The sequence below is a fragment of the Chelonus insularis genome, unplaced genomic scaffold (genome assembly GCF_013357705.1).
Source record: "Chelonus insularis isolate UGA/USDA-ARS -01 unplaced genomic scaffold, ASM1335770v1 contig_563_pilon, whole genome shotgun sequence".
Taxonomy (NCBI): Eukaryota; Metazoa; Arthropoda; class Insecta; order Hymenoptera; family Braconidae; genus Chelonus; species Chelonus insularis.
In genome coordinates this window covers 1-72089 of record NW_023276645.1, presented here as the reverse complement: position 1 = coordinate 72089, position 72089 = coordinate 1, and the positions used below count along the sequence as shown (strand labels likewise).

At 30.1% G+C, this 72089-nt stretch overlaps 4 protein-coding genes across 5 annotated transcripts in view; 2 read left to right on the top strand and 2 right to left on the bottom strand.

The window, feature by feature from the left end:
• The window catches only part of LOC118070192 (laminin subunit alpha-1-like), a 26871-nt gene extending 3726 nt beyond the window's left edge, over positions 1 to 23145 (bottom strand). Inside the window, exons 1-15 of one of the 2 annotated variants that reach the window (XM_035088625.1) lie at positions 22353 to 23145; positions 5161 to 5267; positions 4900 to 5083; positions 4472 to 4827; positions 4201 to 4398; positions 3891 to 4061; positions 3632 to 3795; positions 3423 to 3557; positions 3052 to 3307; positions 2703 to 2874; positions 2268 to 2489; positions 1338 to 2161; positions 1086 to 1246; positions 826 to 964; positions 1 to 745 (exon numbers count right to left, since the gene is read on the bottom strand). The exon at positions 1 to 745 is cut by the window's left edge and continues 2289 nt beyond it. In XM_035088625.1, coding sequence (XP_034944516.1) covers positions 1 to 745; positions 826 to 964; positions 1086 to 1246; positions 1338 to 2161; positions 2268 to 2489; positions 2703 to 2874; positions 3052 to 3307; positions 3423 to 3557; positions 3632 to 3795; positions 3891 to 4061; positions 4201 to 4398; positions 4472 to 4827; positions 4900 to 5083; positions 5161 to 5267; positions 22353 to 22899 — 4381 coding nt within the window. In that variant the 5' untranslated portion in view covers positions 22900 to 23145. Of the gene's footprint in view, positions 746 to 825; positions 965 to 1085; positions 1247 to 1337; positions 2162 to 2267; positions 2490 to 2702; positions 2875 to 3051; positions 3308 to 3422; positions 3558 to 3631; positions 3796 to 3890; positions 4062 to 4200; positions 4399 to 4471; positions 4828 to 4899; positions 5084 to 5160; positions 5268 to 5380; positions 5412 to 22352 lie in introns of those variants that run through there. The other variant, XM_035088626.1, reaches the window with a different exon arrangement.
• An 18503-nt stretch (positions 23146 to 41648) lies between these two features.
• Positions 41649 to 58544, bottom strand: LOC118070195 (laminin subunit alpha-1-like). The gene is made up of 12 exons (XM_035088630.1): positions 58523 to 58544; positions 56681 to 56907; positions 54091 to 54321; positions 48321 to 48557; positions 47639 to 47797; positions 47260 to 47556; positions 46271 to 46531; positions 45617 to 46096; positions 45090 to 45316; positions 44800 to 44987; positions 44402 to 44683; positions 41649 to 41950 (listed from the first exon to the last, which is right to left on the bottom strand). The coding sequence occupies exons 1-12, from the start codon at positions 58542 to 58544 to the stop codon at positions 41649 to 41651; spliced, it is 2913 nt and encodes a 970-aa protein (XP_034944521.1).
• Positions 58545 to 61038: 2494 nt separating this feature from the next.
• On the top strand, positions 61039 to 64333 carry LOC118070194 (uncharacterized). Its single transcript, XM_035088629.1, has 10 exons — positions 61039 to 61104; positions 61716 to 61988; positions 62067 to 62141; positions 62228 to 62565; positions 62691 to 62763; positions 63050 to 63201; positions 63316 to 63371; positions 63713 to 63836; positions 63930 to 64088; positions 64192 to 64333. Exons 1-10 carry the CDS (start codon positions 61039 to 61041, stop codon positions 64331 to 64333), a joined length of 1458 nt encoding a protein of 485 aa, XP_034944520.1.
• Positions 64334 to 66278: 1945 nt separating this feature from the next.
• LOC118070191 (uncharacterized) lies at positions 66279 to 68440 on the top strand (the record flags this gene model as incomplete). Its single annotated transcript, XM_035088624.1, has 6 exons — positions 66279 to 66361; positions 66440 to 66591; positions 66746 to 66792; positions 66875 to 66992; positions 67132 to 67402; positions 68297 to 68440. Coding segments are annotated over exons 1-6 (735 nt in total), but the record flags the coding sequence as incomplete, so codon positions are not given.
• Positions 68441 to 72089: the final 3649 nt, after the last annotated feature.

Below are 72089 nucleotides of genomic sequence, written 5' to 3'. Positions count from 1 at the left end.
CATCATTTACACTACTAGATAAAAAGAACAAAGCTCCTTCTTTCCGATGGTGAGTAATAGCAAAAGTGATAACAATTGATGTAGTGGTTGATGGTTGAAGATTTACCGGCCGATAAGACCTCATACATTTCTTTCCTTCTACTGACTTCAAAGAAATACGAATTCCGTCTGCTGTATTTCTTGCTTCCATTATTTTATTCTTCAATTTCTTAATTTTTTCTCCAAGAGTATCATTCCATCTATCAAATTCAATTTGTCGTTTCGCTGAAGCGTGTGCAAGACTAATTAATTTAGCATCAGCTTTTTTGATGTTACTTTGAGCTTCTGTTAATTTTTCGCTGGCTAAGCTAATTTTAGAATCACCTTCTCTCTTCAATTCATGCAATTGTGGTCTTAAATCATTAGCTAATCCTTCTTTATAGTCATTTATTAATTTCTCAGACTCAATTATTGATTCCAATAATTTTTTATGATCAGCCTTGGCTTCTACCATGGTTTCTCGAAACTTATTACTTTCATTGTTTATTTCTCGAAGTTTAACATTTATTTGATTATCTTTTGATCCTGTATTGTTTAAGGCCATTTTTAAGTCAATGACTGCTTGTTTCTGATCGTGTAATTGATTTTTTGCAAGATTATACAGTTCTTCAAGTTCTTGGGCTTTTTCTAGCTGGTTTGCAGACTTTTCTGATATTTCCGCTGCACTGTCAAGTAAAGATAGACTCTGAGGACCATCTGGGAAGACCTGTAAATTGTTATTTATTTTTTGTTCAGTTATTAATATGTCATGTGATAATTATCATTATTGAAAATATATAATCTTACTTTATGATAGGCATTCCAACCGGCTTCTTTTGCAATAGTGGCTGCGTGTCTGGCTTCGGTTAAGTTGTCAACGATATTTTTATAAGCCTGACTTGCTTTCAGAGGATTTGCTGCATCATTCCGCGTTCGATCGAATAATCTGTTAATCATATAAACATGATATAAGCTTTTGCTGTTGTTATTTCAGTTTTATTTAGTAAATAAACTAAATAAAGAATTCTAATGTATGAAAATCAGAAAAATTTTAAATAATAACTTACGAAATACATTGATTAACATAATCAGATAAATTCTGTGCATGTCCAGCGGCTTTAACTACATACTTTTCCTCATATTCATAATTTAAACGGTATAAAATTTCTTCCTTAATATCCAGTTTCTCCGACCAATGTTCCAGCTTGTTTTTCAACTCCGGCAAGTCCTATATACAAACGTTATACATAAAAAAATACATTTTAACAGTTCATTACAATAATTACAAGTATTTAGTATCATGTGCTTGTTTTATTCACCTGGAAGTTATTTTGAATATCAATGATGAATCCTTTCGACTCTTCATTCAACTTTGTTCCTTCGTCAATCAATCCAGTTGTGTCAGAATGATAAATATTACTATCGTCAATATGATTTCTGGATTCATTATAATTTTTATGAATGTCGTTATATAACTTGTCATAACTAAAGAGATTTTCCATTGTTTTTTCAAGTTTTTCTTGAAAGTCCGTTGCTTTTACCTCATAATGACTAATATTTTTGCGCAAATTTTCTACAGGTTCCAATGCTTTAAACTGTTCATTTATCCATGCAATATTGTCTTGTGCATCTTCAAGAAGTTTTTGACACTCTTGAGATTTTTGTGACAAATTGATGTGTTTTAAATAATTTAAAACAGTTTGGGCCTCTTTTAAAGCTTTTTTAATCTCTACTTCTTTCACAACATCTCCATAGTGAGTAAGCTGTGATGTAGTTGCTTCGATAAGATCTCGTAAATTTTTTATCTCGACATGGGCACTGAAAACATTATTCTTAAAATCTTCACACTTGGGTTTAAAATCCCAAGCTTTTGAGCTCAAAGTTACAGTACTTTTTAGCAATCCTTCAACAGCTTTCATCATGTTCTTGTACTCTTGCCAAGGAATATCTCTAACGCGATTCTTAAATGAATTTATTTCCTCGATTTCTTTGAAAAATGCAGTCAAGTTGGAATCAATAAAAGATAATTCTTCCCAAGGTGGTGGTATATATCCGTTAGCTATGTGAGTAGTTTCTGAAGCCAATTTGTCAGACATTATCGCCAAATCATCAAGCAAAATGCCTGTACAGTTGTCGTTACATGCTGCAAATTAAACAAATAAAACAATAAAATGAGAAATGATGAAAAATAGAAATTTTTCTATGTTTACTCATCTTTCATAAAGATAAAAAATTCTACAGATACATACATGTACAGATGTTATCAATGAAAACATGACGAGAGGCAGTACACTGAGAACAATCTCTTCCTGTTGATCCTGGCCTGCAGTTACATTGTCCTGTTTCTTCGTCGCATTCATCACTCGCACTTCCCGCTGGGTTGCAGTTACATGGAGTACAAACTCCACCAGGTATACTAGGATATCCATAATATCCGTACGAACATTTCTCACATCTCGAACCAGTGTATCCTGTAACGTTAATACCGTCAAGAAGATATTCACTTTATACACAGTCTAAAACTATTATTAACTTTTAGAACTCTCGCTCAGAGCATAAGATATTTTATTTTATATTGAAAGATTATCATTAGTCGTAACAATGTTCTTGTTTGCTCTAAGATTAAATTATTTACTACTTGAGAGATAAAATAATAATAATAATAATGGAAAAAGAATATGTACCTGGTTTACAGTGACAAACAGGCTCCTCATTAGCTCGAACATCACAACCGCTGGCAAACCTTTTGTCAGCATGAGGACAAGGACAAGGTTTGCATCCATTATAATCAGGATGACCATAAAAACTTTCTTCGCAAACATCACAGTGTGCACCTGCTGTATTCTCCCGACAGTTCTGAAAAAATAATCAGCAATAAAAAAGTGCTTAAGGTACTGTGAAGAATAATATTTATTCATCCTTGGTAATGGTTATTTTTGTTAAATTGATTTTTTTCTCTCATTCAAAAATAATTTCCTGAGTACGTGTAGATAAAGATGTAAATGATTTATTGTTTAAAATAAAAAAACTCACTGAACAATAACCAGTTTCAATGTCGCAGATTTCGGATCTTCCATTACATTGACAACGTTGTGCTTGACCCACTAGGTCAATTATGATAGTAGAAGTTGTCGTAACGTTATTATGCCATCGATAATAACCAATACTTGGATCTTGACAGGATGTATTGTTATACTCGGCGGGACACTCACAAATTTCCACGCCTATAGCGAGAGATGGCAAATGCGTAGGCGTCAGTGAAGCCACATCCAAAGAAGCCTCGAGCAATCTACATTTAATATTCATAGTTTATTATTTCCATTTATAAGAAAAAAAAAAATAATTTTAACAGCTGTATGATCTTATCTTGTCTTTTAGTGTTTAAGTCTACAGAGAACACTTACGTTGCTTCTTCAAAGTTTGAATGCTCTGATGCTCGTAACAAGATGTGCTGAATGTTTTGTAATGCAACCATTAAGATTTCTCGGGATACTTTGTAATCTGGCCTGTTTCGAATTTTCCATGAAGACTCGTGTAGTCTAAAAATAAATTATTCATTAATTCTTAATTATACTAATTATCAGTGAATCTGGGGAATAGATAGATTAATTACCTAATTTTAAAGTGATTATCTTCAACAGGTATCTGCTGATAATGCTCCAAAATAATTTTATCATTCCCTTGAATCTGAATAAGTGGATATCGAAGACTAGATCTTAAAGGAATTCCACCTGTGGTAGAAGTCTTAAATCTTAAGAACCCACCGTAGGAAGCTACCTATAAGAGTTTTAATCGATTAGTTAGCCATAGATGAATAATATGAAAGATGGTATATTATTGAAAAATCACAAAGTGTCAAAAGTCAAACATACTTTATCACCCAGAAACGATTCAGGTAGTTTCCAATAGAGCGGATAGTTGTAATAAAGATTAGCCGGCAGTATGACATCACCTTGAGTACCAGGAATGATGGATAACTCATTCGTCGTATTAAGACCACCATTTAAGATAGGTAAAACTGAGGAATATCCAAAGTTGGCAACCTGATAGAGGAAAAAGTATAAAAAAAGTCTTATCAATCATGTCATCTGATTCTTAGTGTTTTTAAATGTTAGATGTAATATAATTCATAATCAACTCTCCAGAAACAGGAGAGCAGCTGGCCTTGAATAAGTCACTTACGATGATATCATTAACAGAATCATCAATGCGAACTGTTCGGTAACGTGATAGATGACGCGAACCCCAACTGAGATTCGCTTGTCGACATTCTGTTGTTCTTCTAAAGCAGAAACATTCAGTACAACCGTCTGGATTGTTTTTGTCTAATCCAAAGGTTTGATCTAAACATTGATTGCATTTTCTTCCGATGACATTTTTCTGAAATGAAATAACGATGAAGTAGAAATGATCTTTAATTAATAATTAAATGTCTTGGAGTTTGATTTATTACCTTGCAGGGACACTGCCCATTACGATCGCAATGGCAAAGCCCTTCAGCACATCTAAGAGTTCCTCCTTCATCACAATTGCACGGTTTACATTTAGGATATCCATAATACCCTGGAGCACATCGATCACATCGAAGACCATCAAATCCTGCACGACAAAGACATTGACCTCTAGCATCACATTGAGATTTCATTGATCCTGGCGAACATGCACAAGGCTTGCATCCAATTCCTGGTATTAAATCATATGATCCAGGTCTACATCTGTCACAGTGTTCTCCCAATGTTAAGTAAGGACATACACAGCGACCAGTGTTAGGATCACAAATGTGGCCAGCTTTTTCACAAGGATCACAAACTATAATTGAATTTTTTTATTAATTATTATTGAAGATAATTATTAAATGATATGCAGGATATATTGTTTCACCTTGACATCCATTTTCAGAGAACCCATAATATCCAGGTAAACATACATCACAGTGTATGCCATCAACACCTGGACGACAATGACATTGTCCTGAATCTTGATCACAAGATACATTAAATGATCCTATACTATTACAGTTACAAGGAGCACATCCTGCACCAGTTGCCAGACCCCAGTATCCTTTCTACAAAATCATTTGAGTTAAAATAATTAATGATTCTATCACTGGTTTATTACAATTTTTGTTAGATAATTATATACCTCACACTGATGACACTGTCTTCCAATAACATTGGACTTGCATTCACATTGTCCACTGACAATATCACATGATGATGAAACAGATCCAAGTGAATTACATCGACATCCTGCAACAGAAAAAAAATACCATTGAAATACTCGTTCATTACAATTAAAATCATGACAGTTATTAACGCAACCAATTACAAATGAAAATTATCGATCATGTTTCTCAACTCACTACACTTTACAGACATTAGCAGGCATTCATCATCTTCAAATGAGTATTAAAATTTCGGCGACACGCCTATTGGCACGTTAGTTTACGCTTTATAACTAGTGATCATGAGATCAGAGTATTGTATGTAAATGAAACAACCAGACAACAAAGAGATCAATTGATCAACATAAATACATTGTTTATTAACGTCTCTCAAATTTAACCACTAATCAAAGATTCGATTATTGGTATTGTTGAACAGGTGTTTCGATGACATAAATGCTTTCTAAATACATCAAGCAGACTTGTTGATGTATTGCCACTTATTATTGCTATATATATATATTTATATACGCATGTAGGCATAACATGCTTGTACTTGCGACAGATAAATTATTTACATTCAGCTACTACTTGTTACGAGGGAGTGCAGGGGTTATTTTTTATGCGACGGATTACATAATTAACTTGACAACATGTTCTTGTAGACCGGCATAACTTTATTACTTTCCGTCAGAGCCAAGACGTTTTGACGTTGACTTTGTGTACTCAGGAGACTTGATTAGACCAAAATAAGATGCGGCCTCTGTCATGTCTGACACAAGTGGGCGTCTTTTTACTTGCAATGTCTGAACAGCTCCATAATTTTTTACTTAAAGTAAAAACTACCTGCATTAATCAGACATCAGGAAAAGTTTTTTCCCTATTTTTACACAGAACTTATTTTAATGCATTTATGATATCTAGATGCATACATAGGGATAATGAGTAACGCCCGATCAAGACTGTAATTTTGTCGTTTATAAACGAAACGTTGCTACATATCGAAGCTGCAAGGGACGCTCACGATTAAACGTTTTGAAGGTAGCATTACGCAGTAAGTGATACCTGACCGCTTTTCGATTTATTGATCGATAAATTGCACGCCATTACAAGCAGAAGAGAGAGACTGCATTCAAGAAGATCGTACCAGCTACCACTAGTGGATATGCTTTTAATTCAACATTTATCAGATCATGAACAAAAAAAAGAATATTTTAGCTTAATAATCGTTGCTTGAGTAACCTCAACTTTATTTAATTTTTATCTAAAATAAAATGCCTTTTTATGTCTATTTAAATTTGAAAATAGCCCATAAGCATGATGTAGTATATTGATACTGACTCGTAACACTATGGATGTTTTTAAAAAATTATTAATCAACAATTACTATTAAAAAGTTTAACTTTTGTTCTTCTTTTATTATATCTAAGAAGTTCAATGGATTTCAAGTATAATCATGAGTATCTAAAGAACCTGAAGACTTTGAAAAAGTTCAGAAATTTACAGTCAATATTTTTATTTAACTGATTACAGTACAACAAATAAATTTAATTTCTAAAAAAGAACAAATATTAAAAATATATTTCTGTTTATTAAATAAATAAACTTATCCTGACTGATTGATAAGCAGGAAGACAAAATGATTACTGCTTGGAAATTGATGTAACTCTAACTGATACACCTTTTATAATTATCATCAACCATGTAATTTCCGACCTTCAACTTCAATTCTAGAAATCATTATTTTATTCTCTGAATCACTAATAATTTTATCAAAATTATTTTTACTAAAAAAACTTGCCAAAAAATTGTGTAAAAAAGTAATAAATTTCATCTTAAAAGACATGGGATCAATGCATAATACTTGGCTTTTGAATAATCATTAAAAATGCAAAGATTTTTAATTCGTTAGCAAGATTATAAGTTGAGTTATGTCTTCACGTAGCTTTAGCGTGCATTACAAGCACTTTTAATTTACCTCTCGCAATCCATGTCATCATAATAATGACTCAGAGAGCACTAGTATGACAAATGACTCTTTGATAAAGCACATATTGCGATGTTTGATAACGTTGATCTCCGTGCAATTACTCATCAAATGAACATTCTATACCTTCATTCATTTCATCTGAAGAAGCTTATCAAATCATTCACTTTCAATTAGAATGTTTAGAACAATTAATTTAACTTAATAAATCACATAAATGTCTAAATGTGATCTATAAGTGAATATAAATTTGCTGATGTATATGACAATCAAATAGCAAACTGCCTGATAGGCGTGTTCATTTTTTCATGCAAGCAATTTTCCAAGACTTGTCGACGCCAGGTTTTACGAATAAGCAGTAGGCCTATGAAGCCGATTTATAATCAACTATAGAGACGAACAGTCAACTATTCACGTGTGCCACGATGCGAGAAATTAAAAGCTCCCGAGGCCGCTTGGCAAATCGAGTATAAATGCCCTGACTCTGTGGTACACAGATGACGTCATTTCGCACTAGATATATCGCCAGAAATGAAATAAAATAAAAATAAATTATTAATGTATCAAGTCTATTCAATCACTATCGGTATCAATAATAATCAAATTATTTCCTCCTTTCACTTAAATTCATTTCTATTAAAAGCATTTGTTCATGAACTTTTCTTCCAATTAGATAAAATTGAGAAACTTGAGAATCATTAAACTTTCTAAGAAATGGCGTGATGTTGTTAATTTTCTCTTTATATTATTTTCATTATATCTTCATGATATGTCTGTAAATATCTTACAAGAAGTGTTTGTGATGGTTATTAAAAATATAAAATATAAAAAACAACTTTAATAGCAAAAAATATTTATAATATATTATTTTTTAGAATAAAATAAGATATTCGTTGCTCTCTGAATGATGAGAAAACTGGCTTTATTGCATTTTATCATGTTTACGTTTCATCCTAATCACTAATAATTAAAATAATTAATTCTAATGAATCCAGTAAGGATATTTTGCAGCACATTTTATAGAAAGGATTTTTGCTGTTGATTTTGAATACCAATCGTATCATGAGTTGATTTGATTAAAGCTTATAATCCAGCTTATAAATTTAAAAAATAAAAAAAAATATTAATTTATGATTTTTAATTAAACATCTTTTAGAGATTATTCTCTATGATTAAGAAATTTTTTCACGGATTTTTTTCGACGTTCAAAAGATGATGAGATTGATGCTATTAAGGTTTATTCTAATCATCGAATAAAATCCATAGATGTATCATTGAAGATGAGAGCTCTGGATGAATATACCGGTGTCGCCACTTAAGTAAGAGGCAGAGACAGGCAAAGATTATAAACCAGCAATTCTCATCGTGTCACGTTATCTTTACGGTGCAAAATGGCTCTGAAAGTTCTTTCGTGGAATGAGACATGAAGTAAACGATGGGCTATGAGTAAGTATGGGCAAGCACATAAACGAGACGCACCCTGGGGATGTAGGTGGACTGCATACTCTTTCTTGTGCTACAAACTCAGATAAGAAAATGAGGAAGGCGTCACATGTACTTTACATTTTCCACCGTTGACTATAAATTACTTATGCTCATACAGATCCATGTTACTCCGTGGTTAAAGCGTCAATAAAGACCGTAAATGAACTTGAATCTGTGTCTGGTAGAAAAACAAACATTGGAGATGATTTTGATGGTAGTATGAGTTATGGGAAATTTTATTTGTGTTGTAAAATGGATTATTGTTGGCGAATGCCAACTACTGTTTGGATTATTAAGAGAATTTAGTAACGTATCATTAAATAAAAATTTTTAATACAATTTTATTGGTCAAAAATTAGAGTACAGAAAACTTTTAATGATAAATAGCAATTGATGATAAATGATAATATTTAGCAAATGATATTTTGAAGTTTAAAATAAGTAGCTTTTTGATTTATATTGCTTTGTTTTAATCGAAAAATAAATTATTAATTATTTTAAAATAAACTTAAATTTTTCATTATAAACATTAAGATTAAAATAGTCTTTTAAAAAAGGTTTTGATTATAATTATTTACTATTTTTTATCATAAAAAAACAATTTTTAATCAAGTTTTTCTAATCGATTTAATTAAATGAACTATTTGTATCAATAATATTTTGAAAATCTAAATTCATTCACTTACTCAAATTAGTCTCATCAATAAAAAAGAACTTTTTTTCCATTCCATATAAATACACTGCAAATCCCAAATTTTGGAAGGGTTCTTCAATTTAAAACACTTAAAGTGTTTTAAAACGACGTAACCTATTTGATCAACATTGCAGTCACTTTTTAAACACTTCCAAGCATCTAAAATGGGTAACGTCGTTTTAAAACATTTTAAGTGTTTTAAATCAAAACACTACGATTTGCAGTGTAATTATTAATTTAAAAATCACAGATTGCATTAAACAATGTTGCATTAATACATTAGTCATATCGTAATCTTTTCTATTAAATGCTAATTAGTGAATAAAAGGTTAATTAAAGAATAATAAATTAATATTTACTGACAAAACATTTATAAAAATTATATAACCGGTTTTCTCAGCATTAAATATTTTGTATTAAAATAAAGACTGTATTTTTCAACATTTTGAAAATGAATTTTAGATAATTATAATTTAATTCATAAGACTTATGAAAAACTCATTTTTTGTGTGCTTTAAATATTATTAGTTGAATGATAATTTTTCAGAAGCCAATTTTCAATTTAAATTCGAAAATAAAATGAATTTATCTTACGATCTTTCGCCATCAATAAAACATCTTTGTTAAGTCACATGATTTAATGAAATTATACCAACTTGAAGCATTTTAAATTAATCTAAATCCGATTTAGGATTATAAATATAGTTTTATAACCTGTATCTTAAACTTCTAAAGTTTCCTATATCAAGAGTTCTCTGTTTACTTGACACTTTCAACTTTACATTGGTGTTAGTTAACTTTAACGATGATTAAACCATAAATAAAAGAAGTTTAATAAAAATATAGTTAAAGTTAATCCAAATGACAGCTTTTATTCAAACCCATCAATGCATTTAAAATTCATCTCTGAGTTCAAGACATTTATTTATGATGAAAAATTGCAACAATAATGACCGCAGACCCGTGGCAATGGCTAATTGGGAGTTGATTTATGAGCTCCCTCAAAGCCAGTGGCTGTCGTCAACATCTTGCTCATGATCATGTCTTTCATTCCGTGTTTTTTTTTATTAATCATTTTCTTATTTCGTTTTATATCGATTATTTTTACGTCGCGTGCAATCGTGGCATAGGAAGACGCCCCTCAGATTCCACGGTGTATTTATTTTGCCACGAGCCGAGAGAAGTTAATTCGTAGGAATAAAAACAGGCTACTCGCCACTGGCTATTCGTTGGTATAGAATCGGTAGCTTGCTCGTGGATTAAAGACCAACGATAAGAGCCCTCGAGGAGCCGGTAACCACTCGATCTCAACTCCTGCTTTTACTTCCTCTCTCATCTATGTATCTGTATCTTTGCTGTTTATAAATTCCACAGTCTGTGTATTCTAACAGACTTAAATGATGATTGTAAGTGAGAAAACATCGTCTAGACTCCTTTGATCATTCAAGTCTTGTTTATTTTCGTCGTCTCGATAATTTTATTAATTATTTCCTTACAATTTGCAATTGAGAATATATTTTGTTACGATTAAATAAACAGTTCAACAACTGCAGAGATTGAAAAAGCAAATAATTTTGTTTAGACATTCATTCTGTCTATTAAATCCTTGCAGTCATGAATTATTTTTTTTCTCACTCTTAAAGTCCAATTTATTGACAACATTAAATAAATACTACATTCAGATTCGAGTATATATATTCCAGTCATAAATGGGAGTAATATCAAAGCATTCAGACTTTTTTTTATTTTAAAAGCTTGTCATTTCTGGCTTTCCAATGAGTCCCCGGAGGGAGTTAACGAGTTTGCGGAGGAAATGATGATCAGTTGTAGATGTTGGAACAGCTGCTTGATGATCATGATATTTATTTTAAAACCACACTTGATAAATCTATACTACTGTGTTTATTTCGCTATTTTACACAAGTTTTAGATAAGGAAATACTACTTCAATTTATTTGTGTTTTGTTGAATAAACAAGAAAGACAATTTATCATCTTTTAAACAATAATATTCTTCTTTCAAAAAATGATAGTACCTAATCAATGATCGGAATGGTACATGTGCACTGTATTCTTTTTACTCTTTTTTCTGAAACATTCAGTGATGAGGTTGACCTCTTCTCTGAAGTAATGACGACTTTTACCCGTACAATGTTGTCCAATAATTAGAGCATTTTTTCTTTTGATATCCTTTTTCTTAACCTCCTCTTCCATGACATCTTCTGTCAGTCTTTTTCTAAATTATCATATATACACTGTAAATCGAAAGTATGTTATTTTAACACACTTTGAGCGTGTTTAATGTTTAATTGCTATACACAAACTATAGAACTTTGCAGTTATTTCTAAGACACTTAAAGGCGTGTTAAAATCTATAGTTTGTTTACAGAGATTAACATTGAACACGTGTAGAGAAGTTTACTGTAACATACCTTGGATTTACAGTGTAACGTCCAGATCCGGTGATTATCGTGGTGATAAACCAGTGATTGTGACCAAAAAGTTACTGTGATTGTCAAATGAATTTGTAACCTTCAGAGATTAGATTATCTAATCCTTTGTCAAACTGATTCTGTGACGCCACAAGAAGATTAATCTAAGTCGATTGCAAGAAAGATTGGCGTTCATTCAGAGATTAAGTGGATTCATTTTTAGCACTTTATATGTGACAATTATTATTCTGTCTCACTAAACCTGCTGATCTTTCATCTGGACCTCGATGTGATCATCCTTACTGTGTAATTATCAGTAACTGTTCACATTCAGACATGTGGTTATTCGTTAAGATTTGTACATTTTGTTATTGATTCACTAAATTCTAGCAGATCATCGTTTTCAATATGTTTGAAATATTTCTTGGGGTCTAATAATTATTTCAAGTTTTGTTTTTAAGGGAACTGAAAAATCTTGGCATGAATCTCTTGTACGATAAGCAGCTGAGGAAGACTTCCGGTACGCCTACAAGATCCTGGAAGTTACCGTAGTAAAAGGATCTTAGCTCGTTAAAGTATCGTTCACGCCAACTTTTGTTCTTTTTTTCTTTTTTTTTCTCATGAATTCTTAACCCACGGCAACACGCGCCAGTTTGCACTCCACGTCGGTCTCTCACGATTTTCTGAGTGAGCTAAACCGTCGTGTAAATACACTATATCGACTCAAAGAAAGTGTAACCGCAGACCCAACACGTAAATTCAGAAAACACGACGGCCACCCTTGGATACACACAACTTAATAGTTGTCGAGATTTTTATCATTTAATGGACAAAGTCTACAGTCGATATCATCAGTAGTTGTTTGAATTCATTACATCTTTCTATTTTAAAAATTCTTTTTTTCTCTCAAAGCAATTATCACTCAGGAGAGAAGTTTATAACGGTAACTGAGTTTGTTGATACTTGGACGATTTTATGGTTTAACATAGCTAAATTGATGTTAATGGTCTGAGAAATAAATCATTTAAAGGATTGAAGAGAATTTTTATTGTGCTTGTTTAATATTGAAATGTTTTAATGAAAGATTGAGTTTTTGGAGCCAAATAAGTCACTGCTGCTAATTATCAGAATTATCTTTTAATTGAAGATTTTAACATCTTTTTTTTTTGTTTTTACTACATTTCATGTATTACAATAAAATTTTGATGATTTTAAATTTTAAATAAACACTAGAAAATTTCGAATTAACCAGACAATCAAGTTGGTAAAATTTTTTTTAGAATATAGCACTTTTAATGGACAGATTTATTTTGAAAATTTTGAATTATCGTATTTTAGTAAACTTGGAGGCTTTTTTAAGTTTGTTTTGTTTACTTTTCAAATGTCTTGTCAAGACTTTTTTTTTACTTCAGATAAATATGATTTTAAAATAAATGTTTCTCTCAATTCTGAATTTTTTTTTATATTTTCACAATACTTTTTACCGTTAGCAATCTGTTGAAAAACATTAAAGCATTTTGGTAAAAATGTTGAACAATTTTTATTGACGAAATGATTGACGGTTGGAACCAAACTTGTTACTTTTGACTTTGAATGTCAATAGTTTCGAACAAAATTACTGCACTGCAATTTCAGCAGCAATTTTCACGTGAAATGAACCGAATTTTATCCATTCAGAGAAAAAGATAGTTTATTTGATTGAATTATAATTAAAAAAAGGAAACTTTTTGTTTAATAAAAAACGATTTTAAACAATAAATAAATATTTGGTTTTTTTTTTAGTATTGCACTTTTAAAATTGTTTATTATGAATATGATTGTTCTCAATTCTTGATAATATTTACCTTTTTATTTTAAAAATGATTATGAACAATTTATTAATCGAATCATTCTTAACTAAGAAAGACGCTAAATTTTCAATTTTTAAATCAGCGACTATAATTTGGAAATTGATGTAATTGACTTGGCAGTTAATGGTATCATCTCAATAAATGCATGTCATGATAGAGATGATGAGTACATATAAACAGTGATTGCCTTCAGTCTTGTTATCTTCATCATCGTTATAATATTAAGAGTAAAAGAGGAAGAGGAAGACAGTGAAAGTAGAAACAAGAGAAAAATCTTATCATCATTTAAGCCTCTTTCATTCATCTCTTTATAGTATCCTATACTGTCATGATTGGCGATTCGCTTAAATTGCATCACGTGCTGTGTAAAAAGGATCATCGATCATATTCCAAGCTCCACCCATCCCACACCCCAGTACGAGAAAATGTTATTCATGACAAAATAAATCAGCCTTGCCGTGTCTAGAATTTTTTCATTTCATACTAAATATTCAACATAATTAAAAAAATATTAAGAACATAATTTTGCTATCTGTAGCAATATTTTAATTAATCATCATAATTTAGAGTATTTTTATCCCTTAATTAAAGTCTTACTTGGCTGAATAAACTCGTTATTGGTTGATTATTTTTCCAAATCTATAATTTAATAGAAAATATTCCAAACAAGTGTCTCGTAAAATTACCATGTAAATTATTACGTTCAGTGTGAATAAAAATGTTGTTAACACTCGACTGAACATCTATCATTAAATAATATTTATAGCTGGATAATAAGTGTTGTGACATGGTGAGAATTGAATAAAAAAAAAATTGTTAAAAAGATCATGATATAAACACATTTATCATCGTCGTTAAAGTTACATTCGCATCATGTGTCTCTCGACACCTTGCAAACCCTCATGTCTATTTTCATTCAAACATCATGTTCTTCCTCGTTCTGCTGTGTGATCTTTGCCAGGTCAATTTATATTATAATTCACTTAATCATGATCTTGTCTAATCCACAATAAAATCAATTTGATTTATTCTTAGTAATTAAATAATTTTTCAACACTTCAATTAACATATGGAAATTAAATCAATGATTTTTCGCAAATAAAATAAAACTTAATTAATTAAAAGAATAATATGAGGTGAATATAGATAATAAAATTAATTAAAATAGCTCAGATTAAATAATGAATTTTTATTGGCTTACTGATTGATTGAATTAAAAGGAAGAATATTATTTTATTTGAAAATTGAAAAATCTGTAGGATATTATGTTTGTAACAAATTAAAGTCATTAATTGAATTAATAATTATAACTTGCAAAAGATGGAGAAGTAAATTAATTCAAAAATTTAAAAAATTATAATAAGAAGTGTTTTTTACTAGAAGAAAATCAATTAAACTTATTTGAGTTAATAAAGAATTTTTTTTTCGGTTTAATTACTCCCTTGAAGATCAAAAGAAATATGGGATTCTCGCAATAACTTTGTATTGGAGAGAGAAAAAAGATCAAATATTAGCGAAACCTGATCGACTTTTGGATCGCGGGCGGATCTCCTAAGAGAGAATCGATTAAGATTGTGAGATTAGACAATCGCTGTTGGTGATCGTTATCATATGCAGTTCTTTATCGCCTAGGTGGTCTGCCAAGTTGGCAATGTTTCGATTAAGCCACTAGCAACATCTACGACGGCATTTCTACGCTAGTTTGACGGATATCAAACCGTTGCAGGCTTTGAAAGGTTATCATTATCCGGCAAATTGCACTTCAATTAATATACCTGCGTTAAAAGCTGCAATAAACCACTAAGTTGAGCAAAAATAGAGGATTTAGGAAAGCGACACTCGGAAATCGAGTCTAAGAAGTTTTTATAAGACCGGAAGTTGAATTCATGCTTCCTTCAATCTTGTCTTCGTTTCATGGAGCCTGATGAGCTTCTTGTCATTTGTATCGTACGGTTATTTATGGGATTTAATTTTATTGGCAAAAAATGATTGAAATGAGGAAAAGATTCTAAGAGGGATTTAGTTCACGTTAATAGGATAATGTTACTAAATATTGTCGCTGTCTAAATTTTTTGCTTCATACTAGATTAGAGATTAATAAGCTCATGGTATTGGAATGTGATAGAGTTAATTTCATGTTATCAGATAAGGTTACTTTGTGTAACTAAGTAGTGGATGTTAAATCATAAATATTAATTGAGAAAGAAAATAAAGAAATTGTGTGTAATGTATATTTGTGAGGAATTTATTTTTTTTTTTGTCTTTTCAATAAATCATTCTATTTATTTCTATATTATTTTTTCAAATACAAGAAAGTTTCAAAATCCGTTCCTTTTCAGTCTTATTTTCTATTGTACCTCTGCACAAAAGAAACTAAACCCTTTTTATATTGCCTAAACGTAAAAATTTCGAAATTTTTAGGTAAAAATTTTTTTTCAAGTTTTTAACATTTTCAATATCATAAAATGTTACCCTTCTTATAGTTTCCAACTAACGTTTCTTTCAAAGTCAGATACCTTTTCAATAAATGTTCTTCTTCAAAATGTTTACAATTCCTGCAGGATATTCTTAACGTTACCTTGTCAATTGGTTTATTGAAAATTTAACTACTTTTTTATGGGAAATTTTTCAATAATCACTAAATCATATGAATGATAATTATTATTATCGGTGCTGAATGATATTTTATTTATTATTATACAACTCGAATTTGAATCCAAACAACAAAATTAAATAAATACAATGACAGCACTAAGCGAAAAATCTATTTAAAAAAAATTGTGGACTTTAACCCGCGAGCACTCACGCTATGAACATTTTGCTCACAGTGAATTTAAAACACGCACCATTTTGTCAAAATTATTCGTACGTACATCGTTAATTTGGTAGCATTTGGTTCATTTGGTATTTTTTTATTCATATTTTTTGGTAAAACTTGCATTTATTGACATTCATTAACACATTATAAACATTTATTGACGGTTAATCATTTTGTTATCAAGTTCAAAAATAAACAGAAGAATGAAGTGAATCAACTTGTTTTTTTTTTAACACAATTAGTTTTGCCTTTTGACTTATTTTCGTTTCTTTTTGACTTAAGTAAATATCAATATTTCATTTCATATTTTATCACCAAATATTATTCAATGAATTTCTCAAAAATAAAAATATTTTTAAAAAATGTTTATTTCTCTATTTATTAGCAATAAATTGTATCTCATGTGATATAATAATTAATTTAAAAAAGTACAAAAATAAAAAAAGTTTAGTGTCAACCTAATTAATTCTTTGAAAAAAAAAACATTAAATAATAAAAAAATTTTCGATCTTGTTTTGAAACATGTAATCTTAAGGATGTAGAATGTATTATAAATAAATTTACTTGTCAACTATCAATAAAATACAGGATTATAATAATTTTACCCTAAGTATTATTATTAATTTCCATTATTAATTATAGAAGTGAAAAATGATTTTATAGTTGTAATTTATTATTAATTACAGCCAATAAATAATTTGTGATTTCCTATAAAAACATTTATTTCATCCCATTTGAACATGAAATTTGTAAACTCTTAACAACCTATGATAATTATTATAAAATATCTCAATGTATGAAATATTTTGTGAAATTTATAGTTCAAAAGAAGTTGTAAAGCAAGTAGTATCCTACATAAGATCGACAAGATTTATTGGACGAATAGCTCTCCTATAGAGCCTTGAAATGAAGAAATGCAAGAACGTGTGTTATGTGAATGTTTTCTTACTCTTCAATTATAATAATTATTAATAGAAAAACAAATAAAATTATCTCACATAGATACGTGTATTAACTAAATTTTTTTCTCAAGTCATTTCCGATATCAACATACTTGAAATTATTTTCTCGATAAGAAAATATTAATATTATTTATGAACCGAAGATACGGGATCTTTAATGTTCTTCGCTAACTTCAAGAAGCTTCAATAAATAAACTAAGCGAGAAAATTAGCACGAACGATTCACTGTTACACTCACTTGCAACTTTTATATCTCTTGCGTGTTAGTACACATTAAATCCAAATAACACACCCGAGAGAATGCTTCAAGATCTTTATGAGAACAGTAATTACAATCGATCAGATTTATAGTAAGAATCAAGTGACATGTTTTACTCTTGATCTGATTACAGTATTACCTTTTATTAAGCATCAGGTATCTCGAGCAAAGAAATTATTCGCATAATGGCAACAAATTATCTATAAAAACCAATAACAAGAATTTTGTTTTTGAATAAATTGGAAGCACAACATTTACTTTGACAAGATTTTTATAAGGTTAACGACTAAAATAATTATTTTCTGCTGTTTGTCAAGAGATAATTTTATTTATTAATTTCCAATTATTTATAATCGATATATAAATGAATATATAATTTTCTACTTCATTAAAATGCAAATAATACACGATTTTACTTGGAGAGAAGTAACATTTGTGGTTTTAAACGACGAATTTCATAGCACACGTCGGAATGATCGTGGTTTCAAGAATGACATGAACCAGTCTATTGATCCACGATACTCCTGATGCTGTTTGCTGCACCTTGCGGTTGCTGATATATTTTTTTTTCTTTCCTCCTGTGAATAATTCTCTGGTAATACAACTCCAGCAAACGATTTCACGTGTCAGATTACACTTTTACTTTCAGATATTTATTTTTGAATTATTTCTCATTATTAATCACTAATCATTAATTATTAATTACCAATCATTACCAATAATTATCCGTTTATTCATTCATTAATCTCATCATTAATAAATACACGCCACTAATAATATTGTCTAGTAATTTATTGCTTATAACCTTTAATACGATTGTAAATGTTTTTAGAGATAAAATAAAAAAAATAATTGTATATCGCTGATATCTAGATTGCACTAGATGTCTACTTCTTGCCAGATTAATTTTTCCAGGTGTCAGCGTTAAAATGTTTAAGATTCACGCAACGTAATCGATTTTTTTTTTCTACTTTGACATAAATACGATCTAGATTAAAATATTTTATTTATTTAATTTTTCATTTTTTTTTTTAAACCAGAGTATTAAATGATTTCCAAAGAAAATGAAATGAGCACGAGCTTCTGCTATAAATCTGTTTTGGTTTTAAATGCATTTAATCTTAATCAATGAGGTAATTGAATCTAAATTTGAGAGTTGGCGTAGTTCCCTTAGGGTCTCCCGGAAGAGCTATAATTAGTCATTACTATCTTTACACGAAGATTTTCGTGAAAGTTATATCTTGTGTAAGCATAGCTAACACTTGTAATCCTATATAAAATCCTCTAATTTATGGTTTATATGTCTAACTGTTTTTTTTTTTATTATGTCTGGAAAATATTCAAGTCATTTAATGACATACACATCAGCCAATTTTACGTATATAAATATTATTTACTCATGATGATTACACGTGAATGCATTCCAGTGTACACTTGGATGATGGGATGGTGCACACGTTCACTTTAAACCAAGTGTATGCTCGCAACGTTATTTCGGATTAGACAAACCGGTAGTGACGGAGGGTAATCTAGTACATGAAGATTAAAAGACGTACCTCTACCTGCGAGTAATTTACAATTATATCATGATCAGGATGAAAATATCAGATTCAATTAATATGTACATATGGATATAAATTTTTGGGTTTTTTAAGTCTTACATTGGAGGTTGTTGGACAAGATTTAAAAGTTTCTGGATACAATGAGGCGTGTGTAAAACAGCCGGAAGCCCTTCGAAAAAACTCCTGCTATCAAGCAACGTATAAAGCATGCAAGAGAATGCAGATAAGATAATCGATTCGAGATTGGAATCTCGCATGTGTGTCGGGGGCAATTTTTTCTCCTGCTTCCAACGCTCAACGGTACCCATGAAATTCACCTGTAGAAAATCGAACCTCCCAAAAACCTTGAATTTTTAACAAAAGGTTAAGTGGAGCCATTTCTTTTTCATTTAAGAATCATCTAAATCACTGCTTTGTAGCTAAATATATCTTTTTTTATTTTCAAATGAAAAAATTTTTTTCAACTCTCAGATAAAAAAAAAATTGTTTTGTCACACTAGAGTTAAAAGTATATTTTTTAATGCATATTTATAAGTTGTAAAATGGTAAAAATTTTCACTTTTACACACAGTATTTACTTTTCTGTATACTTTTGAAGTTTTCGCATATATAGCAAACAATTAATATCAGTTATTATGCATTTAAACCGCATAAAAGCCGAGTGTTGTTGAAATGAATGAAGTTAAGATGGGCGGAGTTGAAGCTGGTAAAATTGCAGTGGATGAAGTTGAAGCAGGTCACGAAGTATTCAATATTAATTCTGCTGTTGTTTCATAATTATTTCATTTTTATTATTCATAAAGGTTTTCATGATTTACTAATTGTTAATAAACTATTCTGCTCATTTTTAAATACTTGCAAATTTAAGAGCATAATTTAAAAAGAAACTTTTTATTGTTAAATAAATTATTTATTATTATATTTTATTTAACGAATTGTAATTTATCATGTATGATTAAAGAAACAATTAGGTTGAGGAAAAATTGCAAAAAAAATAAACAAATGATTGACAGGAAGGAAGTTAACGCAAGCACAGTTATAAGGATGATATCCGAGAGATACGGAAGTTCAAAGGTGCCGCATGATCCGCCTTCGCGGCATGTATGATCAAGCGACTCGATTTTCTACCACGCGTAAGCTTTGTCAGGAGAGAGTTAGGAGCAAATCTCTTGAATCACATAAGAACGAGCAGAGAGTGCGATTTTATTTCAGCCTCTCTCTTATTTTTCATCTCTCTAGTTCTTCGTCTTTTCTTCGTCCTTTCGTGACTCTTCCATGCACGATCGCGACTCGTTTGAGTCTCTCCCATTGCTCTTTTCCTTGTGCAAACATGCTTCTCGATTTTACGATATTTATGCAAACACTCACGATGATTAGCACAAGTATGTGGATTAAATGCAAGAACGTTACCTACAACATAATAATCACCGGGCAATAATTTTTTTTTCACCATTAAAATAATGGTATTTAATAACATTTATCCATTTTATATTAATTTACAACTTTTTTTACTCAATTTTTCATTTGTAATTAATTTTTTTTTTTTATTCCACTCCCAAGTTCGTTTACTGAAGCCTGATATGATTAAACATTAATTTGACTGAGTAATTAAATATTCCACTATATAATTATTGATAGTTTGAAGGAAGAAGAGTAAATTATGTGTCAATGTCTTTTTAGTATGCCGAAGCAATTAGATATTCACATTCTATTTATTTTCTTATAGACAATTAATTTCTCGGAACTCTTTTATTAATTACCAGATGTAATTACTTCAGTAATTTAAGATTGTTACGAGATTCTTAATTTTTGTTTCATTGACTCTCGAGGTCATTGAAATATGCCATCAGGTGTAACCGTCATTTTCTCGCCTAAGGAAAAATTCCATCTTGAAGACTAGTAACCTCCGGCTACTGCGTGACTGCTTGTATCTTAGTAGTAATTACACAATTAGTAAGAAACCAAGTGTCTTTCATATGTCGAATCACTTGTATTCTCAACCAGTTAATTGAAATTCTGTCACTTTAATAAAATTCTTTAGTTACAATTGCACTCTACACTTGTGATTTATTGGATCTTTAATGATTATATATTACTTTTGAATACATTATAAATCATTCTTATTCAAATAAAACAATTTTATTGCAAGTTAAGTGTTATTATAATAAAGAGAAACATTTTTGTTCATTGAGTTCTTTTTTTCTTGATGGTGGAAAAAGAATCTTTTTGATACATTTTAACTACTAAGAAACAGCTCAAAAAGATCTACCCACGTAGAGACCTCCTTGGTGCAAATTTTCCACGCACGATTAGCAATCTTCTCGCTCAGGCACGCGCATTCACGGCCCCTGTGAGTACAGGCCACTCATTGTTGCAGATCAAAGCTGAGAGAAGACTCAACTTCAAACTGTACAATTGATCTTCAAATATGTATGTATATATATTTCTTTATCCAATATATTTATGCACAATACACTCACCTTTCAGCAACCTATTTTTCATCTTTTCTCTGCTTTCAAGTTTTTCATGGGAGGTTTTTTATTTTTTTTTTTAAATTGCTTTCAAGAAAATGATTAGTTTGACTCGTTTTTGATAAAAATGTTATTAGAAAAGAACTTGTTATCGCACGTTTCGTGGTTGTAAAATTAAAAATAGATCACGATATATGTTTTAGATTTCTTTAACCACACGTTTCTGATAATCAGCAGAAATATATAAAGTATCATAGAACACCATAGATACGGAAGTATTTTTAGATAACATATGGAAAAAGTATATAAATGAAATGAAAATGAGGAAGAATGACAAATTGTTTGAAAATAAAATTTATTTTTGTAAGTCAATGAGTCACATAAAAGAAAATAAAGTTTTTCCTATTTTTTAAAAAAAAATAGTTTCCGGGAAATTGTCATGAATCGTCTTAACATCGAAGATAAATAGAATCAACAGATGATAAAAATGCAAGTGAAAAGCCTTTTTGTTTGAGAAAAAAGAGAAGAATTTTAATGTCAGAGTAAACCGATGTTTCAAAGTATATCAAGATAAATCATTTAATCCCATAATCCGCACGTAAAACAAACAATTTTTCTTCATAAAATCTTGTTCTCCACAACAAAACTCACCGTTCATTAATCCTTTCCATTTTTTCGCTGGCTCCTGATACCTGTTAACAGGAAGCACAATCTTTGGGGGCGGTGGACAGGGTTTATACACAACCATACATCGTACACACTTCCTTCTAGTGGGCGTCGAAATCGCTGGTTTAATGTGAACGTAGGCCATCGGCTGTTGTTTTACTGTCAACCGCGAAGTCGTGTAACCCACGTACTTGGAGTACCTTTTAGACCGACCGTCTTCATCCCAAGGGCTCACTTTACTCCTTGCTTTACTCTCAGACCATTTATTCGACTTGTAAAATGACTCGCTGTGGTTTTCCTTCCCGGTAGAAATGTAATGACTCGGGTTATGTGAGCCTTGAGGTGAAGAAAGGATATTTGGCTTTGGATGAGACTCAAGTCTAGCATGATGATGATGATGATGATGGCGATGATGATGGTGATGATAATGACGATGCCCATAGCTAGATGATGATCCTAAAGAGTTTAGAAGGATCACTATTCCGAGGGCTAAAATGCCCCGGATTCTAAGTGTCCGACTTCCAAATAACATTGCTACCCCATAGTCAAATTAACAATCATCTCTTTGAGCGCGATAACGTCTTCATCATCTTCTTAACTGATTTTTCACTTCTTTTAATGAAACAGTTGCACCACACACCCCATTCCTTCAGTAAATCACTTTATCCGAGCATATTTCACTGATCGATGATATATTCTGAAGCCTTCAATCGGGATTACTTTTGGAGGATTAGTTAAAAGGGGAAGAGGTTGTTGAAGGTACCTCTTTGGAGCACAGCTCGCGAGACACTGGCACGCTACCATTACCATTAGCTTCGGCTTTGCCCTCCTTCCATCTCCTTCTTCTTCTTCCGTCGTTCCCTCTCGTCGCGATTGTGGCGTTCGTATATATTCCAGCTGGTTCCGCTCAGAATCCGAATCATTTTCTTTCTTTGTTTTTAGATTTTTCCTCTTACTTCTTATCATTCTCTTACACCTGGACTGTGTTTACCTTGGCACGTGGGTGTACTAACTCGCAGGAAATAATCCACTGCTTTCTCAATAGCTACTCAAATGCTAACATTTTATATAGACATTCGACTTGTCGTGAATTTTGATTGATCGGTTTTACGATTTATGAAACGTGACATTTTATAAAATATTCTCCATTCATTATTCAGCATTTTTTCAAGTCATTTACTCATTGATAATTTTAATCAAAGGAGACAAAATTATTAGAAGTTTATTAATGTTATAAATTATAGAGTAAAAATGATAAATGCTGTCTAGATGATAATTGCTGCATTATTTGCTTAATGGGTTTGTTTATGTAATGGATTTGATTTTTTATTTGATTAATTATTCAACTGATCAATTTATTGCAACTCAGAAAAGATAGTGTGTGAACGATGAATTTGTTTATCCCGTGCTAATTGCACTTGCAAGCACTCTTCTAGATCCTGGAATCCATTTCCGGCAGACACACGCAGCCTCGGCAAATCTCAAGACACTAATTTATGCTGCCAGTAAGCGTCGTCGCAAGCTATAGCGATGGTGTTTTATTTGTAAAACATAAAAGTATTTCGCGTGTAGTCACGTATGTTGTCAACAGCTTTCTCATTACATGGATCCAACAAGTCTTCATCATGGATGAAATTTTTCTCAGCCAAAAATGTGGCTTTTAAAAATTGATGTAATAATCATTGAAATTTGGCATGTCAGTCAATATTAAGAGGATAAAGATTAAAGCGTTCCGACAGACATTAAAAGAAAGTAAATAATGATCACTCAGCGGGTAAACTCAAGAGACAATATTTTCTCTACAAGAAAATAAACGTCATATATTCTATATGATGACTTTGCGACAGGCGCCAGGCTGAAGCAAGATAATACATCCATTTGGCACGCGTCTGCAACATTACGATATCGAGTTCTACATCGATAAGATTATGAGAATTTTTTTTTGTTCAGTCTATTGTTTTTCTTCAAGTACAAAACTATCAATGTTATCATTTTTATTTTATTGACTATTGAAATTTTTATTGATATATCTATTCAATACTATAAATTATGCAATTTTACAAAATACTTATCTTCAGTTTCATTGAATTTATAAAGTGTAAACTCATTTATTATCAAAAAAAATAATCAAATCCATTGTTTACGTTATAGTTGAATGAAAAGATGAATAAAAATTATAAAAGTGCAGACAAATCAATTGTCTACCATTTTTAAATGATTATTAATTTAATTTTTATGCTCTATATTCAATATTTTTTTTTTGTTCAATTCTTTTATTCATACTATAATTTCATTGAAAGTCCATTGCATAATCATGAACGAAAAATTTTAACTAAGTTCATGTTTTTAATTTCTTGATTCTTTCTGCATGATAAGTATTTCTGCTGCGTAAGTTTCCGCATTTCATACTGTGCTAAAAAAGTTCTCTGATTGCAAAAAATGTTTTTTCTTTTTTTTTCAAATGTAGCTTAGTAATTTAAAGATAAAATTGAGCTGTCACGTTAATTTGTCACATTAGTAATAGTGCTGCAGAGTATGCTGAAAATTTGAGCCAAGTAATTTCATTAATTACTGTCATCATTATTAAAAAATTGTTCACTCCATTGTCGGTTGGCAATGTGAGTAACGGTATTGTGAGATTTTTTAGTGAACAGATAGTCCATAATTGTAATTATCACTTTCAATATACTGTTATATTGTTACTGTATTAATGGTAAAGATTTTGGTCATTGATTCTCATTTAACATTTTTTAGATCAATGTATATTAATATACCTTTTATCATGACTTGCTGTTTCCTTTCAGAATTCAATTGGTATGTATACATATTGATTGGCTCGATCAACGATTTGAGTATTTTTTGAATCTACTGTAGAGTTGAGAGTGTATATAATAGACTTAGACTTTAGTGATAGATATCTGTCAGTCAAAAGGCTTGACTCGTACTTAAAGAATTATGAATCAACTTTACAATCTATAGAACAAGGATATTAATGTTATCAGTTCCATTTATATGTCCTTGAATAAACATAAAAATATCTCTGAGAGAATATCTAAATCAATAACCGTTAACATTCACTATAAATAATTTTTAACTTGTTTTACATACAACTTTGATAAGGTTCCAACCAAATTTCAATCTTTTGATGTAAAACTACTTCTCTCATGTAAAGCGTTAGTTTCATTTAAATCATTCTCTCCTATCGCATGGAGATAGAAATTAAATCAATACAATTAAGAAAAAGGGAAATTTAAATGTGAAAAAAGAATGGTAAAATGCTGAAAAAAATAATAAAGCAATTTTGATAGAAAAAAAATGAAATCAAATAAATGTCAATAAAGAACTCGATTTTATTACTCCAAAAAAAATATTTATTCTATATAAGAGAGAAGGTATTATTATTTAAAATACCCTGTCAAAATATTTTCGATAGGGTTTTTTTATGATTTGTATTATTTAGGCTTCCAAATTTATTGATTTTATTCGAGGAATCGCTGGCTTCTATTTTTTCAATTTCAATTAAAAGGGTTCGAATGAATCAGAGGTTGTGGATGGTATAGAGAGAGTTGATTGTGCTCTTCTTGATACCTGTATTTAATGTTAGGTCGGCGAATCATCAAAAGTCGAACCTAAAAACCAGGTGATACTTTCATGTGGACCTCATATGCAGAAAGATTCGTGAAGATGTGCATTTATCTGCTGATCTCTGAGTACTCTTTCTTTTTCTTCATTCTTTCCCTTCATAATAATTTTTCAAAAACTCATGTTTACACGCAACGTCATTATCGCCGCTGAAAGATTAGACTTCTTCGTGTAGTTATTCTGTTGCGAACCACCTGTTTCCTGTCTTTTCGACAACTTGAAAGCTTTAATCAACATTTTAACTTGATAATTTTTTATATTTTAATTTTATTATTAATCGTTCAATTTATCAAATCTTGCCATAGCTATGTTATTTTCATGTCATCGATATTATGAACATTATTTCTGGCTGATAACAAGCCTTAATTATGTGATTTTTAGGGATACCTACATGATATAAAAACTTGGGATTAATATACAACTTATCTATAATACAAACATTAGTAAAATACCAAAAAAAACTAATTAAATCATAAAAGTTGATGAAAATCTCCGTTTTCAAATTGGTGAAGTTTAATTAAGACCCGAGTAAAAATGATCAGTTTTTGGACGTACCCGAAGGAGACCCAATTCAAGTCTAAAATTATTTTCCAGGCCCACAACGCACCAAAATCAAGCCCAAAAATATTTTGAAAACTTAGAAAAGAAAGAAAAATTGTCATAAAAACTTATCATCAAATTAACTTGCGTGCTACTAATTTACATTTGTAATAATTTATTGTCATTATTGTCGAACATGATCTTGGAAAATGGACTTGAATTGGGAGCATTATGGGTTTCGAAAATATTTTTGGACTTAAATTGGGCTCCTTCGATATTTAGGCCTGTAATGGGCTTGTTTTGGGCACTGAAAATTTCTCTAAGCCAAGATTAGGCTTCAATCGGGTCTGTATTGGGCTTATTTTTCATTTTGGGCGTGTTTTGGGCTTCTTTTGGGTCTATTTATTTTTACTTTAGGTGATAAATAAATTGAACTATCATATTATTGATGAAACTTTTCGAATAAGTTTTTGACTTCAACATCTGAACCCATTGTTTTTTTTATTTTCAATATTAAAGCTGAGTAAAACCGAACTTATGCACAAATATTTTTTTAATCACTGCAAACCCAAATGTTTAGAAACTAAACACATAAAGTGTTTGAAATGTTAAAAATCATAAACGAACTATGGGCAATTTTGTAATCGACTTTAAAACGCTTTTTGTCGTTTACCAAAGTGCTATAGTTTATTTATGGTGTTCAACATTGTAGACACTTAGGTGTTTAATTATCAAACACTTTAAGTGATTTATCGCTAAACACTTGAATTTTTCTGGATTTGCAATGATGTCATTAATAATTATCAATTTTTATTAAGATCGGTTTTGCATAGAAAATTATTCTTTCAACATTTAGTTAGATAAATTATATTTAGAGAACGAGTTTACGAAATGTTTTGAAAGTTGACTAAAAATTATGTGAATAGTAAATTTAAAAAAGTATTCGAACATTTGAATGAAATAATTAAAATATGAATGTTACCAGATAAAATTCAGTTTTTAATTGAAAATAATTCACTCAGATGAATGATTTCAAAATGTTCATTTTATTAAGATGGTATTACTTATTTATGGCTCATTGTTATTTATTTGTTATAGTTAAAATATAATTTACAGAAAGTAAAATAAAATAATGTAACGAAATGATTTATCCAAATTATTCTACTCTTCATGCTATTATATATGAATTAAAGTGATTGGATACCCTAAAATTCCAGACATTTTAATTGAATTATATTTTGAATCAAAAGTGCCTGGTGTACATCAGACAGTGATGTGCACTTGACAAGCACTTAAAAGACAACGATAGAGATAGGGATGAGGATAATATAAAAAAGTGTCAACGTGACTCCACAAATTTCACACGCATTATAAAAAGCAGTCTTATATTTAACCTGATATCATCAAAGAATCCTTTGTTATCTTCTTTTTAAAAATTCAGTTGAACATTCTTTAAGTTCTCTTAAATTTGAAAGCGAAAGAGAACTATTCACCAAAGTTACCCGAAATGGACTCACAAAACCATAAATAAACCATAAATAAAAAAATTTGAATCATAAAAATGTCATACTGAATGAATAAAATAAAATCATTTAAAAATTAAATTTTTTTCTCCAATTTTCTATCAGAATGTTTGAACATTTCTATCTGAAAAAATATCAGTGAATATGGTCTTAAATAAATAAAGGTTATATGATTGTAGATTCCATGCTATTAATACGTTAAGTCTCGCCCACATGGTGCACTAGATGTATGAGCTCACCTGGTGCATATGTACCGATGGATAACTCACGTAATTACGCCCTCCGGTCAGTAGTTATTAAGTACAGCGTTTGCATGAATTAGCGATCTATAAAATCGATCGAGCGACACCATTGAATCGACTTTACGTCGTTTCGAATGTATACTCAGTACATTATTATCCTTATGGAACACATATACTTATAAATACAATACCATAACTTGCTCGTAATTTTCTCCTACAAAATAAACGATCTAACTTGCTTCTTGCTTCTCACGTCTGGACTACAATTCATAGTCCAAGAAAAGTTATGTTGTTATAAAAGATATTATAATAAATATTAACATGAATTGAGAATTTATTTAAATAAAAAAACATATTCGTGCTTTGTAAAGTAACATCGTGGACTAATTATGCATGATCGTGATCTGTGACTCTTGCTTACTGAAAGATTTAAGTTTATGTTAATGACGTACTCAGGAAATAGTGTAGAGAAATCTATGCTTCCGTTTTTTTAGGGTTGCTTCTTCATTTTGAAAAAATTTAACTTCAAGAGTGTATAAATGCTTGTAACAATTTACTGTTTTTCATTTAAATGGCATAGTGAAAAAATTAATTGATACATTTTTTATTTTTAAGATATGATCAATAATATTATTGATCATATTTTGAATTATTTTTTGATCAGTATGACAGTAATATTTGTAAATGTTAACAACAATAGGCCACTGCTAAAACAATATAATAATTATTTTTGTTTTTGGAGTAACACTTGTTGAACTTAAAACAATTCGATTATGAAATCATTTTTATTTGGATATCTATATCGATCTCATTAAATGATGAATACACATTTTAAAATTTTTTATGTATTGGGAAATGAGTAAAAATTAGAAACAAAAAAGAATTTTCTAACTTTGCACTATTTTCTCGTTACTTACGAGATTCATTGATATCAATGCATATATTAGGTGCACAAGAAAATATTTGTGAAAATTTGAAAATAGTTTTTGATTATTTTAAACATAATAGAAAAGCACTCAGAGTTGTACGTAACACCATATTTGCTATATTTGAATAAAAATAACAAAATATAAATTTATCCCTACAACCTCTTTAATAATCCCGCACCTGAATCATGATACGGCTTTGGACCAAGATCAAGTGATTATAAGGACATAAATGCAAATATATGAAAGGTATGAGTGTATAGACTTAGCTTAATAATAATTATTGTAGAGCCTTGATTGAAAACTGCTACTAAAAACCATATTAATTACAACCATAGATAAGAGCAAGATTATTTATTATATTCTCGGCAAGCTAATCAGCAAACATCAGAAGGCATTCACTGATTGAGGAATGTTAAACCGATTACTAATTTTCAAAATGGTGGATTTAAAAACTGGTGTAATAATAATTATAATTTTAAAAAACTACGACTTACTTGCAGTGATCTTTTTCATTATTTTATTCAATTTTTATTTTATTTTGTTTTAATAGTTAAATAATTATTATTTGCTAAGATAAAAACTGTGAAAGTTTGTACTGTGATTAAACAAAACATCTTGATAACTGTCTATTTACCATTGCAAGTAAGTTAATGACCAATAATTTACATCTAGATAAATTGAAAGTGACTCCAAACTCTAACAGTTATTATCATTTTTACATTCATTTACCTTCTATTCATGCCTCAATATTAAAACTAAAGAATTTAATTCAATTTTTATGACACATTTATCTCATAATCAATTTTCTAAGCAATTATATAAAGTATTAATACTACAAAATCCTTATTTTTCAAAAGCTGTTTTAATAAACATCTAGACATCATGCTCATTTAATTTGAAATGTGATAATCTCTGATTGGAGCATTGGTTAAAGTATGAGTATATCAAGAAATTCTATCTCTCTGCGAATGTGCTTTGTGATGGTTTTTAAATATTTTCTGATAATTGATACTATTATTTATGAAAATTTTGCCAAACTGTTAATGAAACCTGAACCAAGAAAACAAGTGAATTTTAAAGAAGATAGAAAGCTATCAATTTCAACATCACGTATCAATTATATTCAATCAAACGATTTTACATTCACTAAACAATATTTATTGTACTAAACAGATTATGCTCCATCGTTTTTTTCAATGAATTCTATAGTAAGTCATGTGAGAAATGTATCAATCTATAGAGACAAAGCTACTGAAGCGAAATTATTTGATGTCAACTTCTGTCTCATTTCATCAGAGACATCATCATCTGCTTTTATTATTTTAGGCATTGGTATTAGCAGGCTTTTTAGGATTGTTATTTTAAAATATTCAAATTAAAAAATGCTTTTACATAAAATAATTTTCAAGAAACAAAAAGTATTAAAAATCACTCTACTAGAAACACACTACTTTCAAGAATATTCGAGTTTTGCTGACAAAACTGAAAAGCACTAAGAACCTAAAAGAAGAAAAGTTACTTTGCAAGTACAAGCTTAGTTTATTGTACAGGAATACCTGTAAATCTAGAATGAAATCTCACACGTAAAAAACTCAAATAGGTAGTACATCATGGAAGATCCTGATTAAGAAGATCAGCTGCTAGAACGTGTCTGCATAGGAAAAAATTCACAGGGACAACTTTACATGCTGATCTTAGTTACCTTACATGGAGCTAAGTATATTGAAATCACCATATATGTATAAAACTGAAATAAAAGCCATTTTAACTCAACTTTTTAAGTTGTTTTTTATTTCTATTCAAAAATTATTAATATTTTATTTCATATGAAGTCATTGAAGAAGTAATAGTAGTAATAATGAAAGAAATAATTATATAAAAATGGGACAAAAAATTGATAGACTTTGAAAAATTATAAATGAATAGAAGAGTTAAGTTTTTTAAAACAGAAACTAACTTTTACTAACAATAAATTTTAATAATAGATGAAAATACCTAAAGAATGTGAAAACAATTATAGTTTAAAAAATATATTTTAAGAGTTGAAATCTGATAAAAGAAGAATGAAATATTTATCTTAATCTTTGATCTCCATTGCTATTTTTCAAAAATCCCAAATTAAAGACCTTAAAAGCACTAAATTCTCAAGAATTAAGTCATCTAAAAAACAGATCTAATCCCTCTTTATTCCAATGCTCTTTTTCATTATCACGGCTTCAAAACACCGGAATTAGGTGCAATTTCCGAAAAAGATGCAAAACTGTTTTGCCTTGAGGACAAATCGAAAATGACTGGGCATAACTTGGAATCCACCAAGTTTATGGTGTAATTTAAACCAAAAAAATTCCAAATTTCTTGATACTTAAGAGTATTTACGGTATTTTTTGTTAAAAATACATTTTGAAGATGATTTGGTGTTATGAATGAGAGCAGTATAGAGAATGTCTCAATATACAGAGAGATGAAGGAAGAAGAAGAAGAAGAAGAATTGCCGATGGCAGTGGATGAGACCACCCAGGAGGTGATTGCCTCGGTGAAGATCCATCGCGTACTACGGTTTAGCTTCGTTTCCTTCCTTCGCCAACATTCCTAGATCACCAGCAGCTAACAACCGTAAACTAATAATGGCCAGCTGCTATTTTCTCTACACGTAAGTTTATTTTATGCTTAATATGAAATACAACTGGAAAGCTGTTTAGATTTTTAGAACATTTGTCTCGTTAGATGATAAATCTTGATAATCATTAAAGCAAAATACACATAGATTAGATTTTAGATATTTCTTGTGGCTTTATTTTACAACAGAATTTATAGGAATCCAAAGAAAAGACCACAAAACCACCATGAACATTTTAATGATAATTGTGAAGTTAATTGTCAAAGAAACGTTGATTAATTATTGACTTTTATGACTTGAAGAGTAATCAAGCTGACGCATGACATTGGGGAAGCAAGAATTTTATAAAAATTCAAACTATTAGATTTTTTTTTGGTGGTATTTAAATATCAAGGCGTTGAAATACCTTGAAGAAACGTTTAGCAATTTCGTTTAACCTTCTTCGTTATTTAAGCCTCTGGCAAGTTGTTCATTTTCAATGTTTCATAAAAAACTAACTCGTCAGCTACTTGATATACGCCTTTAGCCTTAAGGGAGACTTATATTCACGTTCAGTTGCACGTTGGTGCGGCATACTGATCACGAGTATGTGCATAAATGAGTGGGTGGAAATTTTTCCTCCCGGCTCCAACTGCGTATGTTACCACCCTGTAAATTAAGCATTGAACGGAAGAAAGTGTGGGCGTTCTAGCTGTATTATTGCTCTCGTGAATGTGAATTGGAAATGGAACAATAGATATGATATTTTTTCGATAACCGAATTTAATCATTTCAAATTTTTTTTATAATTAATATCACATTGTGGGTATATTATCTAATTTATTTTCTATGCTTCTGATTATTGCAAGTCATTCAGTACTGGCAAACTCATTTTAATATTTCCATTTATTTTAATTCATCATTTAAAAGCTGTTGTGGAGGAAATTAGGACAGAGGTACTGACTTGTTAAAATTTTTTTGAGCTAAACTAGAATAGAACTTATTTTTAGAGTTTAGTGGAAACTAATGAATGGATATTTTTATAAGGTGTTAGCAGATTCCATTATTTTCAATGTTGAAAATATATTTAATATGTAATAAATTTTTTTTCAAAAAGATTCGCCACTTTACCAAATTTTTCTGTTTTATTTTTGTTAAAGAATACTTAAATAGTATTTATTATAATTGTTTGTGCTCATTTACTATTATTTATTATTTATTAGATTCATAAGTCAAATTCAAAAATAGTACTTGATATTTAGTCCCATAAATGTCAACTATTTTAAATTAATTAATAATAATCAACTTTATATTTACAACACGTGTAAATAATACTTGTAAAAAAAACATTTTTATTCATGGTACCAAAAAAAAAACAACTGAATCATGAGTTTATGTTATTATAAATAACTAGCTAATAAACAATTAACTCGTCTATACGATTTTTAAGATTTTTAGTCATAATTTGATTTCAAGTATTGGATGTTTGTGGTTTGTTAAAGTAGTGTGAATATCTAAATTAACATTCCTAAAACAAAGAATGTCAGCAACAAAATCAATAACCACGAATATTACGTAAAAAACGATCATCCAGTTTCAATGTCTTTGTATAAAATTTCTATCATATTTTGTTATATTTTAAAAATTGTAATAACCTGGCTTGGAAGCATTTTTATCATTCAAAGTTTCTAATAGTGATAAATAATGTCACGAAATTGTTCAGATTAATCTCGAAAGCACTTTCAAGGTATCAAACTCGAGAACAACTTAAGATTCACGAGTGCGATAAATAGAATTAGATAAGAGAATCCATCATCACCAATCGATCCATCATCTTACACCAAGGATTGTATGAATTTACTCATAACCATTTTAAAAAAATATCAGAATATAAAAAGAAAATATTCTACTGTCATTAAGATACGATTTGAAACAATGTGCTTGCTGGACCGTGACAAATTGCGCATTCCCATAGATAGATCGTACAGCGAGTGAACATACTAAAATGGCGTGAGCATAAATCCTAACGTATGAGTATGAGCATAAATCATATCGGGTAGCACATAGCTTACGTTCAGGATGGATGAAGCTGGACTTTCAACCCTTCAACTTAGCTTATACAACTATCGATTGTCTTTAAAAAAAAATTTTTTTTTCCTCTCATATCTTGATGGATCATCAGTTCCGTTATACTGAACAGTTGTGCTTCATTTTGTATCGCTAATGAGTCACTGATAAGTAGTGGTATATTAAAATTTTTCAGCAAAAATGTCAGGTGAGTGACTGATTTCTGTAAAGAACTTCAAATATTCTATAAAATATTTGCTTTTAATTAAATCATAACATTCCTTTTTTCAAACTGACTTCAGTCAAGAATCCAATGTTTAATTAAATCCTCAAATTTTATTAAAACATCAGAAATTATTTACGCCTGTCAATGCTGATCTGTTTTTAATGTAGTTTTCATGTAAATTAATGGAAAAAAATGATAAGATGTTTGAAATGAATGAGATACTATAAAATTATATACCACAATATTATTGACCAGGGTCAACTGGGTGTTAGTTCATACTTTGTTCTTTTCTCACGTCTCTTAGAGGATTGCACGTGGATTATACGTCAAACCGGCTTTTGAAGCTGCGATTTAATCGAATAAAGAGAAAAACTCTCATAGCTTTACTCTACTCACAAATAAATTAACATAAATGATGAATCTTTAATCTCCCATTATATGTCATCATTTTTATCTATTTTGAATTGTATGAGAAGCGAATGTTCATTGAATGTAGCAGAATTTAATTGATAGATGCAAAATTATTGTCATAACTTGTGAGTGAAAATGATAAAATTATAGTTACACGAGCCATTAAATAAACAATAATTGATGTAAAATTTACTCAAGCGCATCTTCCAATTTTTCTCTGATCTTAAGCTTTAAACTTGCACCAAACAAGTATATGAATTAGCCTCTGCTGTAACTTCACGTCATTGAAGTTAGGTCGATCGTTGAGGATTATGGCCAGACATAAATTTTATTGATGCCAAACGCCGTCGGGAAAATATTGTACACCTGGACTTGGTTGGTTATTGAAGATCATGCTTTCCATTCTCATGCTCAAGTAATCAGCCAATTTAGTCGAAAACGTACGATCTTTCTTCTCTATTCTAAGAAATTCTATTTACACAGTATAAACAACTAGGCATAAAATTTCAAATTTATAGGTTTAGTTTAATAAATAATATGAATAATATTTAAAAATAATAAAAATAAAAAAGCTAAAAGAAATTCAGTAGCCTGCAGGAATTGATCTCGTATGCTTATAGCAGGATCATTACATAAATATGAAATTCTTTGAGTTGTGTTCACAGCTATATTTTGTCTATAATCTGAATACATAAACTGTGATAATGCGATAACTGTTATTACGGAGATATTAAGTAAGCTTAGTTGGTATATTTTGTATCATCATAGGCTTGTTGAGTGTTGCTTTCTATTTAATGGATTTCACTTCGAGTTATTAAAAATGTCAAGTTTAATTATCCATAGAATATGTTCTAATAATTATTAGAAGTAATGATGAAAAAAAAGATTGTTTTTTTTTTAAAATAATTCAGAAAAATAAACGCAAATATAAAACGCATAGGAACGCAAATGTTCCTTTTTCTTTCTTGTCGTTGAATTTATTGGAGGTAAATAGCTTTTATGTGAATTTGGTTATTTGGTTAATTCGAAAAGGATGGTAATTGTGATATTTTATTTTTATTTTTATATCAGATTTTATTATATTTATATTATGTATGGTATTATTTATATTAATATTAAAATATTTTGTTATGAGGATTGTGTGCGTTTGATGGAAAAAATAGTGGAACATGTTCACTGAGGTGCGCGGAGCGCGCTATCGACCTCTAGTTTGTATAAATAGTAAACTTTCTTGATTCAAAGGACAATAAACATTTATGTTCAAGTTTATAATAAAAAAAAAATCTTATTATATATAAATTTCATTATAAATAAAAATTTATGAAATATTTATAAATATCGTAAGAGTTGAATGAAATTTTTTGGTTATCATTAAAATGTTGCAGAATTTTTATTTTTAGTATGGAGTTAATCAAATTTATCTGTTCATAAAAGTAAATTTTAGAATAAATAAGAAATATATAAAATATTTTTTTATAATCGAAAATGATTGTGAGTAAAAAATAATAGTATGAAATATAATATTAAAAAAAATAATATTCTCGATGATGGAGCAATAGCAGTTGCACACGCAGGTTACTTACAAGATGCTGAACCTCAGCAGCTTCATATATCTCCCCTATCTTGATCAGCAGACAAGTACGTAGATACACACTGCCATACTTGTCTAGTCAGTGAGTACTGTTTCCACTAGCTTCTACGCTCTGACCAATTCCTCACTGTATTGCAATTGAATTCCACCCAAATAATTATCTTCATTACTCCTCAATTCACAAATTATTACTTTGCCAATCTCTGGTTCTTTCTCATGTCTAATTTTATTTATACTCTTGTACATAGAAAATTTTTTGAATTTTATCAAATGGACTTTTTTAACTGACGAATGAAGTTTGTTATTCAACAAGACACGATCAATAATTTTTTCTATTGAATGGATTATTTAATAAAACCGAATGCCTTTGAGGTATGCGAGTGCATCAAGAGCGATCACATACGTGAGTTGATGGTATCTAAGCACTTGCTTCATTGTATCCATTCCAATCCTTCTCAACCATTGTATCGGTATGCATTGCGCGACATCGGCTTTTGAAGATAAAGATGGAGAAAGAGAATATCACTGTACTTACATAGACACTTTATGGGAGCTTTTAAATTGTTTTATTGTTTTAGACTTTGTCGGCAACATTGCACGTCTTCGCGATAGCTCAAGAAACTCCTTCCGGTTACTTGATATATGATAGGAAAAATTATTGAGCCATTGACTGATCTTTACTTCTATCTTGATTCATGGCTTAATCAACTACTAGTATTTTTATTAACTTGACATAATCATAAATCATTTTTTGGATTTTTTTTAACAATTTCTTCAATATCTGATTATCTTTATCTGATCAAAATGAAGGAATAAAAAAAATCGTTTTATCAATAAATCAATAAATTCAATAGATCAAAGCAAGCACAGATTAACTTCCAATTTCATTCAAGAATTTACTCTGAAAAATAATTTTATTATATTGGAGATTTATTTTGGTAAAAATTACCTTCAATTAGAATAAGTCAAAGCTGTAATAAAGTCATTAAACTTGGAAAAAATAATAATTATTTCAAGTTCATTGAATTTCGTTTTTATTAAAAATATTTTTGATTTAAATTTAAATAATTTTTTCAAAAATATTTGAATTATTGATAATATTTCATACTTGATTACTTCTCAATAGAATTTGTTGGTTGTGTCTATGAATAATAATTAAAATGAACAAAATTAAATAAATTATAAATTCATCATGATTGATAGAACATCAATTCAATTTTTCATCAATGAAAAAGACCATTAAGAAACCTGATATCATACGGTATTTCTTGATATTTTTAAGAAGACCATCAGGTGAGATATCACAATCGATCTAACGTGTGAATCACAAAAAAAAAGATTAAGATAATCGAAAGGTTTGTTGAGATTTCAATGGAGAGAAAAAGGTATGTGTGTGTATACTCATCACAGAAACGACCCACGCGTCGGTCAGGTGAGCAATGAGTATAAAGAGAGCACATGGTGAATGAAGTAAAAAGAGAGAAAAACAAGGAAGACGTAGACTTGGGTATCTGATGAACCGATTGCATCATTAGCGACTGTACGTGCCTTAAGTAAGACCATAGAAATGAAAGAAGCTTCGGACTACCTGGAATCTAGCCGATGCGATGAAAGAAAAATCTGTAGATTAATTTATTTAATTTGATAACACTTTTCCGGTGAATTAAATCATTTACTTCATTAAATACCATGATTACTTTTATTTTCCATCATTTTAGTGATAGCATTGCTATTTTTTATCCTTTTTTTACATAAAAAGTTATCGTTTTCTGTAATTTATAATGCTTATATCATCTGGAATATTGATTTAAATTTTCAATCTAAAGTTTTTCATGAATCTTTGATAACTCAACGATTATTATCGCTAAAAAAAAAAATAATGGGATTCTAAGCAGAGTAAATAAAAATTCAAAAAGAATAGCCTCGACACGCTAATGTCCAGTCTTTGGGCGTGCGATCGAATTGTCCGAACGTCGAAGTTTCGCAAAACTACATTCCGCTGACTCTCGGTGAGTTTTTGCGGGACGCAGTCGTTGTCGTCGCTACACTAAAACAGCACCGCTTACATTCGACTACCAACGGAAGAAGGAATACAGGATCAGAAGTAGTGGATCTGCTCCGTGTCCTTAAGATCTTGCCATCGCATGCCCGTACTCGGTTTATCGGCTTTTGTCCATCGTTTCTCTCTACTCATCGTTCATTCAAAATAAGACTAAATTCTGTTCAGCTAAATTATAAACTCCTCACACTGTCAATCATTTAAAATCACTAGGATATCGATTTACAATCATTTTGCTTCAATTTGTTTTATTTTCAGATTATAAATAATTTAATAAACGACCCAAAATCAACCTCAATCTCAGATTTATTCTAATAAAAATTGAAATGATTGTTGCACGAGATTGGCAAACCTTTCCCACAGTTTTATCCATTTTATCCACACATCTCTGGAATCTCATGTCGATTGAATCGCTTGAGATTTATCCTGATATATCACGTGCTTCTTACCGCTCTTTCTCTCTTTGATCGTTCCAACCCTGAGACTGTCCACCTACGCTCGATCTCGATTGCGGCAAAATAAAGCGCTCGAGTTTACTGCGTAGTATAGACGATTCGTGAAAAACATCAAAGCAATTCCAAGTCATGCATACATGATTACTTGAGCTGAACGCCAGGAAATAACTCATCAATGACATAAGGATTATTTTTAAGTGTAAAACATTTCATCAAGATCAAGCGAAAACTTTTTTTTTCACGTAGTAAAGAAAGAAATCGAATACTTTTGTACGTAGGTAGCATAAATTGCAGAGTTTAGAGTTATAATTTAAATGCACAGTGACCTGGAGAAGCCTAATGATCGTTAAGTGTCATAAATCGTTTGGAAATTATTTGCCGATATTTAGATAATTATTAATAATTTGAAATCGCGGAAATATCATTATCAAATGAATTCATAGTATTAGACGTGTACTGGTAAAACAACTTGACATAAATTCATCACGACTCAGCAGGACATCTTGCAAGGCGTAAATTAATGCTTCAGTAATATCGAACAACGTTTGTAAAATATTACACACAAGCCACGAAATAAATACCTTAGGGAAGTATTCTCCTCCAACTATATGAGTAAAATGCGTTAAATAATTCCTTAGACGTGCGATCAAAGTTCGCAAGAAGTTTCCGTATAACTTGTAGACAGTTAATTATAATCTTCAACTTATTTAATTTGTTGTTTTTTAATGATCCAATACCATATTTGTGCTTGTAAAAATTAACTTTACTTCTTTACGTGTCTGATAGTGTTATATTAAACCTGAAAGTTAGCTATAATTTTCATTTATTTTCATTATATCACATTTTTTTTAATGAAACCTGAAAAATGAGCCTTAACACTAATTATGGTAATTATAATTTATCAATTACATCATTTTGAATTCTTCTAATAAATACTTATAAGTATTTATAATATATATATATATTGTTGATTTATAATATATTTGAAATTACCAGAACAGTTTTTGAAGTCATTAGTTATTAAAATGATTAACTTATAATTAATACATCAAATGCAAAGAAAAGAACAAACAATTAACATTTCACTGGCAATATCAAAATATTATATTAGGTGCCATCTAAAAACTGTATTTTTTCCAAAAATTAGTGTAGGGGAAGAGAGGGTAAAGTGGAACACCACGAAAAAATTTAAATCAACAAATTAAGCATTATTTTAACAAATGTTAATAATTTTTAATGCATAAATAAATTGAAAAATTAATCTACGAAAAGCACAACAAGCGTTTGTAAACTTATTTTAATAAATTAGTACATTCTCTCGAGTGTTTCATTTTACCCTCGCGTTCCACTCTATACACTGCAATTCCCAGGATTTCACAAACGTGTTAAAATAATACGCAATAATAAGTGTGTTCAATGTAAAATGCCCATTAACAAACTATGCATGATTTGTAGACACTTTTTACACATTTCGTAGTGTGTGACAAATCTATAATTTGTTTATGATATTTAACATTGAAGAGGCTTAGCGTTTTAAAAGTGTCTACAACTTGGATTTGCAGTGTACCCACCTTTCCCCTACTATATTAATTTAATTATTTAAACAATCACGCCACTCAAAATTCTACTACTTCTATTCAATGAATCATGTGAAGTTGTGGTTTAGATCACACGAATTGAAAACTCTTTAATGATTCCTTATGTTATTTGGTTCTAAATACCTCCAACAGAAAATAAACGAAATCTTAGCTAATCCAACACTTTAAAGGAAGAAAGCAAAATCTAAATTGTTTTAGATAATTGTCTGAAACTTCATATGTGACCGGATTTTTTTTACAACATAATTTTATGAACATACTTTTACATCACGATATTAATGTAATTGAAAGTCTTCGTTTCAACCATGATCATTAACGCCTGATTGAATTGTTTCTCCTAAGGAAAACGTCCACAAAAACCATAACCACTCGCCGTTGGAGAAAATCTATTGCTACTTACATAAAATTTATTATTTTCCGTATTATCTATAAACATAAAATCTTTTATATATTTTTCAAGACCTACATAAACTGCATCAGGTATTTTAATGACATAATCAGTACATTCTGGTATATTATAAACATTAATGATATTTTTTTTTGCAATTTCTGACTCCATAAACTACTGTTGTATTGATATGTGGTTTGTTTAAATCTTGAATAGAGTCTATATTTTGCCTTACGAGAACTTTGGTCAAAAATCCAGCTAAATTTCCACTAAATGTTGAATGAATCACAGTAAAGTATATAAAAATTATTCCAAAAAATATTCTGAGTGGCGAAATATTAATTGGAATCAATGCTCCTCCATTAAGATAGTACTACTGGTTTTAGAATTTACGTTCAGAAATTACTGAAACTTGGCATATTGGTACATTATAACATCATAATTAATCAGTTCAATTTATAAAGGCCTGCAGAGCACAGAAAAAAAAAAATTCCACAATCAAAATTCTGGAATATTCTTGTAATACAGTCATGACACTACTATCATAGAAATTAGAACGTTCAGTTAAGTGAAAAAAAATAGTCTGTGATTTCCCGTAAGGATCAATGATGAAGGCAAAACTTTTTAAAAATTAATTTTTTCTTTCAGTCCTCTGCAGGCCTTCAAAAATTTAACTGTTCAATTAATAATTATTTATTAATTAATATGATGTTATAATTTATGAATATGTCACATTTGATTGAATTCTGAACGTGAATTCTAAAACCAGTAGTACTACCTTAATCACAAGTCAAAGAATATCAAAAATTACAAGTGCAATCTTTTTAACTGTTTTCAACCATATGACAACAAATGTTGCAACCAGAACTAGAAAAAGGAATATCAGAGGCCAAAACCAATAAAAGTTGACAATTTTTTCTAGAAGCGTACTAAAACCTTGATGATGTAAAAAAATCACATAATTCTTCTGATCTGTACTACAAGAAACGTGCCAGTGTTTATTTGAATATGCCATCAAAATTTGGATCGTGAGAAAACCAACAAATACATTCTCATGCATATACACTGGGTATCTTCTAACATCAACAGACTTTGGTGGAACGTAAAACGGAATTTGATGTTTAATAATCTTTTTAATGAATCTAAATTATCCCCAACTGTTGGACTTAAAAGTTTTTCAAGTTCTTCACCATGATATGAATCACCTGGTATAAATCTAGGGTTGATAAAGAAATCTGTTGGGTATATTCCTACCATCAGGTATGGAACTGACATTGGATCTGCTAGATCGAAATTAAAATCAAAACACATAGTCTCTAAATTATAGTAAAAAAAATATTTTGAGTTTAAGATCATGATAAAAATTTTTTTTAAATTCAATTCAACAAAAAGAATACTTTTGGGAAAACTTCGATGATAAAAAGTCCAATCATCTCCACGAAATGTTTGTTGCCCAATTACATACCAAAGCACAGGTTCACCATTACCAAAAAGATCATGGGTATAAACAGCAGGATATCTGTTGTCTTCCAGACAGAGATAATATACTGTCGAAACATACGTCCGTGTCATATTTTCAAAGACTTCATTTAAACTCATACTCAAGCATTCAATATTTTAGGTATGACAAACACTGTACAATTCTGGTTACATGGAGAGTTTTTAAAGACGTTTAAAATAATAACAACAATAATAAAATATTCAAATATTTGAACATTTGTGAAAAAAAAGCAAAAGAACATTTTATAAAATATTAATTCAATCTGTGAATATACATGAATCTGATAATAGTCTGTCAACATGCAGGTTATTTTATTCGTTGTATGATGATAGAGTAATAGAGTAAGAATGAAATTGCACACACACCCTGACTTTAGAAATATGTTTGTTCCATTATTATTGTAACACATTGCAAAAATAAGCACATGTTACTGTAATCGTGAGCTAGAGTGTGAAAAGTAGGGCGCGTTTGTTTGTTATTAGAGCTTAGTAACATATATATCATTTTTTTTTTCACTATAAATTACAAAAAAAATCAATGTATAAGCTACACATTTATTGCAAATAATCAGTACATATCAACTGATCACATTTAGAATAAAAACATTGAATAGAAAAATTTAGTCTCCAATATGATGCTAAATAATTGCAATAATTGATTAAATGAACATATTGATTTTAAAAAAAATTGACATAGAAGCTTTAAAAGATTCAAATTTCATTTACTTTTATCCAAAACAGAATAAATCACAACAATTAAAAAATGCACAGCTGAGATATCTTGAAAATTTATGCATTGAATATGCAAAATTGAAGAATACCCATAATTTATTATAATGGTGTACAAGAAAAAAAATGACTATTTTAATAAAACTTTTCACACCTCGCAGATTTATTTACAACTTCGATGAGTCACTAATCTAATGGATTCAATGAGCACCTGGAGATAGACTTCATGTATTTGAAAGCACGTGGGATGCCACGTATGTAACGGAGCGTATCATTCGGAGGTGAGAATAAGAAGGTGAAAAGCCACAGGACTCTCAGTCGTCTGCCTCGTAGGAGGTTCATTAACATCTCAAACGAGTCATGAGTCTACTAGACTCAGACAGCTTTTTGCTGCGTTCCTTGATCTTTTTTTCGATCATTTCTTTATTTTGCAAAGACTCTCTTTACTTGTAACAGAGATGAAGTTACAACTCTTGGCATTAATGAAGCCGTTCTACTTTCAAGAGTAATAACAGTCTTTAAAATATGGTATTCAAACGTATTTTAAGAACTTTAAGTGTCAAGTATTTATCCTTGATCATTGCGTTTACATAATTTATCTTTTATGTCTCCTCAATAAACTTTGATTTAATAATAGATAAACTTGTACTACTTGTTCCAGTGAGAACGGTAGTAAGGATCTGAAGAGGTCATATTTTATCTTAAATATTGAAAATTCATTCTGTGATCATATAAACGTATCTCATTTATACCTTTTTTGATATTCGAAAATCGGTGTTTCATTCAGTTTTGTGATGAATACAGTTTTCTCAAACAAGCTGGAAGAATCTTCTCACAACCAATGAATGATCAAATTATTATATTGATTAGCACAAAAACTCTAGCCTCTGTTTCAAAGAGGATGCAATATCAATACCTGAATACTTCGCTTCTAAATAATTGATGTAGGTAACTTAAATCATTGATGAAACTTCAATAGAAAGAAAATTATAGTATGCTGATGATTACTGTTTTACCGTTCAGAACAGTCTGTCTTTAAAAGAAGTTAGATCAAAATAATGAACTAATAACTGAAGTAAATAGTCTGTCTAAGTATTAGTTGAAAAATACATAGTTAAGTTAATTTTAATTAACATCTTGGAAATTAATGAGCTCGTTTTACTTATCCAAGAGTGATACAAGTATTTTAAATGAAATATTCTTACGGATCTAAGGACCATTGAGTTCATAAAAATAATTATCCTTATCACAAGAAAAGCTATCAGGTTCTGAGGTGCACTGGGTTATTTATTGATGTCTGCCAACTGGTTAATTTCACGCTTACGCGTGGGAGAGTTGCTTCATGCGTAGGTAGACAGACGTCCTGCACCAGCCTCAGCTGGACGAGGGTCAGTTTTAAAGGGAAACGAGGAAGAAAAAGAAACGAGAATGACAAAGAACAACCAATGTCTTCGTATTGAGGCCAATCGTATCTCTACTGAGCATTTCTTCATCCGACGAATTTCGATAACGATCAAAGAAATCAATTTCACACTTACCGATACAGCCATTCATTGAGAGCCCGTAATGATCCACATCACACCGGTCACATCGATCTCCATCGACTCCTGGCATGCACTCACAGCTTCCGGTGATAGGATCACAGTCGCTGCTGACAGCTCCCACGTCGCAATCACACTCTCTGCAACCTACACTGACATTTCCGTAACCTTCAATGCATCGAGAACAATCACGACCACTGAAGAGCGGTAAACATGGACACTGGCCACTTATTGGATCGCATAAACCCGAACTGCTGCCTTGAATGTTACAATTGCAGGCTGCAAAAAAAAAACAATTATAATAAAATGGTATATTTTGTTTCAAAATATTGATTGTTATTTTTTAAGACTTTGTGTTTTTGAATGAAATAAATTTAACTGTTGCAAATACTTACGTAAACAATTTTGCCTCAAAGGATCACCATAATGAGCCTCTTTACATTTATCGCATTTCCAACCCTCTGTATTACCAAGACATTCCAAACAGCGACCAGTTTCTCGGTCACACGTTCCGCCGTTACAAGGACAAAGTTTACAGCTTCCGCCAAGCTTTGTTGGATCGCCAAAATAGCCGACATCACATCTTTAGAGTTATAAATAGAATGTAAGAGTTATAAAGTATTGATTTTAATTGAGTGCATTATTGTTCTTAATTTATTATTGACTTTTAGCTAAAAGATGGTACCTTTCACAATGGTCTCCAATGTATCCCTCAGGACATTGAATACAAACGTAGTTACCGTTAGGGTTTTTAGGGTCATCTGCTCGACAACTGGGACTAAATTGATTCGATGGTTCAAAGAGAGGACAAGCACATCGTTTGCAATCTTCTGGAGTTCCTTGAGTTGCGTCTCCGTAGTAACCAACAGCACAGCGGTCACATTTTGGTCCAGTGGTGTGATGTTCACAAGCCTGAAAGACAATTCAGGTCATGTATCAAATGATGAATAAATATTTTGTAATATATGAAATTAAATATTATTCAAAAACATAAAAATTTTATCAAAATTTAAAGTTAGCTATAACAAAGATAATGATGAAAAATAAAAATAATCAACAATATTGTTTTATTCCACTTAACAAGTAAAAAAAACCTTCTGATCATCCATCAATATTCTTCTTTAACTTGAGCAATTTAAACTGTTCTCTTCAATATCAGTTACAAGTGAACTTCTACCAGTTCTCTAATGTCGATAAACTAGAAATACTTACGATGCATTCTCCCATGACGAGATCGCAGGATCCAGCATGACCGTTACAGTCGCATTTAACACAAATATGATGATCCTGGTGGTCAGTACCATTGACGATGACTTTAACATACCCCCATGCACAATTCTCACAAGATAAACCTGCATATCCTTCTGGGCACTTGCAATGTTCTACACGACTTTCATTACCGTCTTCTGCACGTTCTCCAATCGGTAACATGACAGATAAAAGACTTGCTTCCACTTGTTCTGAATGGTACTGAGCTCTTAGCATCAAGTGTTCAACATCTGCCAAAACTTTGAGCATTTGCGATCGGGTGACTGGATCTCCTTTGTATTCTGTTCTCCTACGTCTTGTATAAATGTCATGGATTTCTTCGTGAACGTGGTACCAACCTTGTTCTTGAAGTGGAACAGATATTTCTGCTTCTTGCCCATTATACTGTTCTTCACCATACGCAATTCTCATTCCATTTTTACCCTAAAAAATTTAATATCGAAATTAATTATGTACAAAAAATTTCTTATGAGCTGTGATGATTTTTAATAAAATAAAAATACTAAATCATAACTAGTTGAACTTGTTTTTTCTGGGTTTATTCATTGTTCAGTTTAATAGAAAAATAATAAATATAAAAATTACAAAAATATTTACCACAAGAATGACGTTAGGTTCAATAGTTGGTTTACCACTTGTGTCACCTCTCATAACAATCCAGCTTGTAGAATAGTTCAAGTTGCTACCATAAGACGACAATCGATTACCAGAATACATTTTCGGAGCAAGCCAAAATGGACTTTGATATTCGACTTCGTAAGCCGCAAGGGTTAACCATCCGTTGTCAGGATCAACAGTTGGAACTACTGGTCTCGATGCATTGATGTCTGTCACACGCCAGTCACTTAATGTAGAAATCTGCATTATAAAATAATTCATTTTTATATTATAACAGCAGATACTATGATATAAAATCAAGCCAAAGTTTTCACCGAGGCGTTGAAGTAATAATAACATGGAAAGTAAAAGAGGACAAGCGTCCACCCTCATTTATCGTACTTGACCATTACCAAGAGTCGTTCGTGCGACAGCGTAATTACGGGTTGCTGTCTCGTTCCGAGTCATGAACACCGATAGCAGGGATAGGCTCAAGCTTATCCAGTTCATCATCTAACGATGATCGTGTCTCTGAAGCTTCATCCAAGCTTCATTTCTTTCCTAAGATACTTGGCAAGTCCTTAGCCTTGATCGTTATGCTTAAACTTTATTCTCTAATATCTTTTGATCGAAAAGATGATAAATTTAGATACACTATCATGAATTACCGGAACATGGTATTATATTAGGAGGAAATTTGCCTTTTGAATTTATGTACTCATCATACAAATTAAGGCAGAAAATTTCATCCTTAAAGAAAATTATTGAATCTTAAATAATTATATAACTTTAATCCATAAAATTGTTATTCTTCAAGAAAATTAATATAATTATTAATTATTTTATAGTTTTATTCAACTGATTATAAATTATTTACTAAACTGGTATTGCTTTGATTAAATTATTTACATAAAGATTAATCGAAGAAATAAATTATCTGTGCGTTAAAGTAGTCGTTTATCATGCTAATTATTATTCTGAATACTTACAGATTCATAAACAAGCTTTGCAGCGGTACATTGATCGGTGACACCAAAGCAGTCACATGGTAGACATCCTTCAAGATTATCGCGAGTCAATGCAAAGAATCCTGACTTACATCGATCACAAAATTCGCCACCAACGTTCGCTTTGCAAAGACAATCACCTTCACAATCGTGAGAAGGTAAAATTCCTCGTGAATCACATGGACATGGCATGCAGTCAGGAAATTGCCGATAACCTGCTGCACATTGGTCACACTTGTAACCTGAGAAGCCAACTTTACAGTCGCAAGCACCTGCTACCTAAATGATATGTTTTTCTTATTCATCTTTTATTAAATGTACTCATTAATTAAACATTCTATAAAGATAGTAAAAATTTTACCTTTCCTGGGTAGGTATCATCTGGAATGCAGAAACCTGTGCTGCCGCCAATATTGCAATGATCACATGGTATACAAGGATGAGGATCATCAGGTGAAACACCATTGGGCCTGTAGTAACCAACTTGACATTTCTCACAGTTGATTCCCGTTGTATGGTCCTGAAATATCAACATTAATTAGCTGATTATTACTTTACAGGTTTTTATCTTTTGTTATCCAATCAAACGTTTCAACACTTTCAAGAAATAACAGATCTATTTTTAAATAAAAAATTATACCCTGAGGGAAATAAATTTCTAAATTCGAATTTCAAACAAACTAATGACTCCTTAGAATGTTTATAAGTATTTTACTCAAGAAGACATTTTCTTTTATCGAAAATAATAAAGTTTACCAACTAAAATAAGGCTGTAAATTAATCTAATGATTTAGAAAAAGATTTCTTTCAATGTTCATTAAGAGATTAATTAATGATGTTATGTACAGATCTAGGATGACGAAGCTTTCATTGTTTTCCAGTTGATGATGTCGATAGATGAATAAACATTGGTCTCAAAAAATGATTTTAAAAAAAATGTGGTAAATAGATCAGTTAATTAACTGTTCCTCTAGATTTATTGAGACGATTAATTATACATTCAATGGCTTTTATTTCTTTGTTTTATTTATTGATGATCTTACCGAGCAATTTATACAAACACCACCCCCACGGTATTTCCCCCTGATGTCAAGAGACATTCGTCTTTCAGCAATCTCTGGATCGTATCTACATGCATTTGCATGTCCATGGCAATTGCATTTCTCACAATGAAAGCCTCGACCAGCTGTTCCAGGTTTCCAAGCCACTTGGTTGTACATCGAACAACATTTCTCGCATCTTTCGCCACAAGTGTGTCGTTCACATTCACACTCTTGATGCTGTAATAAACGTAACGATTTAATAAATATTAATCATACTATTATTGATGTTTGTTTCTTCAGCTAAAGCAAAAATAAGTGCGTAGGAAAAAGAGAAAGTTGAATAATTGAAGGTAATCTATGGTATAAACATACTAGCATTCATTTCCGCCGGAAATCAACGATTGTATTAGATTGAAGTCTAATACAAGAGCCTAAAAAATTATACTTGCGATTAGGATTGACTGAACTCTTGTCTTTTGAGTTATTTATAAGCCTTCAGTAGTATATAAGATGCGACAAACTTATTTATATCCTCTCTCTCTACTCCTTTTCGCAACTCAATCATTATGTCTACGCTACGTATTATTTAACTTGAACGACGTTTATTCTAAAAGGAAATGAGAAACACATAGTATATTTATACAATATTTATTACAGAAATATTTATACATTTTTTCAAATTTACAGCCAGCAAATTGGGCTGGTTTTTGAAAGATAAATGTATATCGACAATTTAGAGCCAAAAAAAAAGCAAAAAATCATCCTAATAAATTTGAAAGCATTTTTAAACCAGTTTTTCGTGATATTAAAGCTAATTTATTATTTTAAAAAATATAGATTATTTATTTCATGGTATAGTACTGTTAGAAACCAATAACGAACTGAGAACAGCAAAAGCTCTTTAGTCTCGTCAGTCTTTTATAGAAGGTAATAAAATTATCTGCCACTATACAAATGGATAGCTCTCTCTTGGAGTGTGTTTTATACGTATCTATTTTAGGCGTGTATACTTTTAGTAAGGCACTTTCTTGCTTTACATATAGATGTAATACATTATGTATATAAGTAAGTACTAGGAAGCTTTCAAAGGGTCCCCTTTTTCTATTGCGTGTTATAACGCGTAACTCGAAAACTATTGCTCGTAATTTCTCGTGTACTTATCAACTCTCGTAAAATCTAATTTCCTTAGCGTGCATTATTCTGTTAACTGCATACATTTACAAATTACCAGGTACTACAGTGTTTGTAAGAACCAGAACAACCGTAAAATGTTCCAGACATGGAAATTATCGCATTATCCAATGCAACGGAAGGTAATGGAAATTATTTAATGGAATCAGAACAATGTATTATTTTAGTAGATTGTATATTAAAATATCTCATTATTATAAGTAGATATAATTTATGATGAGTTTTTTTATAACTTATTAATAAAATAATGAGACTTTGTATTGATTAGTCCTATAATTATTCCATGCTAAACAAGTTTATTTTATCATTTAATTGTGACTTCAAAAAAAGACAGAAAAGTTTTTTCACAATTTATCTCACTATTTGTATTGAAACATAAAAACAATTAAAATAGAATTTGTGAGTAGTTTTTTCATACCTTGGATGTAAAAAATACCTATCCCATCTTGGTGTTTATCAATAAATATCAAGATCGAGAATGATGTATAAGAAAGTAAAATCATGTATTCTCAAGAGTTGTAAAACACGACTACATGAAAGTGTTTTCGATAAAACTACTAAATTGTGATTTAAATGAATGTTATCTTTTGAGTCGCAAGAAGTTATGACGAGCTCAAGGTGATACACGCATAATCATTATTGACAAGCAGATATATGGTGGCTATCAGGTTGAAAAAACCTTTGATTCGATCGCGATAATTAAAATAACGTTGGACGAAAAATTCGGTAATTATGCCTAAACTGCATGATTACCGATCGTCGTTTCAATTGTCACTGATCTGCGTTTGGTACCAAGGGAATAGTGAGGTTGATTGCTTGATAATTTGTCGAAAAAGTTTGCCAAACATCTTTAAGCGCTTGCAAGTGTATTTCCAGTCGATTTTTCGTTACTTTTTCTTGTTGTCTTTTCCAGGATGTGCTTTCGTGATGGGTCCTTGAGGCTAGTTTGCCGGTAGATACCTTCGGTCCATGAAGAGCACCAACATACCTTCGGTGATGGAGACTGGACGTTTCCACTTATTGACGAATTGGCACCTTTGGAGGTACTCTTTTGACCACTTTTTCCAAAAACTCGAAATTTTTTGAGTTAACAATTGCCATTGTGATAAATGAGTAGTTGGTAAGTCTGATAAATTCGGTTCAGGAATGACTTGTAGGAATTGTCCAATCAAAAAATGTCCAAGTGTTAAAACCCCCAAGTCTTCAGGGTCATTAATAAGTGAACGAAGTGGCTAAGTATTCAGGATTCCTACAATTTGGGTTAAGACCCCTCTTAATTATCAACGTTCATATCTCCACAAGAGTCTTTCAATTCAATTAAATGGTGATATGAAAATTGATAGTTGACCATGTAAACCATGTATCTGTCATCACCGATATCAAATAAGTGCACTTAATTTCTTTTTGCTTATGATCAACTTGTTAATAAATGTTGCTACAATACCGCAATTGCAAAATATTACGATTTACACGCACATAATTCCCATTTTTACAACACCGAATAGTTTCACGTAATACTTTTATCCAGAAACTGGTCACGGTCTGCAATAATAACAAAAAATGCGAAAAACTGCATCTTGTTCGAATTATAGTTTTATACCAAAGGCAAGGAATAAATGTACGCATGAAATTGGTGTCTGATGGAATGCCATAAAAATTACCGCAATTTATGACTTATTACTGTTATACAAAAAAACCAAAACATTCTCTCAAATGTATCACAAAATATTGCGAAATGTACTCTAAAAGTTTCAACTCCATTACCTCCCAATACTCATTTCCTCAGAGAATGAAGTCCCAATGATGAACAAATATTTCGAATAAAACATTTTCTATTCTGTGTTTGTTTACTTGTACATATTTTCCAATGATACTATTAAAAAAAAATTTCACGCTAGACACTGTAAAATTCTGATTAATTTACGTTGTTTTTAATCAACCATTCACTTTTCATTCAAAATAGAAGTTTATTGATTATAAAGAGTGTTTGATACCTAATTTTGTCGTTGAATTAATTGTCTACATTTATTTTTAATGATTGTAATTTTTAAAATGCGTTTAAATGAATAAGATTGCAATGGTCGATGATAATATTTTAATAAATGAGAAATAAATAAACAAATGAATAATTATTATATAATATAAATGTAACAATGATTGATCCTAATGAATTGTTACAATCAACGACGGTGCACGTGTGAAGGAAGAAGGCAATGGCAAAGAGTAATTGCTTGACCAACTTCAGAACTGATTACTCGGTGAACGTTTATAATTCAAGTATTCTAGTGGTGATTATCATGCCGGTAAATAACGACGTAGGATAAACGGCAGAATTGCACCGGTGATTCATCGTCAAATCGTTTGGCCATCAAAGCTTTATCTTTTTCTTACTTTCTTTTGACTGAAATTTACCGAGTTAAGACCGAGACCGCCAATACAATATTCTTATGATAAAAAGAAAAATTGTTAACTGCTCATGTTTATATCTTTGACTTATCGTTAACAAGATGCTTTCTAAAATACGTTCTTATTTAAAGTAGAAGATGAGATCTGAAATGTTCCCTTGAAAAAAGGCAAAATATTTTTACATCAATTGAGACACATTTAAGTAAAATGTTTGAAATTCTTGAGTTTAAAAATGTGTTAAGAAAAATGTCATGACAATGCGATCTATTCAGTGATCGAATTGGCTACTTGTTGCAGAGGCTACTCAAAAACTAATTCAATTAATTCAATCCACTCGATGTCGCCATAAAGAAATTCTAATTTGGCTGATCGTTTTTTTCATTTATCCAAATACAATTCAGGGGCACTAATTTATCTAATGAAAGCAGTTAGATTAATAAATATCCAATAGGTAATAAATTATCCTACAGTTTTTTTTAGCTTCAGCAACATGAAAAATTAATTTGCAACTAATTTTATAGAAAAACAAGACTGTCGACTAATTGCTAAATTAGACTTATAAGTCCAATATATATTAAACCTCATGAAAAACAGCCTCCTTCGTCAAGGCTGTACAAAAATGTGCGTCAAACATAAATAATAACAATGATGCAACTTAAAAAAGTCTTAAAATCATTGAACGCCAAGTATTTAAATCTAAGAATCAACAATATTTAAAATGAATTATTTTCTTCGATTTTTTTTTCTTTTTTTTAAAGAAAAAATATATTACGTTTTATGAGACGATAAACATAACAACCAAAAACTTGGCGTGACTGTTACTTATTAATTGGCTTAAATATTTTCAAAGAATCGAAATTTTATGCTTCGATAAAATCTTAATAAAAGATTTTATATTTTTTATTCATCTTTTAATATTATAAAACTAGAAGCATTGCGGCTATTCGTTTATTGATGTATTCTACCTCATTGATATTTTATTAACTTCGATCTATTAAAAATTTCAATGTGAAAATATAAAAAAAAACTGATTCTATCGAGATAATGATTTTTTTAAAAGACAATATAATAAATATCATGTAATTACCTCGTAAATAACTAGTACATACAAATAATGTTAAATTTTATTGTATATCTATAAAGACACGAAGGACTGTAATTGCATTAGAAAGTCAATTACGAATTTTCAATTACCCTATACTAAAAGTTAATTATAATACAATGATAAACAAATATATTTTTATAACGATCGAGAACATATTAAACTACTTACTTAATTAAAGCCTTTCAGTATGATTTATGTTAAAAATAAAAAAAGTCTCAAGAAATTGAAGCTCAGAAAAATGAAAAATTTGAGAGACACAAAATTTAGGAGGAGATGAAAAAAATAAACAAAAATTGAAGGCCGGTTAAACTCTTTGATCCCCTCGGCTCTTTTAATCCTTTCCCTTCTCACTTTTTCCTTTCGCATTGAACACGAACGCGATCGTGACCGATGACCGCGAGCGAGAACTTTCGCAAGTCGTACCCGTAGGAGTACACGAAGAACAACGTCAGTTCACCAGCTCAGTTAAACCCAACTACGGCAATGACCATATAAGCTACATGCGTATGCTTAAATTTATGTATTCACAATTCAGCTTTTAAGTGTGTAATGAACCCCAGCAAGTTCGCCAACTTGTTCAGGAGATTCCGGAGAAAGTATTGTGGACAATAGTAATTAATGTCGATGGAATCCGCCCAGCAAATGTCTGAGAATGTACTGTCTAAAGACTTACACTCATGTCTGCTATTAATCATGACTTTTCTTTTTTACATACATTGATGTAAAATCTCTTGAGAAGTTTAAAGAAAAGTGCAAGCTTAATATTATCATAGCATAAAAGATAAACAAAAAAAATTAACAAGATGTTATTGCAAAGAATTTTTTGAAACAACATTAAAGAAAAGAATCGTTGATAAGTGTTGGGAACATATAAGTAATTTAACTTCTAAATAGCCAAGTTGATGTTTAAACGAATGTTGATATCTATGAGCATTATATTTTATGGTATTACGCAATGAATGTATACGTTCTTAAGACCACGTTTCCTTTTAAGGAAGCATTTGAAGTATTACTTTGAAAATTTATGAGTGTTAAAAATGTTAAATTGTGATATAAATTAAGAATTACCCCATGGCGAACGCTGTATCGACACCGAGAAGCATGACCTGAACACAAACAACGGCCACCGATGCTGATTTCTTTTATGGAATAAAATGCCCGTCGTTTATCAGCGATTGCTCCACCACTACGATGAAGACCTTGAAACCTTAATTGAACATATCTCGCTTGAGTAAATTCTTGCAGGGTTTCACTGTGATTTTGTGCACCTGGTCGACCATTCAGCAAATGTGTGTGGATCTAAAAAAATACAATCATGAAAAAATTTATAATTCAAGGTTAAAAAAAAAAATAACGAAAAAATCAATTTAACAAGATTGTTTTTAACTTTCTATTTAATCTTTTACATCATTAGAGGTAGATACGAAAAAGATATGGAGAGAATGGGTATACAATTGTGGATGATAATGAAAGTATAGTGCGAGAAAGGACGAGATAACTAAAGCAAACTGTAAATCATCCACGAATGGGACCGCGAACGAAACAAATACCGAATGAAACAAGGAAGAAGGTGAGGGTTGAGTTTACCTTTAAAGGTAACTGTAATTCTGAATGGTGAACAATTCAATGTGTTTTTGAGTGTACCGCATCTACCAATTGTTCACATTATTGTTTAATGCTCTAATAAGAGAATTATTCTGAACTCTTTGATTTTTGCTTATTTCCCACACAATTTTAATCAAATTAAAGAAAAATTATCTCTACTTTTCAAAGAGTATTCAGTTTTAACAAAAAAAAATCAACAATATTCTACAAATAACTTGATTAATATTTTATTAGCATACAGGATAATTCCTATCAATATAATAGTTTATTTAGATACTTAACGTATTGTTAGTAGATAATGGATAGAATTGAAATGATTACCAAAGTTAAGCATTAGATAATTTTACTCAAGAAATAGGCAATGATATGAATTACATTTTGATGATGATTAAAGAGTTTAAATGATATGAAATGACATTGATGGTATCAAGACTTGAGTTGATCTACCTGAACCTAGTTCACAAAATTTTACATTCTCAATCTCTTGTGTAGAATCTAAAGAACCAATCATAGTGTCAGCTTCTTGATATTTGTCATCTTTCATCGATTCTCATCAAGGAATGAATAATTTTCCCACAGTCAGTTTATCAATGACTAAATCAAAAACAGTACCTGAACTAAATCAAAGATATTTTCTGCTATGACATTTTTATTGATAATGTATTTTATAAACTTTATTATCTAACTTACATTAGATTTAAAAACACTATTAGCTTAACTTGCATCAAATTATTATTTTCTTTTTATGATATGAAAATAAAATCCAGTTCATCAAACATCAAAAATCATCAGCGATCTGTTTAATTAAAACACTTGACACGTTTGAATAAAAAAAAGTAATCAACAATTAATTATTCAAAAATGTTGGACTTGGCTGGATGTCTTGCAGCAGCTTGCTGATGTATTCAAGCAGACAGTTAAGTTCCCAGGGAACTCGATAATGAGTCTTTCTTTAGTTAGTTCAGAGCATTCAATAAAAACATGATTCATTGTTGACAGACTGTTGTTGTATTTTACTACACTGAACACTGCTGATCATCTTATTGTTCTAAATTTACTATTATCTTAATGACTTTTGCTAGTTTTCTTCAATATAAATTTCAATTAATTGTCTACATCATTATCAAAGATCAGTTTAACTACTTTAGTTTCTTCTTTGCTCGTTTATCTCATTTAATACCTTGATTCTTCACAGTAATATTTTTTATTATGCTGATTTAGACTGTTTCTGATTCAAGATAACAGTTGATGGAAATTAGATCTTTTTCTGAATGATTCACTTGTTCTAGCCAAGTAATTTATTTCATTATATTACCATCGATTCTTGTTAGCAGTTGAAGAATATTTTCTCAGTGTAGATGAATGAAAAAATATAAAATATCTTCAGGGTGAGAGGTTTGAGGAAAGGACAGTGGGAAGTGATGAGAACTGAAACGAAAAGAATCTGAAGAGTCAAAGGAGAAGAAACGAGTTAAATGATAAAAACAGAGATCCCTACATTCCAACCATGTATGGTTATACTGACGACCCTTGTAAGGGATCTCACGTACACTGTCTCCTTACAAGAGAAGGGGTTGTGCAGTTTTACGCTTTTGTGAGCAATGAGAAATGTGAAAAAGAGACCGGATCACTTCTCGTTGCATCAAGGAGAAATGTCGCGCTCTGTCCCGGAAGGTTGAAGATCTGTCTACTGTTGTTACTTGAGTAGTGTTGCAGTCGACAATTAAAAGTAAGAATTTTTTAATTCATCTCGATTATCTTTAATTTCATTTTATTACAACCAAGTGAAATACTTGATTTTATTCACGCTTACGTATTAAAACTTTGATCAACAATTATCGTATCTTGTATAATTATTCAAGTATCTTGTAAACCGGATAATAATTGATGTTCGATTGAGATCGAATGTATGTAATCATGTACGACATCAACTGTACACCCGTCAAACTGACGCCGGATCAGTTAACTCGATAATTTAATGAAATGGAAAAAATGAAAACATGTATTTTTTTTTCTGTTGAAAGAAACCATTAAAAATATAAATTATTTTTACCTCTCCGTTTTCCACTGGAGTTGGTCTAGAGTACATACTTGTACAAATGACCTCGTCATCGAAATTGAAAATTGGCTTTGTGACAGGCGGAATCGAGTACCTCGACCAACACTCCTCATCACTTGGAGCATAATATTGCCATGGTCGAAATTCTTCACCATCGACAGACCTCTCCAACACCCACGCAGCTGGTCTTGGAGAGTTTGCAGCTTTTACAATAATATTTTCTATTTGATAAACCTAGAACAAAAATAAAAAATTACCATTCAACTATAGAATTCATTTAGCAAAGTCAATTTACATTGTGTACTTTGTATAAAATAGTTATTTTTGTTTTACTACATTACATTTTCAATTAGAAGTAACCAATTCAAACTTAAAAATATATTTCATCAAAAAATAATCTGATAAATTGTCAGAAACATCAAATATTTTACCTGATTTAAAGTATTCTGGCCTAATGATTTTCGATAATCATTAAATACGATTATTACTTAAGCAATAAAATGCTGTATTGATTAACTTGAAGACCATTTCGTGCAATAAAAATGTTAAATTTAAAGCATTCTTCAACATGTGATCCTGTTATTCGTAAGAATATTTTTTGTTTATTTTAAAAGTAAAATAACGTATTCTAAGGTCATCATGAAGCTAATTAAATCTTTCAAATCTCACAAGCAATATTTCAATCACAACTTCCATGAATAAATAAATTCTTCAAAATTTTTTATCGACGTAGAATTATCAATCTACGTGAGATTATTAATTTATTAACAACTTAAAAATTTTATATAACTTGAATATGTTAATCAACTTGTAATAATTTTGTGTCTTCAACTGGAAATGAGATTTTTTTATTCAGTTAACATGAAAAAAAGAAAAAAAAAACAAAAGATAAATATATTCTGTCGAGACTCCCGTGACTCTTGTGGTGAGTAATTAATTCCTGAAGATCTGAGATCGTGCAGGATAACCTGCAGGAACGACCTGTCTTTTGTTCCTTAACGCGTCTCACGCACATCAACTGCCCACTCGAGTCTTGTGCTTTCGAATCATTTATACCTTTCATAATGCACTTTTTCGCACAATACTGACACCAGATCCGAAAGTATGATACCTTGAAAGGTAAGAAGAGAAATATGAATTTATATATTCGAGTCATCTGTTCAATATTAGACATTTAAAATTGTCGAAATAAATAAAATATTTCAGATATTATCTCTGCATAATTTATAATCCGATCTCAGAATATAACTGCTCGCGTTGAAGATTATTTTTTATCTTCAATCGGATCGCGAAACGATGGAGAATCGACAACAGAGAATTAACGATCCAATCGATGTGTGCTTTTGCACTGGCCCTTTTTTTCCTTCACGTCGCGTTGTTTCTCGTTGTCCTCAGCAATGCGACGACGCCCACTTTCGGTCATAAAGACAGATCGCAAGTCCAACCATCGCTTGAGTGTATTGGACCAAACCATTTAAGGTATTGCGTCTTCAGCACCGACGATTCGACTGATGCTTGGTGTATACTCATGCTACCGGATTGTCATGTCCATTTTTCCCCATTTATTTGGACATGCAATACACATGAGAAATGACTGGGAATCTCAAATAATAAGAAATAAAAATTATTCCAAATTAAAATCAACTTATTGGAATAAAGAAAACCGGTTTACACACGTACTGAGTTCTCAAGTTGATATTACTATTGATCGGCACTCTTTCTTTTTTGGAAGGAAAAATTGAAAAATAAATAATTACATTTTTATCTAAAGTGGCAATTTAAATTTTTGTAGGTGGAGTTTAAACATTTCACGATAATTACTCTCTTCAGACATACCGGTTCTTTCTCCGCGGGGCATTCTCTAAATGTTTGACTTACACACTCTTTCGCAGTTGATGCAATTGGCGACGTGTCGTCGAGACTCAACGAGCCATAGTGAATGCTTCTCGCTCCTTGTTATTACTGAGAGAAGAAGAAAAAATTGAGCTTCACAGCTTAAGTAAAAGTAGAAAAAGTATTTGAGAAAAGGAAGCATAAATGAAAGAAGATGATTGAGTACAAAGAGGGTTATAGTGAACAAGGAAACCGGCAAAAGTTTCTCTGCTTAAATATTTATGGTGTAGTGAGAGCACGTGTACGTCTGCTCTGAATTACAGAGCGTAGCAGCGTAACATGAGGGTAGGTCATGCTCGCATACAAGCTTCAGAGTTTCTGGCAATTTTTTTCTTTTTTAATTTTTAAACAGTATAAATACATTCGACTTTTTGTGCAAAAAATACTGCTTACATTCTAATTCGTATATTTTGGTTTTTTTGCCACACATATTTCACTACATTGTATATATTTTTAATATATTCTTCAAGTGTTTTCATTCGTGTATATTAATATACACAATATAATTATTATAATAATATAATATAATATAATTACATAAACATAATATAAAATAATTATATAATATAATTATAACATTTATATAACACAATATAATTATTTAAATTTATTATTGACTTTTGATAGATATTATTTAAATGATAAATCAAAAAAAAGTATTTAGAAATATATTTTGTTAACTATCAATGATGGAAAGCATAGAAAATTAAATTAAAGGAAATATGAATATTTTAAAAAATATATAATTCTCATAAAACAGAAAATCATTTTTAATTTATCACTGATCACTTTCCTGACTTAGATTATGAAAAATTTTATTATGATCCAAAGTTGTTGCCTTGCATTGATTGAGTAATAAAAAGAATGAATGGTATGAGATACGTTGACTGAGTGATATCCAAGAAGAGAGGGTAACGTTTGTTGAGGGCTGATTTGCTACAAAGAGAGGGTAATCTTCATTGAGAGATTTTAGAGGTAAGATTTATTGAGAGATATCTAAGAGAGGGTAATATTTATTGAGGGATATCTAAAAAAGGGTAACAGCTGTAGAGGATTATCTGAGGAGAGAGGGTAGAATAGGCAAAGGATACGGCAAAATAAGGTCAATGTATCTGGAAGTGAGAAATAGGCAAGAATTCAGTATAAAAGATGTGCGAAAACTTAAACTATGAGACTGCTAGCCAGTTACGGGGAGTAATAAGTTTATTAATTAATATCTGTTTAAAAAATATTTACTGGGATATGGTTTCTAATAAAAGATTGAGATTAATTTTAATTTGTTTTAAAAAAAATTGTATATAGTAAGTGGGTGCGTGAAATGTTTTATCATACCAGAAAATTTACTTATAAAATATCAATCATAATTTTTTACATTCTTAGCTGCCCTTTTAAGTATACTTTTTAATTAACCTTCGAAGAAGCGATCATTTTTGTTTAAAATCTGCATAGGGGGATGAAAAACCCTCCACACACACACACTTGTATACCAAAATCTAACACGCCAATCAAATGATTAAGAGTGTACGTTTTAATCAATGAAATTCACACAACCATTGTTTCATTATAATTACATTAGTTGGAAACTAAGGCTATTAATAATTAATATTATAGGTTTCTCAAATTTATTATTGGCTCAATTTATCAATAAGGTTCGGTTTTATGCATTGATAGTGGAAAGACCTTATTCTAGTGAGTAAAAAAATGGCAACAAAGACAAAGGAAAGAAAATTTCAGCAGTCACATCATTGATGAGTGAACAATATTATCATGAAAGTAAACAGCCCATAAAAGTAATGCATTTTATCTCTATCGCTCAACATTTTCCTTAATTAATTGATAAATACTTTATTATCACTTGAATAACTACTTCATTAATTTATTAATAAATTAAAAAAAAACTTAATTAAATCATTAAAAAGAAATTTTTAGCATTTTTCTAAAGCACTTCTATAAAATCTATCTCTTAAAACAATTGTATTTATTTCATCAATTGTAATTTTTCTACAAACTCGTTAATTTACAAGAGAAACACACATTTCATATTTCAACACAAGAAACATAAAAGTTATGATTGAAAATTCACTTGAATCAATTTTTAACATCCTACTAAAAAAGATTATTCTAAAATAGAAAAAAAAAATCAAAGTCATCAGTATTTTTTTTCACATAAAGAAAGTATGTCGCCCGTGTAATTGTTTAAGAATGAAATCATTCAGCAAATTAACTTTATTGTGTCACTGATAATTGATAATTTATTCGATTATAACCCGATTGTCCAATTATCTAAAAAAAAAACACAGAACATAATTCACAAATTAGAATTACTGCTATCAATGATGAAACTTTATTCCATCCTAAATCTTAGATCACTTGTAAATGTCTGAATCCCACGATAAAGAAGCGTCTCCAGGTCGTTCCAATAACCAGTCGTGTTGAAGCTATGTGAGTTCCTTATAGGGATGGAGGTTGTGTCAGTAGCGGACGACAGAAATGGTTTTATAGCTGTTTATGCGTTTTATAATAACGTAGATAAGAAAAATAGATAATACTACATGGGAATCCAAATTACACAATAAGAAATGTCCAGTTAAAAACATTTACAGTAAAATTATGATTTCATTTTTATATTTTATTTCGACTACTATTTATTTATGCAAACATTATTTACTAATGAATTATTCAGATAATTATAATTTGATTAATTAAATATCGATACTTAATCATGTAAAGCATAACAATGATTTGATTTATTGATTATCTTTGTAATTATTCAAATATTAATAAAACAATTAACCTGGAAATTTACTTGAATGAATAAAGGCTGTATATAAACTCGGAAGCGCTCACTAAAGAAAAAGTATCACCATTTCAATTCCAGTTTTATGTTGAAAGTAACAAAGCTGTAAACTTTATTTTTCTATTACTTTATAATTTTTTACAATCTCGAGACAAATAAGAAAAAGATTCGAGATGAATTTTTTTAATATTATTTATTATTTTGGTATTTTTTGTTTAATTTTTCTGAAGACTACTTCTTGTGAAAATGTATTTACAAACTTTTCATTTCTCTTTATTCCAATTCAAACTGACATTTTATTATTAATGAGATTTTAAATAATTGTAATAATCTTTTTAGATTCATGAATACATGACTGAAGAAGAGAAAAAACAGACGTTCGATTTTTTCAATTCAAATGACTCCATTCCGGAATACGAAATCGTTCGAATCTGGTATCAGAAATCAAGTGATGAATCTGAAGATGGAATATCCAGAATGATTGTAGGCAATTCATATACAGAAAAAGAAGTTGAATTGAAACCTGTAGAAAATAGTGTCGTTGGTGCTTATATACCTATTTACATGGCTCAATGGATAGACAAAGAGCTTCATTTTAAACAGTTGGGTGTAGTAAGTATTGTTAATGATATTTTCATAACATATTTTTATGTGAAAAATATCGTTTTTAATGCATCATATTTCCAACAGAGTATGACGAGAGAAATTGAACTTTTTAAAACTGGGTATGGCACAATAGTTGGTAGTGGATATGATGAAAATGGAGTTAAATATTATGTAAGTTCATAATAAAATCAATTTCCTGTAGCTAATTGGTTTAAAAATGTTAACGTTTAAATGTGACTTTCTAGGTAGGATATATTGGAGACATGACTATAAGTCCTGTAGTTAAGAGCGTATCAGACAAAATAACTAGATTAAAACGAGATGTTGGATCAGAGCCATTTCCTGGAAGTCTAGATCCAAGTGGGAAATATATTTTGTCTGATTACCACGTTCTTTATACTACGTCTAAATTTACAAAAGATAATATGAAAGCTTCCGCTGCAGCCACAAAAAAGAAGGTTGAAGAATCCGGAAATGACAATCACAATCACAAGTCTAAACGCCAAGTATATCTTCCTACTGAGGGTGTCACTGTTTATCCAGAGATTTTGGTGTATACTGATTATGGAATGCAGTTCATTGAGTGAGTATTTTCGTTTTTTATTTTATAGCTTCCAATCACAGCTATTGGAATAATTGATGTTCTTTTAGGCCCAGAGGACTATTGTTTAATAGATTCATTATCTATCTTGTTGCTTTTTGGAATAGTGTCAACATGTTTTATCAATCATTGGAAAATCCACGTATATCTTTACGAGTAACTGCCATAGTTATTGGAACTGTAAGTATTTAGTCATTTCTTCACGTTTCGAATAGAAAAGTAATTTTTTATTAAAGACTCATCTCGTGTTTATCATGGTTCGTTTTATATTTACCTACGTGTCCATCATTATTTCATAAAACGGACGTACACCATGATAAATATCAGATAAACTTGGAAAAACAAATTTTTTTTTCACCATTTGAGAAAATTAAATAAATTGAATGAAAATAAAATCAATATTTGGTAATTAAAAGAAAAACAAAAAAATATTGAAAAAACAATGAATGAAAAAATATTGTTAAAGGCTCCCTATGACGTACCTTTTCTGGAAAAAGTTACAACTAAAGACAACATGGTTCAAGATCGTCAAGCTTTAATATGGATGTCAAAGTTTTTCGAAGAGCACGAAGCTTCATTTCCACGATCTATGTATGACATTGCTATTACAATGACAGAGTAAGTTGCAAAATGTTATTAATGAAAATATTTTCAATTTATTTTTAGAAATATTGTATTATCATTTCTCGACTGTTACTTCAGTATTAAATCATTAAAACAAATTTTTTTCAGGCGAAAACTTTGCAAGAAGAGTCATACTTCCAACTATTGTGAAGAGGGTACCTTAGGTTTGTTTTCAAATAATTATGAATGATAATGAATTTTTCGAATTAAAAAAAAATCTGCTCTATGAATAATGTTATATAAACTAAATGATTAATAACTTAAGTAATTATCAATTCTTCAAAGAATGAAAATGAAAAATTTTATTGCTTAATATTATCATTAAGCCAAAACTATTTTAACAGTTCTTTTTTTAACTTTCATTGTCCCATTTAAAAAATTCATCGAACTTTTCTTTGTTTTATATTTTTCATAGAATTCTTTTAATACGAATATTTTTCATTGCTAGTCGACTTTATTTGTCTGATATGAGTCATGAACATTGAATTTATGTAATGAATTCTAGGCATAGCTAAGGTTGCAGCAAATTGTGTAGATGGCTATGGATCAGGAGTGACTATGGTAGGAATTATTCACGATCAACTCGATTTTCATGGTATAGTTCCAGCAGCTCACGAAATTGCACATATGTAAGTTATTATTATCACCAGTGGTCTGAATTACCGCTAATTATATTCATTGAAGTAAACAATAAAATTATTTTATTCATAATCGTTTCATAGAATAGGGGTGACCCATGATGGCCAATCAAGATCTTCAAGCCCCTATTGTGATACTAATGATGTGGATTATAATTATATAATGTCGCCAAATTTGTATGATGTCAATCTCCCCTTCGTATGGTCTAACTGCAGCAGAGAAACTTTTACAAAATATCTAGCGTACGTTGCTTATTGAAAATATGTGCCTTTTTCTTAAAAGAAGAAGAAATAAACAAAATTATTTTTAATTTTTCTACTAAAAATATTAAATGAATTTTTTTAGAGAAAACAATAAAAAATGTCTACGTAAAGAGAATATGGCCTTCAATGGACCTCCTTTGATAAATATTTTACCAGGTCAATTGACGAATGCAGAACAACAATGTATACATCGTGGATATTCACATGCTTGTAAGGTAAGTTAAAAGACAGACCATTTTATCTGATGATAATTGAACGATGGTTAATTATTTTTCAGACATCATATCAAGATAATATTTGTGGTGAGTTGAAATGTTGGACAGAAGGTTTTGTAGGACTATTTTCTGCCTGGAAATGCCAAAATAGTGGTCCGGCATTAGATGGCACCATTTGTGATACACATAAAGTACGTAATTAAACTATTCAACTTCAATAATTTTATTTATCGTTCCTTATATTTTATTTTTACAGATATGTAATGCTAGAAGATGTGTGAATCGTCCAGGGAAATCATCTTTGATGACTTTTCTTGTCAGCCAAAAATAGATTGAACAGTATTAATAAAATTACTATAATACATATAACTAATTCTAAATACATATTTGGATAATACGTAACAATTAAAACATTTTGATAACATTATTGTAATTATCGAAATTTTATAAAGATTAGCACTTGGTTAAATAACTATTATAAGGTATTATATTTATTCAAGTGATTGTCATTGGATCAAATTAAACAATAAAACCTGCTACTGATAATTACTTATTAATGTATATTTTTATATTCATATTTTTTATACATTTTTATTGTACTCATTTCATAATTCAAAAAAGCATGATAAAAAATAGTGTAAAATTTCTTTTGAAAAAATATTAAAACGTATGAGTCTAATATTATCATTACTTTTTTTTCATTATTACTCAAGTCAATATTGAATTAAAATGTTAAATACATATTCAAAATAGTATAAAATTCATCGATTAGATCTCCAAGTTAATGTCTTTTGAACCTCTTAGCCTTTGTGGACAAGTAAAAATTACTAAATAAGTTTCAAAATGGATAATATCATTTATTTTATAACTTTGTTTTGTATTGTTTCCTCTCAGAACGTTAATTGTGAAGTAAGTAAATTAAAAAATAATTTTTTTCAAATTTAATTAAAATTTATAAATGGTTTTTAGAGAACAAAAGATAATGTGAATTCAACACTATTAGATGTACTAACATTAATTGATAAAACTGCACAAGATTCACCGTCTGACTATGAAACTATACAAATCTGGTATCCAAAAGATGGAATCACCCACAAAATTCATTGTAAAAGCTACGTTAATTTCTACGCATTTGGAAAAAATATAACAGCATATTTAGAACCTATCCAGTTTAATTTGATAGATGAGGAAACTCCAGTATGGCTAGCAGATTGGAAGAACACTTCACTAAACCTTAAGAAGCTTCCACCTTTTGTAAGTCACATCATTGTTTTTTATTTCTAAATAATTGGAGTAAAAAATTAACAGAATATTTGTAAAACTTTTCAGACAATCAAACAACAATTTTTATGGTATGCAACTTCTAAAAATACAGTTATTGGAACAGGATTTGATGATGAAGTGCCATATTTTGTGAGTTTTATTGATTCATAAAAATGTATGAATTTAAGTTCATAATAGTCAGATTGTTTTAATTTTGATAACTTTTAAGGTTGGGAAAGTTGGAAATTTTTCAATAATTCCTCTCGATAAGAACGAAATACAAAAACTTCGTCGAAGAAAGCGAGATACCGATAATGAATTTCTACCTGGAACTGAAGACCCAACTGGAAGTTTCTTGTTATCTGATTATCACAAGATTTATATTTCCTCTGAGGAAGACAATGAAAAATCTGTTGATTTTTCTGATACAATTAAAGCTAGCTTAGAAAAAGAAATTAAAATAGGAAATAGGAAATTCTTGAAGAGAGTGAAACGAGATTCTAATAATCAACAAGAAACTATTCAACCGAAGATCCTTCTTTATGCTGATTATGGATCACAATTTCTTGAGTAAGATTAATTAATATTTGGAAATATGAATCTGATATCATTGATAAAATGTGAAAACACTTTCCAATTTTCAGAGCAAAAGGAATTCTTTTTAACAGATTCATATTGTATTTAATTTCATTTTGGAACAATGTTAATATATATTTTCAACATCTAAGAAATCCTAGAGTATCTTTACGAATAACAGGAATAATCATTGCAATGGTTAGAATGTTTTTTTAATTTAATTAATTACTTATATTTATCGTAACATAACTAATAAACTTTTTGTGATATTTGAAGAGTGAACCAGCAGTACCGTTTTTCATGAAGAATTATATTGGGTTTTCAAAAATTGTGTGCGAGGAAAGTTTGATTGACATGAATCTCTGGTTTCATAATCATAGACGTATTATTCCAAAAGATAAATATGATATTGCAATAACCATGACCAAGTACAGTATTAAATAGTTGCTTAAATAATATAAAAAGAAATAACTCAATATGGAATATCATCATTTATAATATACAAAAATAGCAATTTTGATTACCTTTCATATTGGTATTTACTTTCTCTTTCTTTCTCATTAACTTTTTTCTTATTTTCAGTCACAACTTATTCCAATCGAACCGTCACAAACGTATAGCAGTTGATGGTATTTGTTTTTAATTAAAAATTATTACAATTATTTTAAATCTCTTTACTTTATTTAAATGGGTTTTAATTTGACAATTTAGGTGCAGTAAAATCATCAGTTAATTGTCAAAAAAATCAACAAAGTATAAATGCAACAGGAATTGTCCATGACTTGAAATTTTCAGGAATATTGACAGCAGTTAAAGAGCTTGCATACATGTAAGTTTACAAAATAAACATTATAGTAAATATACAATAAAATTTTCTGATCAAGAGCTGTATAATATACCTATTTATTACTCTTCAATGGTTTGTAAAAAAAAGAGATAATTAAAATATTGCCACATTTAAATTTTAGGATTAATGCTGGATATAAAACTTCATCATGGTCAGATGAAAACATTTGTAATCTTCATGATGGTACAACATTTTACATCCACAATTCTAGTTATAATTCTTTTTATCAAAATCTTGACGACATGTTCTGGTTGCCCTGTCATAGTAAACCAACTTGTGGCTACAACAAACTTTTTCTAGATACAGGAAAGCCACTTCCCAATATATTACCAGGAGAGATTATATCTTTAGATGAGCAATGTCAGTTTTTGGGATTTAGGAAAAGTTGTAAGGTAGGTCAGCTTTAGATAAAAGTACAGGCATGGGCCATTCAATAGCCGCTGTTGGAACTTCTTGAAGTCCTCATGACTGAATACCTGAATTACTTAATATAATTTTCATCGTGCACGGAGAGAATTTTTTCACTAAATGTAAGTGCAAGAATGACAAACCCACATTTCGAAATATAGAAGTAAAAATATTTCTGTTTAACAGTGAATTTTGGGTTGTCGTAAGTAATTTTTGAGTTATCTTAAGTAATTCTTTTACTAAGACACCTTTTAAGTCTCAAGCTTACTTACAAGAACTCTAAATTTACTATCGAATAGAAATATTTTTACTTTTAAATTCCGAAACGTGGACTTGTCACTTTTTGCACTTACATTTAGTGAAAAAATTCTCTCCGTGTGGATCTTATTGCACAAGTACTTTTAACTTTAAAGAGGGCTTTGACTTAAAAAACGTATTCCATGCCTGATATAATAATATTCAAAGATTTTTTTGGTTACTTTTAATATTCTTGTTAATAGAAGAAAACAGACTGAATATTTTAGAGTGTATTTTAATACTCATTTGATTTTACTTTGATGCATCAACTTTGATAGTGGACTTTCAAATACCTTGAAATGTTTCAAAGTTGACCATGAAAAATGTTAGTTTGTTTATAATGTTTAATGTTAAAGAACTACAGACTGTATTTTTTGAAACAAGTATACATTTCAAGTTCTACATAATTATATATTATTATTATTATTATTATTATTATTATTATTATTATTATTATTATTATTATTATTATTATTATTATTATTATTATTATTATTATATTAATATTCATTTTCAATGAGAACATGCACTATATAAAATTTTGTTTATTCTAATAATTGAATCATGAATTTTTGCTTAAGGTACATGATTATGTTAATTGCAACGGTTTTCTATGGTGTGAAATAAAGGAAATAAGTAATACTTGGTATGGTTGGAACTCAGAGAAAACGGTTTGTAAAGGCGTTGGTTCTATATTGGATGGAAGCTCATGTGGAGAGAAGAAGGTATGCTTATTCAGTGTAGATATTTCATAAAAATACTTCAATTACGTTATTAAACAAAATCATTTTTTTTTCAGTACTGTTATAATAAGAACTGTGTTCCTTACGCTAGAGATATATGGATACAAAAGGTGTAAGATTAAAATTATTGTACAAAAAAGAATCTACCAATAGTGATACTTTTATAATAAATCGGTAATAGAATTTTGTATCGTTTTAAATAAACAAATTGTAATAAATTCAAAAAATAGTTTAAACAAAAGAATGTATCAAGTGTTTGTAATGTTTTTGAGATAATACTTATGTGAATGGTGAAGATAAAGAAACATATTACAAAGCAATCCGTCCTGACAGTTACACTTGCACGATGAATCTTCTTAACGTTTGTCAGAATACACATAAGATTCCAAGCCAAATGTACGCGCAGTTGTAAACTGAGAGACCAGTTAACTCTTACGGCAATAAATTCTACTGACTGTGAAGTTCTTTCTGAATGTCTATCGATCACTATTCGAGTACTCTCTGCTTTCTTCACTAAAAAGAACAAATTTTCGTCTACAACTTTTTTTGTATTAATTGATCAAAAAGTCAACTTTTACTACTACTACGGAAAGAAAATTATGAATGTTTTTTGTCAAATTATTTCAATGTGAAAAAGTTTTGCAAAGAAAGAGATGCCGAAAATAATTTTTTTGCATAATAAGTGAAAAATGAAAGTCATAAAGAACAGAAAATTAATCATTACTAAAATTTTTTGAACGATTTTATGTAAATACACGAGCTGAACGATAACATACACCACCAATTTATTAAGAGTGCCCTTAAGGCTTAGTTAAAGGGTCTCCCGCGTCGTGTAGTCAACGTGCACAGTCCATAAAGAGTCAGCGAGTCGGCTCGTGAGAGTCTTAACAAAGTAAGTGGAGCAAACCGGCTTGCACGTTGGCACATACGGTGGTCGGTACTTGGTTTGCTTCTGCGCTTTTTCAACCCTCTTTTCCCCTTGCTCCGTTTGCTTCTCCTTTATTGTCACGACTCTCTTGGGGTTTCCAAGAAGTTGGACAGTTTCGCACGATGAGTCATGTCGAGAAAAGCCTTCGATACAGCTTTTGAAAAATTCCTACAAAATATTTTTACTAAATAAAATGAAATAAAGGAACAAATGTCATTCATTGTTGTTCATTGTTATTTTCATGTTTAAAATATATTTTTTTTTCACTTCTTTTATAGCATGATCCTTAAATGAAAAAATATAAGAAATGAACTCTCTTGCATCTGCTCTAACCATTTTCAGAGTATAACGTTGAATAACCAGTAAAATTGCGCTCACCCACGCAAACATATTCCCTTTCATGCTCTTTTACTACCATCAACTACAATCCCTAATAGTCTGCCGTATTATTCTTCAATAAGTATGTGTATGTGTGTTTATTATACCGCGTGAATCGTCCACGACTGTACGAATTACGCGAACGAATCCTTGAAGGCTCACCTCCAGATAAGTAGATACCTCACAGCGTGAGGTCCTTGCTTGCTTATATCCACCAGTTTATTTACCCCCCATGTACACCCACGCTCGTTATTAAATTTCTTTTTTATCTTTAAAACAATGCACATACCTTCCTTAATAGGTTTACACTAATTATAATAACAATAATTTTTCAAATTTATTTTTGTAAATAAATATTTCCAAACAAAATAGTTTTTCGTCAAACTCCAGTGAAAGTTTGTTTCTAATTAATTGTTTACAACATTCTCTAAATCAACATGAATAATAAAAATTTTTTAATTAATTATAAAAATGGTAAATAGTTTTTATTTTTATGTATCTATTTTTTAGATCAATTTCTGAAGTTAAATTAAACAGATGTTTCATTCTGTTTATTTTCATTGCAAAGATCTTAGATAATTTTTATTATAATTATCTATATCACGTTGATGCGCGCGGATAATCGGATTATGTCGTCTTGCGTTACCATTAATTTCACCTGCAATTAATACCTGCCATCTTTCCTCTCAAGACTTGGTAATGTGATATCATACTGACGAATCTCCGGTGAGATTTAAACGTAAAAGAGGATACTACAGAGAGTGCGAGATGCGAAGATCAAGAAGAAGTGTATGGAATATAAAAGAAAGAGAAAGTCCAATGAATCACAAGGTTGCAGTATGAAATAAAAAAACGATCAACTTTGCATGAATTATAGAAGACAATCATTTCTAAGATGCAACATTGCATTTATTTATTAACTTTAATCAAGAAAAAATAAATAAATAATTCATAAAATGAGTTTGAAGTTTATAGTTGGAAGTGATAAAAATGATAATTAGAGCAAAGATGATTAAAATGAATGCCTAAAAGGAAAAATGATAAAAGTAAAATCAGTTTGTTCGAAGAAGAAGCCAGACAAGAAAGGCAAGGAAATACTGGCGGAGAGAAACACGAGTAGCAACTAGCAAAGACTCGTCGTCAAGAGTGCACAGAAGAGGATGCCGAAAGAGAGAACTAAGAAATATCCTCTCCAGTTTACTTCTACACCAAGTGCTGGGAAACATACACATGAAGCTGGAACAAAGCCAAGAGATTGTAGCATCGAGTATTCACGTCCCTACTGGTGATAGAAGAGGAAGATCCACGGACTCAAACAAGACGAAGAGCGAGGAGCCAGTAGGTCTATTCAGATCGAGCATCAACCTTACACTGAAAGATTTATCGTGTGGGTTCTTGCGGTGAATAAAAGATTTATCGTTTGTTTGAATTTCTCAAGGTTTTACAAACTCGTCAATCTCTTCATTCATCGTCAATTATTAACTTTAATGAAGCACTATGAAAATATCACCAACATCTTCCATTTCGAGGGTTGAAAAGAAGTGAATGTACAAAACAAATAATTGGACGGAGAAACTAATAATTGTGATTTATAATGTTATTTTTAAGTGAAAAGAAATAAACAGTCGAGAATTATTTCTGAAAATACGAAGAATATTTTTTTAAAATCATTTTAAAAATCTAGCTGAAATTTATTCAAGCAAAATTAGTTATTCATTATTAATGATGTCAATAAAAAATTTCAACGCCTGTTTAAGAAATATTTTTTTATGAAGTGTGAAGAAAGTCTATTAACTATGATAAAAATTTTAGGTCAATAAACATAACTCATTAGTAATAAAGGAAGTTGTTTTTTCAGTTTATAGTCTCATTGAGGAATAGCCCTCAACACCCAATCAATACTCGCTCAACCACACATACCAGCTTGCATTGCGATCATTAAATTCATGAACGAATGTAAACTAAAAATTTAAGAATGATAAATATAAAATGAAATATAAAGATCTATATCGGCCAATCTATGTATAATGATTTTTAATTATGTAATTTATGTATTCTTGTATTTTTGTAAGCCAAAATAAACCTATGAGGTTTGAATGGCTCAAATAAAAAAAAATTGAGAAATAATGTAAATTGATAATAATAAGTTTCACCATAGTTGAATAATTATTGGCCAATAAAAAAATAAACAGTTAAGAATAAATAAAAATTGAAACTCGAATAAATCAGTTAAATTACTGTAAGTTGGTTTAAATAATATAATGATATAATTTTAAACTTTTTCATATTTAAATTTGTAGCAGTAAAATATTCAATTCTATCGAT

Bases quoted from the DNA above. Each gene is read 5' to 3' on its own strand.
- LOC118070194 (XM_035088629.1), top strand. From the start codon at position 61,039: ATGGAGGTTGTGTCAGTAGCGGACGACAGAAATGGTTTTATAGCTGTT. The intron at 61,105-61,715 runs GTAGATAAGAAA...TAATCTTTTTAG, and splicing joins TTTATGCGTTTTATAATAAC to ATTCATGAATACATGACTGA. The intron at 62,566-62,690 runs GTGAGTATTTTC...TTTTTGGAATAG, and splicing joins TATGGAATGCAGTTCATTGA to TGTCAACATGTTTTATCAAT.
- LOC118070195 (XM_035088630.1), bottom strand. From the start codon at position 58,544: ATGCCCCGCGGAGAAAGAACCG. The intron at 48,558-54,090 runs GTAATTCTTAAT...CGTTTATTACAG, and splicing joins GATACAGCGTTCGCCATGGG to CATCAAGAGTGTGAATGTGA. The intron at 46,532-47,259 runs GTAAGTATTCAG...TTTATAATGCAG, and splicing joins CAAAGCTTGTTTATGAATCT to ATTTCTACATTAAGTGACTG.